Raw genomic sequence first — 72,089 nt, forward strand, 5'->3', positions numbered from 1 at the left:
TTCGTTATGATGTTTAAAAAATTGCGGACATCTAAGCCAAGCCAAGTAGTACAGCTGTCTCGACAATCCGCTCGCACTACCGCAGTTCAGCTTCTCCAGCGAGCTGGGTTTCCTAGCCGGCGCAAAAGAGCTCTACCCCAGCGAAATTTAAGGTCGCTTGGATGACGCATGCACTTGAAGCTTCCTTGTCCTGGGAGCTGGGCGGAGGTGTAGGCCCTCCCCCGACAGCAATTTATGGCGACAGGCCAGCTAGCTTAGGTAAGGTAATGTTAGTTTTAATACTTGACACTCGAAGTCTTCAGCGCCACACAATTGAGTCTGCAAGAAAAATATCAACATCTTAACAATACAGCCACTTGCACATCGTATTGCTAGTAAAAATAGAGCCAGCATATGAAATCAATTGTAATATAGAAGAATATATTTTACTCTTGGGTTTCGGCATGTATATAGTTTCTTCGAGCAATTCATTAATGGCATGTGTAGAGTATGGGTTCCGATAGCTACAGAAAAATGTTTAGGTTGCCCAGCATCAACAGAGAACACAGAGTCCAGCGCGAATTTTTGTCTGTGATGGTGGTATATAGTGAATTTTTGTAGCGTTTCTCTTGGTTTATAGATGAAGGTTTCGCGAGTTCTGTGGCATTCTTCATGAATATAACGTATGTTATACGTCGTGATAAATATTTCCCTTGTTTGTCGTTGATGCACGCACACTCAGTATGCGAATTAAAACTAGAAAACTTCAGCGACGGTAAAATACCAGTTAAATTTTACTGATTAGATTAGATTAGCCTTTTTAAGTAAAAAACAAATAGTGCCAGTGTATTTTTGTGAAAACGATGACTGTACTATCATGAAGCGTCACCGGATGAAACTGTTAGTACCTTGCTTAAAATCTGTTATATATTAAGTTATGATGGTGTCGTCACTGCCGTGAATATCAATTTGGAAGTATGTGTGAGGGTGTGGTTGAAAATATTCTTGAATGATCTTTCTCGGGTAGACCTTTCCACGAGAAACGCAGCCTTATAAAATGGTAATGTTGTCTTTAGAGAGTGTAGTGGGACTACAATTGTTTATATTATTTTTTTGCAGCTGGGGTAATGAATATGTTCACCGCACGCCACTACCATATGAAACTCTTTCTTACATGAAATGTTCAAAATGTCATCCGTTAGCATTGATACATCAATCAACCGCCATCGTATTGAATCTCACGGAGGGCATTTTGAACATTGCATGTACTTCTATAGCTCTTGCAATTTCCTCGTTAACGACCGGCACGCTTTTGATGCCTAGCTGCCACCTGAGTGCCGAGATATCCCCAGCTTGAGACACAGCGTTGTCAACTTTTGACTATATAGCCACTGAGACCGAGCAGCGAGACTGGACAGAACTGTGTGCAGCTGTGTAACACTGGAGACCTGACAAGTGAGCCGGCTCCAGGACCGACACGCTTTTGAAATACTCCATGTGGACGATCACTGACAAAGCAAGAATACTATTGGTTAAGAGCTATCTGCTGTTGGTCACAACAGAGGCGACTGTAGACAGTCATAAATTTGGTTACTGTCTGAGGATGGTACTGCTTATGTTTCAGTCGACGGTGTTATGGAAGTAATTGAGAGAACTATGAGGAAGATTTTTCATGTGGTATGCTGGTATGTTGTGTTCCTGCGTGTTTTTCCGTACTGATGTCCATGTAACATGCTTTGTTCTTCTGCATGTGAGGAATGTGTCTTGCAAGTTTGGCCTACTTTATTGTAACACCCTGTAGAGTGAAAGAAAGTGCTGGACCGCGACCTACTCCAATACCTCAGGCACTAATGCTGCTATCGACTGAGAGAAAAGAAAATGGCGCCGTTTTAGGGGAAGTGTCATTTGCACGTGATAATGTTATTTTGTGTAGGCCTATGTAAGGTGAAAGAGAAAGCCTCCGTGGATCAGGCGGCAGCACATCGACCTCTCACCGCTGGGTTCCATGGTTCAAATCCCAGTCACTCCATGTGAGATTTGTGCTGGACAAAGCGGAGGCGGGACAGGTTCTTCTCCGGGTACTCCGGTTTTCCGTGCCATCTTTCATTCCTGCGACACTCTCCAATATAATTGCATTCCATCTGTCTGTCATTAATCGTTGACCCCAAGGAGTGCGTCAGGCTTCGGCAGCCGGCAATTCCTATCCTCACCGCTAGATGGGAGCTTCATTCATTCCATTCTTGACCCAGTCCAATAACTGGAAACAGTCTGTGGATTTTCGTATTCAAGTTGAAAGGGAATGTTGGACCGTGATCATAAGCGATATGCATATGTGAAAACAACTTCTATTTTTCTGACATAGACCTTCTCTAGATATTGAGGTGGTACGCTTTTAAATCACCATACTGTACGATGGTCGCGTGCATGCGGGGTGAAGAGTGCGGACAGTAAGCATTGTTGCTGCGCATGCGTTAATCTCAACTCTCACGGGCTGCCAATAAACATCTGTTCCGTCCGCGGTGAGTCTTGTTAACTAAAGCACTGTTGTGTAGTTTCAAAGTGGTAGTGCAATTGAGCTTTACTTACACTTTTACTGTAAGTACTGAATAATGCACAGTTTAATAATGAACATGCATCTCTTTCAAAGAGCTCGCACTGTTTATCCCGACTAATGTTTGTAGCTGCCGCGACTTCTCGTGAGACGCAGATAGTAGGTAGGAACACAGTGGCTTGCTTCTGCATGCCGTGAGTCACTCCAGTCAATGAAAGCCAAGCGACTTGTTGTGACGCATTATTATTGTCGTCATCACCATCATTATCATCACAAAATGAAAGGAGCTAATATATTCTTCAGGTGGTGCTCGTTTGCTACGACTGTCCCGCTAGGCATTGCAGTGAGGAGAATAAACCGCATCAAAAGAACACTAGATCTAGCGGAACTGGTGCTAAATTGCCGTCACTAATGCACTGCAACCGCCAAGCCATTTGCATGATTACTGCTTACGAACGTACAGCCTTACCACGTAACAGTCCGACTCGTTGGCTGAATGGTCAGCGTACTGGCCTTCGGTTCAGAGGGTCCCGGGTTCGATTCCCGGCCGGGTCGGGGAATTTAACCTTAATTGGTTAATTCCAATGGCCTGGGAGTTGGGTGTTCGTGCTGTCCCCAACATCCCTGCAACTCACACACCACACATAACACTATCCTCCACCACAATAACACGCAGTTACCTACAAATGGCAGATGCCGCCCACCCTCATCAGAGGGTCTGCCTTACAAGGGCTGCACTCGGCTAGAAATAGCCACACGAAATTATACCACGTAACAGTCAAACCTGACTAATTCCCACGCATAGATACACTAATATTTTGGGGCTCGCTAGGGCAGTTCCTTAAGTTCTGTAATATATTTAGGTAGCAAAATCTTAATTCTACTGGGTTTTATCATGTGGAATTTTAAAGGTCCAGGTCTGGTGTAGTGGTTAGTGTGAAAAGCTGCTACCCTCGGAGGCTCGGGTTCGATTCTCGGCTCTGCCACGAAATTTGAAAAGTGGTTCGAGGGCTGGAACGGGGTCCACTCAGCCTCGGGAGGTCAACTGAGTAGAGGTGGGTTCGATTACCACCTCACCCATCCGCGAAGTCATTTTCTATGGTTTCCCACTTCTCCTCCATGCAAATGCCGGGATGGCACCTAACTTAAGGCCACAGCCACCTCCTTCCCTCTCCCTTGTCTATCCCTTCCAATCCTCCCACCCCGCCCTCTCAAGGCCTCTGTTCAGTATAACAGGTGATGCCGCCTGGGCAAGGTACTGGTAACCCTCCTCAGTTGCATCCCCGACCCAAAGTCTCACGCTCCAGGACACTGCCCTTGTGGCGGTAGAGGTGGATACCTCGCTGAGTCCGAGGGAAAAAAATCCTGGAGGGTAAACAGATTAAGAAAGAAGCAAAGAAGGGAACTTGGTGTAGATGCTATCATAATACTATGATGATTTATTCAAGCCTTCAGCACTATCTTAAATTTCTGCGTCACATTCTTTCCGTGGAGTAATAATTTTAATGCCTGACCCAGACCAACCCAGACGTCAGGTAGATTTTTGTTCGTATAGATTTCAAAATAAGTCAGCCATTATTGTTTATGACCCCAACGTCATTGTTAGCTGCCACGAGCACGATGTCATTGTTGAACATCAACGGATATATTTGAGTATAAATTATTTTTATTTTATTGTATTGTTTCAATGATCCCGTGAGCTAATGCTCGTATTGCGACAGTACATAGCTACAATACTAAAGAAAAATTGAATTGTTTATAATACAGAGCTGATAAAAATTTATAGTAAGTTAATTTCAATCTAAAATACAACATTCTTCAAGGATAGAACTGTTGTTTAAACAATAATGTAAACAAAACCATATAGCTGATAATAACCTGATAGTAAGTTCATCTGTCAGCCTCTGTGGTGTAGTGGTTAGCGTGATTAGCTGCCACCCCCGGAGGTCCGGATTCGATTCCCGGCTCTGCCACGAAATTTGAAAAGTGGTACGAGGGCTGGAACGGGGTCCACTCAGCCTCGGGAGGTCAACTGAGTAGAGGTGGGTTCGATTCCCACCTCAGCCATCCTGGAAGTGGTTTTCCCTGGTTTCCCACTTCTCCTCCAGGCAAATGCCGGGATGGTGCCTCACTTAAGGCCACGGCCGCTTCCTTCCCTCTTCCTTGCCTATCCCTTCCAATCTTCCCATCCCTCCACAAGGCCCCTGTTCAGCGTAGCAGGTGACGCCGCCTGGGCGAGGTACTGGTCATTCTCCCCAGTTGTATCCCCGACCCAAAGTCTGAAACTCCAGGACACTGCCCTTGAGGTGGTAGAGGTCAGATCCCTCGCCGAGTCCGAGGGAAAAGCCAACCCTGGAGGGTAAACAGATTAAGAAGAATAAGAAGTTCATCTACACAGACTAAATCCAAGAACATTAAATTTTGTTCATAAATGTTGCTTAATATTTCTTTTAAATTTATTGAAATTCTAACAAGCTTTCATCAAGTCTGGAATGAAATTAAGTGCTGTTATAGCCCTACACAATGCACCATTAGTTCAATACTTCACTGTATTCATTCTAGGAACATGAAAGTTTTCATACTGCCGTGCTGAATGATCATGAATAGATGAATAACTGATGAATATGAGTTTTATTTCCCCGAGCCAAACTGTGTTTAATTTTGAAGCCAACTGTTGCCAAATAGTATGCAATAGATAACCTAACCGGAGCAATGCCTGTTTGATGAGAGTATTATTTGTCTGGACATTAAGAATGGAAAACTACTGAATAAAGGGTTCTGAGTACCATATTTTGAAGACTTTGCAGTTCTGCTATTAGAACATGAGTGCAGCAACTCCATACAACATTAGTGTATTGTAGATGGCTATGAATTAAAGCATAGGAGTGGGCATATAAGTTTCTGGTAAGACCAGAAGAGTTAGAGCAGGGCTCCAGTCTATGGGACTCTCACCAGGACTACTTGATACGAGAACTAGAAAAATTTCATAGGAGAGAAGCAGGATTTGTTTTGGGTGGTTTCCGACAAAGAAGCAGTTGCAAACTTTGGGTTGGGAAGGCTTGGGAGTACGGGAACGAGATGCTCGACTACGCGGTATGTTTCGAGTTATCAGTGGTGAGTTGGCATGGAATGAAGTAAGTAGAAAAATAAGCTTGAGTGGAGGTTTTAAAAGTAGGAAAGATCATAATGTAAAAGTTGGAATTCAAGAGGACAGAATGGGGCAAATATTGATTTATAGGACAAGGAGTAAGGGATTGGAATAAATTATCATGGGAAATTTTCGATAAACTTCCAAGTTCGTTGATGGCGAAGATGGCTGAGGTGAGTTCGATTCCCTCCTCAGCCATCCTCGAAGTGGTTTTCCGTGGTTTCCCACTTCTCCTCCAGGAAAATGCTGGGATGGTACCTAACGTAAGGCCACAGCCACTTCCTTCCCTCTTCCTTGCCTGTCCCTTCCAATTTTTTCCATCCCCCCACAAGGCCTTTGTTCAGCATAGCAGGTGAGGCCGCCTGGGCGTGGTACTGGTAATTTTCCCTAGTTGTATCCCCGACCCAGAGTCTGAAGCTCCAGGACACTGTCCTTGAGGCGGTAGAGGTGGTATTTCTCGCTGAATCTGAGGGAAAAACTAAAAACCAAAATCTAAACCTGGAGAGTAAACAGATAAAGAAGAAGAAGAAATATGGGGTACACAATTGATAAAGGATCTGCCACTTGGGCGACAGTCGTAAATGCAGATCATTGATTGATTGATTGATTGATTGATTGATTGATTGATTGATTGATTGATTGATTGATTGATGATATGATAGTAAACACACTTTAAGTTAGAATAAGGAATTATTCCACGTAATTTGTTCAATGCAATATAGTAGGTACGGTAACATTTTAGTCCTAATAAATTGCAGGTGATTGTCCCAGTCTTGTTGGAGGTTATAAAACTTCTGAGTATTTAATACAATCAACTTGTTTTACGTAAACGCCATTAAGTGTCGACCTATTATTCGGCCCTATATATATACCTCCAGCTATTGGGAAAAATATAAAAACCTTTTTTGGAGTTGATTCTAAGATAACCGAGCTTGATAGCTGCAGTCGCTTAAGTGCGGCCAGTATCCAGTAATCATGAGATAGTGGGTTCGAACCCCACTGTCGGCAGCCCTGAAAATGGTTTTCCGTGGTTTCCCATTTCCACACCATGCAAACTGTGTACCTTAATTAAGGCCACGGCCGCTTCCTTCCCCTTCCTAGGACTTTCCCATCCCATCGTCGCCATAAGACATATCTGTGTCGGTGCGACGTAAAGCAAATAGTACAAAAAAAGTAATTACAACAAAACCATTCACCTGTGATATTAACCACTTTAATGTCCACCTATGTTGTCAAACCTATTTAAATGTTTATTTTGATAATTCAGTTTGTAACTTCCTTCCAAATTGAAACCATCCCAATTTGTTGTCATTTATAATGTTCCGAGGTGTCTGTGGAACAGCAGAGGTGAAAGAAGGTGCGGGCTGGAATAGGTCTCAACTACAAAATTAAAGTTAATTTAAAACTTTAACAAAGGTTATATTTTCTTTTCAAAATCAACAAATAACAACAACAGATTAACAGGTACCAAGTAGCAGGAAAACAAGTTAAGAAATTACATTTGCTGGGGTTCAAGCCCCGGGCGAATAATTAATGAGCTCCAAGCTCCATTTTACCAATATGCAACCAGACCACCTGGGGCAGAATTCCCCTGAAATCAAAGAGCACTTGCTCTCACCTAACACATTCCAGCCTTCTAGAGGCACTCAAAACCTAATTCGAAACGAGCGAACCGGCTCTCAGTTACTCACGCCTATTTAAGGCATCCTCGACTTTTACAATCACTTGCCTGCAGGCACAACTTACAAATTTACACAGGGGTATCATGTACCCAACCTACTGGGCCTACTCAGAAAAGGAACAGGTTAATTACATGGCCCAAAATACCAAATTGACTGGAGGCGTAGCTTGCACTCCTAATACACTTTTAAAACCTACTTGGCACTAGGCCGCTTACACAAGGGCTAATCCCATACTAAGGAGGTGACTCGTATAAGAAAACTTTATTACATTAAGAAAAGAAGAAAATCGGTAATGAAAACGTAGTCACCTCGAAACAATATGAGTGGGAGCTCGAGAGGGTAAGGCACTCTCTATCCCAATTTGTAGTTAAAGAGATGGAATTTTTACCAAATGTCTTTTACATTTTAAAGGTAGGTTACATGAGAAAAGTTTCGAACCTGCCCCGGGGGTTAAACTGCTGAGCTAGCAAGAAATAAAGTTATTAAACGGCCATTACCTTGTTGATGAAGTGCTGCTAGAAGAAAGAGGCGCTTCCCGCCCCCTGCTACATATTCACACACTAAGCAAGATGTCGATGGAGTGGCCCCGAGACAAGAGAATCAGCAGTTTTTATACCCTCGTGGAAAATTCGAGACCTATCATGAATGATAACAACCCGCCCAGAAACGTTTATTGGATAAGAGCAAAACTAATGCACAAGACGAGGAAGAAACACCTTATTGGTGGAAAATTAATTACAGAAATTCATGATTGGCTACATTCAAAACAGGCGGAAAGAAAGGATTTATATTGCCAACCCACAAACCACAGAACAAAATTTAGTAGAAACAAAACTTAGGAATACAATATTCCTTCAGGTGAATACATTCCTTTACACCAGAGTGCGTTATCATAGTTTTTGGTAGAAACATCTGTTAGAGAGTGTCCCAACTTCTTGATACGAAGCAAACAAACACAAATCGAAATAGACACAAATCAGAACACTTCAAAATTACCAAACTTACAGTAGTCATCTTCCGAGAAACCGTTGAGTTAATACAGTTTCTTAAAATTCAGGCTTTCTCCTGTAGAGGAGTTTCAACTGGCGCAATATTTGAACTAGCGGCGTGGAGGTGTACCGCCCGGTACATATAAGATGTAACATCCTTCCACAACTCAAGTAGTCATATTTCCAGTAATTAATATTGGATTGGATTGTAACAGCTGCTTTGTCTGAACCTCCACACGTAGTGGAAATACGGCACATGAAGGCATACATTCAGCCCCTTTATTCGAATTCCTGGCCCCTACAGTTACAATATTGTAATATTTCCGGGCGGTTACTGAAAGTACAGTAACGCCACGGTATGCATCCTGCCTGTTTGCTGATCTTTCGTCACGTGACAGACAACTGTTCCGACCGGAGCAACTACGTGATGAAGTCCGAGTATATTCGTGAATATCGAAGGAGAATAGTCTGCCAGGACTGGGATTCGAACCCACGCCCACCGAAGTGGATTGCGACCTGAACGCAGCGCCTTAGACCGCTCGGCCACCCTGACCCGCTGCGGTATTCCCTAGTGCTCCTCCTGTAGCATTGAGTATATTCACGAATATAACGGGAAAAACGTTGTCAGGAGCGCGATTCGAACACACGCGCAAGGAATTGCGGAGCGACCTAAACTCCGCGCCTTGGACCGCTCGGCCATCATTCCTACGGGCTCGTGTAGCTTACTGCTCCCTCTGCAGTTGTCAGTAGGGTCACAGTGCTGTCTGTTTAAATTAGTCCTCTTTGTTGATTTTTGGAATTTGACCACGAGGATTAACCAGAAGTAGTCAAAAATTCAATGCGGAACTGTGGGGTTGAGACCTGCCTGACTAGATCAATTTTCCCCTGCCGCCCTTGACGGCTAAAACACAATGTTATCGAGTGAGTGGCTGCGTTCTTTGGGTCACGGAGCCGTCAGCTTGTATTCGGGTGTTAATGGATTCGAACCCCACTGTCGGCAACCCTTAAGATGGTTTCCGTGGTTTCCCACTTTCACACGAGGCAAATGCTGGGACTGTACCTTAATTACGACCATGGCTGTTTCCTTCCCACTCCTAGCCTTTTCCTATCTCATTGTCGCCGTAAGAATATCTGTGTCGGTGCGACGTAAAACAAATTTTTTAAAAACACTATATTTCCTTAATAACAAAAAACGGATGCGTAGCGCTCTGTGGTGTAGCGCTTAGCGTGATTACCTGCCATCCCCGAAGGTGCGGGTTCGATTGTCGCTTCTGCCACGAAATTGCTACGAGGACTGGAAAGATGTTCACTCACCGTCGGGAAGTCAACTGAGTAGAGGTGGGTTCGATTCCCACCTCAGGCATCCTCGAATTGGTTTTCCGTGGTTTTCCACTTCTTCTCTAGGCAAATGCCGGGATGGTACCTAACCTAAGGCCACAGCCACGGCCACTTCCTTCCCTCTTCTTTGTCTATCCCTTCCAACCTTCTAATTCCCCGCAAGGCCCCTGTTAAACAGAACAGGTAAAGCCACCTAGGTAAGGTACTGGTCCTCCTCTTCAGTTTCATCACCAGACCCAAAGTCTCAAGCTCCAGGACACTGCCCTTGAGGTGGTAGAGGCGGGAAACCTCACTGAATCTGGAGGAAAAACCAGCCCTGGAGTGTAAACGGATTAAGAAAGGAAGATGCATAGAGAATTGTTTTATTACGTATAGTGGAAGCCGAGAGGACCGGAGAAGATTAGTCGATCGGGCTACAAATTAATGGCAAAACCTTTAGCTATGAAGGAAGGAACTGATGATAATGATGATGATACATTGAAGGATAATAATAATAATTCCTATTGTTATTTATTTATTCTCCTTCCTCTTGCTTTTCTCGTTTATTAATACGTTTACACTCCAGGGTTGGCTTTTCTGTCGGACACAGCGAGGGATCCCTCCTCTACCACCTCACGCACTGTGTCCTGGAGTGTGATGCATTTGATCGGACATATGTATGGTTTTACAAGTACACAAACAGTCCACCGAGCTCGATAACTGCAGTCGCTTAAGTGTAGCCAGTATAAAGTATTCGGGAGATAGTTGGTTCGAACCTCACTGTCGGCAGCCCTGAAGATGGTTTTCCGTGGTTTCCCATTTTTACACCTTAATTAAGGTCACGGCCGCTTCCTTCCCACTCCTAGCCCTTTTCTGTCCCATCGTCGCCATAAAACCTATCTGCATACGTGCGACGTAAAGCAACTTGAAAGAAAAAAACACAAAAAGTCTCATACCAAATGTAAATATCCAGATTTGACAACCAGTCCAGAGCACTCGGAGTCACTTGGTGTAGAACCCTCAGATCACCGCTAAATGCTCGAAGTGGGCACTTCTTAACAATGTGTTGCATTGTCTGCTCCTCCGCTCCGCAGTCGCTGTCAGTAAATGAACGGAAACCCCTTTTCTTCAACATGTAGCCACACCTCCCTTGACCCGTTCTAATTTGGTTCAGCTTCGACCAGGTTGGAGGCGGCAGTTGTAATCCTTCAACTTTCTTTGTTGTATCTTGAGCTAAGTGAGCGTTGTTGGGTGGATGTTCATGCCAACGGTGTCGCCACTCGGAGGTCATGTCGAAAGAACTGATACTTTTAAAATCAGTCCAGGGAGGTTGGCGTGATTTCAGACGAGTTTTTGGTGGGTCTTGTAGTGCATCGTAGACGGGAGGGTTCTTATGAGAAGAGATCTTCTTGAGCAAATTTACCTTAGCTGCTTTCCTCCTTAATTTTGCGAGGCAGTATTAGCTAAGACAGGTAACCACTGAATGGGAGTAGATCTGATAGTACCAGTGATAAATCTCATGGCTTCATTAATATTTCTTTTGTGAATGCTGTTTTGCCATACAGGAGGGCAGTATTCACCAGCAGAATACACAAGAGCGAGTGCAGCAGAGGGTAGGGAGTTGGCGTCTGCACCCAAGCTACTTCCAGCAATCTTGCGGAGTAGATTTACTCTGGAGCCAAGTTTCTTTGATAATGTGATGCACTGTTGTTTGAATGACAAGGGCCGTTCCAGAACGATTCCTGCATATTTTGGATTGTAGTTATACGGTACTTCGGGTTCCGTCGAAAGTCACATGTAGCCGTCTATGGGCTTCCTTATTATTCAGAAGGAATGCAGTAACCTCAGTTTTATTTGAGTTAGGTCGACATCTCCAAATATGGAAGTAGTAACTCAATTTCGTCAGATCACTTGTCAGTAAATTCTCACAGTGCCTAAGATCTTTACTCTGGAAGACTAACGCTAGGTCGTCTGCATGCTGGATTTTCAATGAATCAGTGTCTGGCATATCATGAATAAACAAGTTAAACGGAATGGGGGCCAGAACTGATCCCTGAGGTAGGCCATTGTTTAGAGTCCTCCATCTGCTTTATTTTCCATTCAGAAACACCTTAAAGCGTCCGTCAGAGAGCATGTTGTTCACTAAAAACACCAGCTTTTGACATGGGATGATTTCAATAAACTTCGACATCAAGCCATCCCTCCACACAGCGTCATAAGCTGCTGTAAGGTCCACAAATATTGCAGCTGATCGGAGACCTCGTTGAAATCTAGCTTCAACTAGAGTTTTCAATGTTAAAACCTGGTCGCTGCAGCTCCGATGTTTCCTAAAGCCACCTTGTTCAACAGGGATGGTTTGATCAATGGCCTCTTGAATGCGATTTAGAATAAGCCTTTCTAGTAGCTTATAGTTATAGGTCATGCTGAGTAGCGATACTGGCCGGTAGTGAGAAGCATCAGTTCCGTCTTTGCCTGGTTTCAGGATGGCAATTATCTTGGCCTGCTTGAAAACCTTTGGTAATCTTCCAGTTCGTTGAATTTCATTGATATTCAATGAGGTACAATTTTGTTTTAGGTCATGTGTCTTTAAGAAACTCTGGATATACGCCATCAAAGCCAACAGCTTTATTTACCTTTAGCATATTCAAGGCTATATCGAGTTCCCCAATGCTGATGTCACCTGAGTAATCAGGATGTTGTGTCAAATTGGATCTCTTTATGTACAATTAATTTCTCACGATTCGTGTATGTGCCTTGTCAATTATAGCTTTCGAATTCTTCATTAGTCTGGATGCAACAGCATTGGCATACACACGTGGGACGGTGCTTGACAGCCTTAGATTTGTAACAAATTTTCTTATAAGGTTCCATGCTTTCTGGCTAGAATGTGTAAAGTTATGTTCTGCCACTTTTTATGCCATTTTTCTCTTCTGTTCTCATTGAGAGCTTTCAAAATGTCATCAGCTGCTAATTCTTCGTGAGAGTCTTGATATTTAGCATACAAATCATTGCATTTTTGAGACCATCCGGGGATGTATTCCTTCCGAAACCCACGTGGAATATAGTTCTTAGCATTAAATTTATATCACGCACAAATTGGATGGAATTCGTGGAATCCACTGAACGGTGTTATCAAGACATTTCTGAAACGGTTCCCAGTTCGCAAGTTGAAAATTCCATCCAGGTTGCGGGATGGAGGTGACTAGTGGAATTTCTGTACCATAACAAATAATGACTGGCCTATGTTGGCTGTGTGGGAAAGAATTGATGACTTTTCGTTGTGTCATATCGTTATTTCCAGATTGAGATACGATGCACAGATCAGGGGATAATCCTTTAACCATCTACCAGATAGGAACGTTCCTGGATCTTTAGCGTTGTACACACTCTGAAGATTGTACAGATACATCCATTCATTTAGAATTGCTCCACTGCCCCAGAAGCCTCGCCGAAGATTCTGGTTAATGCAATCGGGCGTTCCCTGGGCAATGGTTTAACCGGCTGATTCTTCCACAAAGGTGCCACTACACAGAAACAAGCATGCAAGAGAACGTATCTACACATAGTCCTTTTCAGGACCAACCATGCACGGAACACTCATCAATTTCCATTGGTAACAACTTACGGATATGTCACTTAAACATCGAATCGATTTGATCGGAAATACAATTTCAGAGGAGTTCCAGTACCTCACCTGCTATGCTGAACTGGTTCCTTTTGGGGGATGGGAAGATTGGAACGGACAGACAAGGAAGAGAAAGGAAGCGGTCGTTACCATCCCAGCATATGCCTGGAGGAGAAGTGGGAAACTACGGAAAACCACTTCGAGGATGGCTCGGGTGGGATTCGAACCCCCTCTACTCAGTTGTCCTCCCGAGGCTGAGTGGACCTCGTTCCAGCCATCGTGCGACTTTTCAGTCTTCGTTGCAGAGCCAGGAATCAAACGTAGGCCTTCTAGGGTGGCAGCCAATCACACTAACCACTTCACTAAAATGGCGAACATTATTATTATTATTATTATTATTATTATTATTATTATTATTATTATTATTATTATTATTATTATTATTATTATTGTACCGGTTGGTACACCTATACGCCGCACATTTGAATGTTCCGCCTTAAAGTACTCCTCTACTGGAGAAACTCTGAACTTTAAGAACCGAATCAACTCAACTGTTTCTCAGAAGATGTCACTGTGTGTATTTCAATTTGTTTTGTTTTTCATTAATCAAGAAGTCTGGACATTCTCTCACAGATGTCTCTACCACAAACTATGATCATGCACCGTGGTGCGAAGTGAAGGAACTTTTCTTAAAGATATTTTGTATTCATAAGTTTTGGTCTTTACTAAATTTTGTTCTTTCATCTATGGGTTGGCAATATTAATTTTTCTTTTCGCCAGTTTTGTACTTAGCCAATCCCGAATTTCTTTAATTAATTTTGGACCAATAGTGTCCTTCTTCTCCAATTTTAGTGTGTAAATTTTGGGCAACCAATAAACGCCTGTGGGTGTGTCTTAATTATTCATGAAAGGTCTCGAATCTTCCATGAGGGTTTATAAACTGCTGATTTTCATGGTTCGTGGCCACTTCAACAACATCTTGCCTAGTGTATGGAAGTATAGCAGGGGGCGGGTTGCGCCTCTTCCTTCGAGCAGCAGCTCTTCAGCAAAGGTAATGGCCTTTTAACATCTTTATTTCTTTCTTGCTCAGCAGTTTAACCCCCGGGGAAGGTTCGAAACCTTTTCAAAATATCCTACCTGTTTAAAAATGTAACTTAGTGCCGGCTTATGTAAACATTTCCTTATTACTTTAACTGTAAATCGGGAATAGAGAGTGCCTTACCCTCTCGAGCTCCCCTTCATTTTGACTTGAGGTGACTACATTTTCATAACCGATTTTCTTCTCTTAATGTATTAAAATTTTTCTGATACGAGTCACCTCTATAGTATGGGAATAGCCCCTGTGTATCGGCTTAACGCCACTTAGGTTTTAACAAGCTTTCATGTAGGAGTGCAAGTACTCGCCTCCATTCAATTTTGTATTTTGGGCCATTAACTCAACCCGTTTTTGTTTTCCTTCCTGCGAAGGCCCAGTAGATTGGGTACGAGGTACCCCTGTTCCATTATAAGTTGTGCCTTGATGGCAGTTAAGTGTAATAATCTGTTATTGCCTTTAATGGGCTTGGACGATTGAGAGCGGGTCAGCTCTTTTTGATATTTTGAAAGGTGTCTCTAGGAGGCTTGACAACACGAGGTGAGAGCAAGTGCTCCATGTAATTAGGGGTTTTCTGCTCTCTGGTAATTTGTGGTTGTGAGCTGAGAGCTCAGAAATTGTTAAACTTTGGGGCTCGTAGCCCAGAATTTGTAAATACCCCTTAACTTGTGCTTTCGTTTGTAAAGTTGTATTGTACCTGGTTTTTCTTTGTTATTTCACCTAGTGAAAATTGTTAAATCTTGTTGTCTATTGAAAATATGACCTTTATTTAAATTTTAAATTCATCTCTCGGACTTGTAGTTAGACCCATTCCAGCCCGCACCTTCTTTCACCTCTGCTGATCCACCAAACACGGTAACAATTATTATTATTATTATTATTATTATTATTATTATTATTATTATTATTATTATTATTATTATTATCACTGCATTACTAGACATTTAATAAATCAAAACTTAGAGCAGTTATGCGTAAATGTGGACACCGAACAACGCGACAATCTGCTGCCTCTAGCAACTGTATGAGGAAATATGATTGGACTGTGAAGTTTCAGAGAGAATACCCGCAACATGACCACGTTTCCTACTGTGCCTTAACGGTCCAACACACATGCACACTAGCAAGCTCAGGTTTCAAAGCTCGCGTTGCGACAGATTAATTATCAATGTTGGTTTCGAATTGTCTCGCATCACGCAATGTCCTTTCTGTCAGGTACACAAATGAGCCAGCACGTCGGCGAGTTTGGTGATTACAGGAATATACATTTCTCTACGCAGTGACCGTACGATGGAGGCGACTAGGCGGATGTTGTCAAATTCCAGGACGCTCTGCACAATTTACGAATGAAATCAACTGTAAGAACAAACTTGTAGCTGTATGTATGTGACCGTTGCCGGGCTCACAGAAGCTTGTGCTGGCCTTCTGAGCCAGAGTTGGTGATTTCGACCGCTGCTCAGTTCGGTGTTATATTTGAGGGGTTCACAACCAAAGAGAACTAAGTCCACCAGTGGTCATTTTGGGGAATATGGGAATAACAAGACTTCGATTTATTCACTTCCATAGCAAACTAAGTCCATAACCCGTTTGCAACTTCACAGAGGGCGGCACATTCTGTGCAAGGTGAAGGTTACTGCCATAGTCGGTTATTCTACAGACTATGTCGTAGGTACGACATCGTAATTGGTATAAAACCTTCAATTAGTATGTTTAATATATTTTAATTGTAGTTTATTTAATGCTGAATTATCTTTATTAAATGTTAAATATGATTAATATATGACTGCCCTGTATATATGTAGTATGAAATTGTATAACCTAAAATACGTATTGTGTATTGATTAACCTCAAAATCTATAGAGTCGAAAGCGGTAGAAAATTCCATAATGTTCGTATGTTAGACTTATTGTACTATAATTTTGTATATATGAAGGGTTCTGGAAACTTACTCTAAGGTTTTATAATCCAGAGACATCACGAATGTTGTAGATATTTCCATGTACATTTATAAATAGCGGAGGAACGTTCGAGTATCCATTCGACTAGCTGGTCGATCGATGTTTCGAGTGTGTTCCATTAGAGTGTTGTAAGAACTCTTCCAGAAGTCGATCATTCTAGATGGTTGATCGAATGGTATAAATATCGAGCTGTCAGTCAGTGAGTTCAGTTCGCAGATCTTGGTTCTTGGGACTCAGGCAAGTAATGGACTGGGAGTGACTGTTGGGCTCTGAGGTGGAGTCTGAGTATTGGGCTCAAGTGAGTGAGGCGGTGAATTCAAGAGAGAGTATGTTACAGTGCGCGCGTCAGTGTTGTTGACATCTGTACTGGTCACAATCGACTTCAGGGTACTCCGCTATTGAGTGTTGTATATAGTATAATTTGCTAGTGTGTATAATTGTGTCTCGTGACGTACAGTGTGTATAAAGTAATTTATACAAGGAAGTGAACGTGTTCTCGTGTGATATTTATTTACGTCAAATAAAATCGCAACGTAGAACGATAACCATGATTGTTTGTTTTTTGAGTGTATGTGTTTTATTTAGTCAATAACATATCTAACGATAAGATTCTTCCTTAAATCGTCATCTGACACATACCTACACCCCACAAGACTGGGTGCAAATGATCAAATCAACACACCGGAAGATTCCTCATTTAAAAACGATCAAGAGGGAAGAATTCTTATCCGTAAAGGCTTTGGAGAAAGCAATCACCAATAAAAAATAATAATAAATTACTGCTCATTGTCAAGCCTTCGATTGGCTAAATAAGGTCGTTAAGAGTGGTAAAAGGTTACCCTTTCAAAAATTTTTCTAGGAAACTCTAAATGAATATACGTCTTTCTTGGAGGTAAACCTTGAGCAAAACAAGATTGTAGATCGATCTTTATTATGATTGTCACCTGTCATTCAAGAGTCCCTATGTGAAATTCAACGAATGATCTCTTCAGCTATACCTCTAGTTCATCATCACTTCTTCAAGAATCTCCCAGTTGAGATTATTACAAGGTCAAATGATAATGTACAACGTAGAAGGTCACAATGATGAATTTGTGTACACTGATTGAGTTTGAATTTTGCTGATATGGTTATGCGGAAGAAATGTCAAAAGATATCTCTTTTTGTATTAAATTACTGTATGGTACAAGCACAAATAATGGCTTGACTCTGATCTATTTTAAAGTAAATTGAACTTTTCAATACACTGCTTAAAGTGTAAATTCTGTTTCATTCAATGAATCGAAATTCACAACCAGAGTTAACCAAGTTCATTTGTTTTTTTAAATTTGTTATTTCATATGTATCCCTAAATGTAACTTAGAAAACACTCAAGCTATTAAATATTTTCTAAAATTGATTTTAATATCTAGAAATTAATTATGAGATAGGAACTTTAGGACTCAATTTCTCTAAACTAATCCAAACGGACTTGGTTCACTTTGCTCACTTAAGAACTCCAATACGCCAGCCTCACGTCGATAGATTTACCGGCCCGTAAAACAAATCCTGTGGAAAATCATTTTCGTACCTCGGTGTCTTTGAAAACCAAACTGGCTTCATTTAGAGCTGGGTGATTCTGGTGATGATAGGTTGATAGGTAATTCAAACCTACCTCAGAATGTTTACAGTGGTTTGAAACCTTTTTTCCTTCGACATGAAATAACTCATGCATTCTAGCAATCTTTTTTTATGGCAGAGATTTGTAATGGATAGAAAATCATTTTCTCCTCGTGATCTTTGAAGTGGAACTGCAGTGACGGCCAATGGGGTGAAGCGCCACTTCATCATTTTTTAAAAATATTTTTCGTTCGTTCGTAATCTGTTTACACTCCAGGGTCGGTTTTTCCCTCGGACGCAGCGAGGGATCCCACCTCTACCGCCGCAAGGACAGTGTCCTGGAGCTTCAGACTCTGGGTCGGGGGATACAACTGGGGAGAATGACCAGTACCTCGCCCAGGCGGCCTCACCTGCTATGCTGAACAGGGGCCTAGTGGGGGGATGGAAAGTTTGTAAGGGATAGACAAGGAAGAGGGAAGGAAGCGGCCGTGGCGTTAAGTTAGGTACCATCCCGGCATTTGCCTGGAGGAGAACTGGGAAACGGAAAACCACTTCGAGGATGGCTGAGGAGGGAATCGAACCCCATCTACTCAGTTGACCTCCCGAGGCTGAGTGGACCCGTTCCAGCCCTCGTACCACTTTTCAAATGTCGTGGCAGAGCCGGAAATCGAACCCAGGCCTCTGGGGGTGGCTGCTAATCACACTAACCACTACACCACAGAGGCGGACTTTAAATATTTTTATCCAGTGAAATCTCTGTACAACGATACCCTGCGGCCAGAAAACTATCGTCTTTCAGCTTAGAACTTTGGCTGGTAAGGTTCTGTCATCGACGGTTCAATATTGTACAAATATAGTCTAAGAAACCTCTGTCTTCATAACATACGTGCTGCGGGTCAGCCTTTCTCTAAATACATTATCACACAGGAATTTCCGCAGGCACAGAACGTTAAAATATTTTAGAGGGACTTATCGTTATTACGAATTCTCATATCAATTAGTGAACAATCTAACTTGTGAATGTTGAGTGATATTAACTAACCGATACATCATATCAATTAAATTCCACTAATATTAGATTTGCGATAACAGAAACACACAAACTGATCCAGCACGCTGCCCTTGAGGCGATAGAGGTGGGATTCTTCGCTGAGTCTGAGGGAAAAACCGAACCTGGACGGTAAACAGATTAAGAAAGAAAAAGAAAAGAAAAGAAAAGAAAGAAAGTATGTTGAAGTCCAACTCTGTGGTGTAGTGGTTAGTGTGATTAGCTTCCACCCCCGGAGGCCCGGTTCGACTCCCGGCTTTGACACGAAATTAGAAAAGTGGTAGGAGGACTGGAAAAGGGGGTACACTCAGCTTTTAGTCCTGTCGGAGCCATCAAGGCTGCAGGGGACACTAACAAAAAGAAGGTGTAAAATGTTCCTCTGTTGTATTGTAGACTGGAGTTCCTAGCAAAACCGCTACAGATAGCTGAATGTGTACAGTTAGTTGTCAAGACAACGAATTAAAGTGTATGCCATTTCAAGTAGAAGTGCAACCCTCTTTAATATTCAGAAGCACATTTAACCTTCTTCAATGGCAGGACCAAAAGCGAAATAAAGGTATACTTAAAGCATTCCTTGCATCTTCCACTAAATACCTTATTCTGCCCCTGAGACAGAGAAAGACAATTTATTGTGCAACCATCAACTTATTATTCACATGTCACTTTCCGTGGCGGTTCACGAATCAGGAGACGGACTGTTGTTAAGATTTCCCGACCTCTACTGCTGTGACAGGAAGGTTCTTCTGGAGTGTAAGCATGTGTAAGTGTAAACAAGTGTAAGCAGAAGACTAGAGTCAAATGAAAATTATATTATTTCAATGTGGACTTAAGTGTTCTACAATGTATTTATACTTTTAGCACAGGGTTTACAAACCCCATGTTATTTAATGATTGTGTCCTTATTTTAGTTTAACCTGTTTAAATGAATAGCTGACGATGAGCGACTCATACGGTCAAAACTAGTCCTAGGTATATTTCACTAGGGAACACCAACTGGTGTCATTGTTTTGGAACTAGACTCAACTATCGAATATTTCTCGAAATACTTCAAGGGTAAATTTAAAAAAAAAACAAGCATGCTCTGAACAGAACTGAATGTCCCCAGAAACCTGCCACTGCAACGACAATGTATGCAGCAAGATGGAGCTATAGCCCACATCGCGAGGTGATAACTTTACGCCGGACTTTAAGGCTGTAATATGTTACAATACAACTAATTTGGTTATTAGGTAGTGACGTCTAGCCCGTTCTTCTGCTTTGTAGCGAGACTAACATAAATGCAAGGGGTTCTGATGTGTCTTACCCCTAATGTTTATGCAAAACTCGTAGCATAACCGTTGTGCAGTTGTGTATACTTGTTACTAGCTTCGGTACGTTTGCATTGTATCCTATTACTGACTAAAAGTCTGAAGTCTAGTGATCGCTTGCTCTTCTGAAAGAACACTTTGGAGATCGCTTAATTTCCCGTACCTTCCGCACTCACCGGATCTGACTCCGCCCCAGTCAGACGACCCACCAAGGGATGTTCCAGAATTACGAGTCAATATGCAGCTTTTCCTTGTCACAAACTGTGTTCGTCAACATGTTCCACTATTTACAGGACCGTTATGGACCGTAAGTAAGACGCGAAGGTGCACGGTTAGAAAACATCCTGTACCGCCACAGTTAGACACGGACTACATGTTATGATAGCGTATCTTGATGTTCAGACCATGTTCGTAACTTCAGTACTGTTTGTCTTCTGCATACAGTATTGGATGTAGATTTCAGGAGAAAGCTTTATGCTTCTTGTAATTTCCTTGTTAACGACCGGCACACTTTTGAAGCCTAACTGGCAGGCTGTGTTTACATTCCTTGTCCGCGGAGTACCAGGATTTCACCAACACGAGACGCAGCGCTATAAATTCTCCGTTTTAACTACTGTATGTAGCCACTGAAAGCGAGTAGCGAGACTGGACAGAACTGCGTGCAGCTGTGCGATACTGGAGACCTGACAAGCGAGCCGGCTCCAGGACCGGCGCGCTTTTGAAGTTCTCCACGTGGACTCTCACTGACAAAACAAGCACGCTATTGGTCAAGAGCTATCTGCTATTAGAACAAACTCTCGAGTGGAACCCTAAGTGCCAGAGGATGAGAAGAAGACCTAAGATGACATGGAGGACATCAGTGGAGATATAAAGTGAGCAGCTTGGGGAAAGCTGAAACACATGGCACAGCACAGAACCACATAGAGAAACCTTTTCTCGGTCCTATGCTCCTCAGCAAGAGTTGAAGGAATTAAGTCAAGCAAGTCATCTCCTACTGGTCCACCTAAAGTGACTAGTTACTCTCTGGGGATTGCATTGCTTAAAGTTTGAGTCGCCGGTCTTAACGAGAAAACTGAGAGAACCCTCAGTAAACATCATTTCGTCTGCACATTACTTTAGTGATTCCTCATTGTGAAATTACGTCCGACAACTGATCTGTGCTCGTGACAGTGCAGTAAACATTAGCCGTAACATGCCCCGCCTCTCTTAGGTGAAGAGGGGTGATTCCCCAGAAGCTATGTGCTGAGGACCAGGGATCCAGTATTGAGTCTGCCATTGCTTCGCTTACTTGTGACAGGCTCCTCCCGTTCATCTTTCCAATACGACCTCTCTCGGGTAACTGTTGTTACCTTCTGATCCCGACTTTATTAGGTTTGGAAAGCCGGGCTAAGTGGCTCAGACGGTTTGGTCGCTGGCCTTCTGACCCCAACTTGGCAGGTCGATACTGGCTCAGTCTGGTGGTATTTGAAGGTGCTCCAATACGTCAGCTTCGTATCGGAAGATTTATTGGCACGTAGAAGAACTCCCGCGGGTCAAATTCTGACACCTCGGCGTCTCCGAAAACCGTAAGAAAGTAGTTAGTGGGACGTAAATACAATACCATTATTATGATTAGGTTTGGAAAGTCAGGATAAACTTTCATTGTGACACCCTTCGTAGATCTACCTTTTCTTTCCCGACGCCTTCGTTCTTAAGAGGGATCGATATAGTGCCAGACTCTGAAGGTACCTCCTATATCTACGGTACCCCATACGTGTCGTAAACGGTCATCCCAGTGCTCTCAACTTGCGAGCGTATGTTCGTGACCACAGGGCACTTACCTAATTCTGGTATTGCTTCCACTTGCTATTGACAGGCTCCTCACTTTAATATTTCCTATTCGAGCTTCCTTGGTCAACACTCGTTGTTTTCCGGTCCCGAAGGTATTAGGTTTACGAGGCAATAGAGTGTCTTTCATTTACACGCCATCGTGGCCCATGTCTTTTGTTGTATAGATAAGAGATGATTTCGTTTATTTGGGAACACTCTTCACTATGTTCACTAATTATTCTTGCTGTCTTTGACCAGGCTTTAATAATAATAATTAAAAAAACACTCTTGAAATAGTTCCTACTGTCGAATGACAATCTACCTGAATATGCACATTTAACTAACAACATGCATGAGCTGGTTCATCTATTACAGAATTCATTAACAAACTGCCTATATAAATATTTACAAATTCTTTACGTTGCCTGAACACAATGCAAATGAATGTTTCTGAAGGCTGTTGTCTAGAATATACATTCTGAGAGCAAGAAAGGACACAGCCGAAAACTACATGAATACTACAAGCAGGTGAGGTGGCCTGGGCGAGGTAATGATCATCCTTCCCAGTTGTATCCCCCGACCCAAGGTCTCATGCTCCACGATCCCTCGCCGAGTCTAGGTGAAAACCAACCCTGGAAGGTAAACGGATTAAGAAAGGAAGAATATTACAAGAACTATTGCAATATAACACAAAATACGCAGTGTTATTTATGTCCCAAGGAACAAATATAGTACAATAGTCAGAATTGTAGCCATCTTACAATGAATGTTAAGAAAGTAAGGGAACTCACTCGCGCCATCTTGTACGCTTCACACTACAGGATATGCTTTCAGCTTCACTTGGTGGATCACTGTGCCAACGTTACGTAATGCATGTCAAAGCATTGGAAAATTAAGAAACGAGTAGAATCTAAATGTTAAAATTTCAGGTCCCACCGAGATTTGAACTCGGATCGCTGGATTCAGAGTCCAGAGTGCTAACCATTACACCATGGGACCACACGACCCGGCCAGCTCCTTCTAAGCACACGAATACTATTTGTTGACACATCTGTTACACTATAGACCAGGGCCCCTCAAACGCCCAAAATCTCACGCATGCAAACAGCGGCGCAGAGTTCCTGTGCACAGTGCAATGGTCCCGCTCGGCTCGGCTCGGACCAAATATTCATCTCTGGACTACTCGGCTAAGCTCGGCTCAACTCGGCTCGGATTTGGAGCGCTACGGAGCAAATGAGGAAGAGGGAGACAGGCGGAGCGAGCGAGAAAGGCATGGAAAAAGAGAGAGAGAGAGAGACAGCGCTATTGCTCCAAATCGAGTAGTGGGGGTCTGCACTCTGGTCAACCAAGCGAAGTCGTCTTTTGCTCCGTGCACCGTGCATGCACCAGGCGCATGCACCCTGAGAGGCCCTGCTATAGACCTTCAGAAAGTTGGAGCATCGACTGAATACCTTCCAACATCGAGTTATAATGGGAATGATATGTTTGAGAGATGTGTTATCTTAAGATTTGTTGACAATGCGGTTGATGACTTAGGAATCTTGTGAAAGAAAGAGTTGTTCGATAGTGGTAGTTCGAGCTCTGAGCGTGTCGTGTAATAATAATAATAATAGAGCCTAATAATAATAATAATAATAATAATAATAATAACAATAATAGGGGTACGAGGGCTGGAACGAGGTCCACTCAGCCTCGGGAGGTCAACTGAGTAGAGCTGGGTTCGATTCCCACCTCAGCCATCCTGGGAGTGGTTTTCCGTGGTTTGCCACTTCTCCTCTAGGCAATTGCCGGGATGGTACCTAACTTAAGGCCACGGCCGCTTAATTCCCTCTTCCTTGCCTATCCTTTCCAATCTTCCCATCCCGCACCAAGGCCCCTGTTCATCATAGCAGGTGAGGCCGCCCTGGCGACGTACTGGTCATTCTCCCCAGTTGTGGCCCCCGACCTAATGTCACACGCTCCAGGACACTGCCGTTGAGGTGGTAGAGGTGGGATCCCTCGCTGAGTCCGAGGGTAAAACCAACCCTAGAGCGTAAGCGAATTAAGAACGAAAGAACTGCTCAAGCTGGTTCGACGTGTGCGTGTACGTACCTACAAAACATAAGTCAGGAGCGGTTTGACATACAGTGTACCTGTACGGACTAGGCTAGCGATGAATAGGTGTACACCTGCGTGCCATCTGTTGGTTGTAAACGTGAACTTTTAGCACGGCTCGCAGCACAGTGTATCATTCTATGCAGGGGAGTATCTTCTACCGTAATGCGGCATTTTATTGGCGTAAAAAGAACTCGTTTCTTCAACGTCAATTGTTGTTAACAACATGGCGGCGTCCTCGCAGGGTCTGTATTTAGCCTACCTAATGCATCTCTCGATCGCATATTAGGTGAAAGTAGTGATGAGAATAATCCGAGTGATAGTGAAAGTGTTTGTGATGATGATTATTCACAGCAGGAAATTACGTGTGATGTACATAATGACAGTAATATAAGTGAATGCTCACCCGAATGGTCATCGACACCTCTTGATTCGAATTGTATTCCAACCAGAAGGTAATTAGGCATTTAATCACTTTGCATGCCACCTTTTAGTATCTAGATGCAATATCTGCATGATATGAACTGTATATCCACTTATTTTGAACAAAATAAGACAAGTCGTTTAGAAGTTATAGCAATCTTTGTGACAGCATGTAAAATTATATTTTTCTAAAATTTATTACCCTTGTAGGGTAAAACTTGGCCAACTTTTAATACCGGCTTGAAGGGTTAATCAATCTAAGTAGCCGTTCAAGCGTTCTCTGTCCAAAGTTTATGATTTGCTCAATACTTCTATCGCCTACACACCATCAGCGTTTTTTTGATTTGCACATGGCGGTTTTCAACTCAAGCATGAGTTTCCTTTCAAGCATAAGTTTTCCATTTTGAGAATTGACATTTCAGACACATTGTTTTGCATCTCCACCAATATCCTTGGGGTGTTTTGAACCAATATCCTTGGGGTGTTTTGAAGCTTGTCAAGTCTTCACCGTTTTTCAAATATTCCGTCAGCTTTGCGTATCTTACGTCTATCATGACTATTATCCCTGGTTTAAATCCTGTCTTCGGCATCGTGAATTGTTAAAAAATATTGGTATCAATTTAGGAGAGACTTGTCATCCCTACTGCCCAAGTTCCTCTCCTTTGAGGTTGAACAAGAGTGACCACTTCGAGGGTGATCTTGGAGGTTCGTGTTGCCACCTCTGAAATTCTTCACCCATCTCCTAACACTGCTAACACCTATGCATACATTTGGAAATGTACGTTGAAGTATGAAGTGAATTTCAGCAATGTGAGTAATATCTTCTGCGACAAGGAAATCAATCATAGCATGGTGCTAAAGACAATCCTCGCTGTCAGACTTTCGTAACAACTACATGTGACACGTGATCGAAGATAATGACGTCACAGTACCTTATCCCTTTCACTACCAATTTTATTTTTTAATAAATTAGGTTATTTCTTTGCATTTACTGGTCAACGAACTCCTAATTAGTATATAATTTCAATATCTAATTAATATCTGATACGTTGTGCCTCTGAGAGGGGTGGGACGTATGTGTCCCACTGGTATTTATGTGTGGGACATATATGTCCCAGTTATATATTTTGAAAGATGCCAACCCTTATTTATAATACCATTATTTATAAGAATATGAAATAAAAAGTATGGTACACAGAATACTAAATAGCCAAACTTAAAACGATGGTATATAAGATCAAATTATTAGGTTTAGAACACTTCACATGTAGGTTAGATTAGGTGCAACAGATCAAGTGTGATAAGGTGCAAAGTAGTCCTTGCACAGAGGAAGCTCGCACATTGTACAGAGAGTTTTGGTTCTTGTATTTTTCTTCAGCTTTGAGCACCTCACACATCGCCTTCTGGTGTTGCCTTCCACCGGCAACTGACCTCCAACATTCAACATCAATTATGATGCCGAGGTAGGTCGCCCAGATATCCTGTTCCTTTTTACTGTTTCATTTGCTTTGCCAACAGCCATCATTTGTTCTGCAAGGGGAATAATGTACTCCAGCAACGGAATCTTTATATGCTTGGTTTCTTGATACAAAATCCAAGAATTGACAACGGCCATCATGAGGACCTTGAAGAAAACCTTTCTCCACAACTTTTGAGATTTTCTATCAAAATCTTATGTTCCAACTTTCCGCTCTGAGAGATCTACACTTCCAATAATTTCATTGTAGAATGATGTTGATTCTAGGCAGGGAACTACTTCTCTACTTCCACATGTCTTCTTTTTTAGCACTTCGACTTCGTTTGTCACATGGCAGTTGCTAAGTACCACCAATTCTTTAGAATCCTGCCATCTTGCAGCAAGCGTTCCAGAAGCATTAGCCAAATACTGACATTGGCTCCTGTCCAACTTTCCCTGCAATTGTTGTTTTTGTCCGCTTCTGAGACAGTACCACCATCCAAACCTGCCGAATCATTGTCACTAGGCACGTAATTTACATCCGCAACATTATCAGAGCCGAAGTCCAAATCTGACGCTGGATCTTCTTCATTTGTCCCTAAAAACTCTGCCAGTTGGTTGTCATTCGAAAAGACATCCTCCCTATGCCGTCGTTTTGAAGTCATCTTAGCTACTATAAACAAAATCTATTTCGTAAACCAGGTTATAAAATACCACTGGGACTATTTGTCCCAACGAAAGCTACCAATGGGTTATATGTGTCCCATTGTAAAGAAATTAGATATAACATTGCACTAACCTGATATAATATTACGTAATATTATTATCGTTATGAGCACCTGAGTGTGTTACACAATGATCGCAATAATGTAACCTCTGAGAACTGGCGCGAAAACAGTGACCCGTATCGATAATCTCCCGTTCTATGAACAAAACTTAGAATAAGTGCCATCCGTTGGAAATTTATGGCAATGCTAAAGCTAACAAATCTATAGATAACCATTGGGACACTGTCCTGTGCTATTATAATTGAATTAAATCCCAATAGTATTGCTTGATGCCCTTGCGGGACCTATATGTCCCAGTGGGAGTGAAAGGGTTATTGTGTTGTGTAAAGGCTGTGGATTGCGATGATGCTTTTGGTAAGGGCTAGTTTTTAAGTTTTGGCAACTATTGTATTTATTGATACATAACATGGTTCCAAGTTCCATAGGCCTTCGACATAGTCATCAGCGTTGTGTACCTACAACGTGTTTCTTGCGATGCGAAAGCCATTGGATCCCGTTGGTAAACTTCAGTCTGTCGATGTCCGACTCGTTGGCTGAATTGTCAGCGTACTGACCTTCGGTTCAGAGGGTCCCGGATTCGATTCCCGGCCGGGTCGGGGATTTTAACCTTCATTGGTTAATTCCAATGGTCCGGGGGCTGGGTGTTTGTGCTGTCCCCAACATCCCTGCAACTCACATACCACACACAACACTATCCTCCACCACAACAACACGCAGTTGCCTACACATGGCAGATGCCGCCCACCCTCATCGGAGGGTCTGCCTTACAAGGGCTGCACTCGGCTAGAAATAGCCACACGAAATTATTATAGTCTGTCGATGGTGCGAAGAGAGCGGTCGGTGGGCTGCAAAACATCTTCAATTGTACGGAAGCGCTTCCCGTGCCGTGGCTGCTTGATATTAGGGATTACATCGAAGTCACAGGCAATTAAGACCGGAAAGTATGGGAGTGATGGAGCACTCCTAGCGATTGAACAATTCAGACACAACACCTGCTGTGTGCGCCACAGCATTGTCATGTAGAAAGATGGGTAGGTTATCCATCAAGTGTCGCCGTTTTCTTTTCAGAGCTGCTCGCAGATTGTTTTGCAAGAAGCCACACTGACGGTCTGCCGTGGAGGAGCGGTATGTTTTAAGATCCCATCCGATGCATCTCCACTCCTGCGGACACAGTCTGGTATATGTTCGTCATTTAGTGTGGGCGACCAGATCGAGACATGTCCAACACACGTTGGCGTCCTTGGTGCAACATCTAGCACACTGGATTTTTAAATAGCTTCTCTGTTCATGCTTGGAAAACATGGCGACTGTCTTTCGCGAGCGCTTGCTCACAACTGCTCAACTTCACCTGGCCGCTGTAAACGGACGTGGAAGGGTGAAGGCATATGCTCCGGGGAAGACGACGCAGGAGAGCAAACTTTGGTAAGATTAACAGAGCCCGACACCGTTGCACGGCTGTATTGGATCATGGTTGCAAAAACTTAAAAAAACCAACCTATGATTATGATTTATTAAAAATACCTTCTCATTAACTGTAGTGTTACCTTCACATTTGCCTCATTCTGTTTCTCAGGGTCTGAAGAGTTTTCTTGCAGTCTCAAGCGATGTTTCTGGAGTTGAAATTTACCAAAGACAAAGTTTATGTTCTGGTGGATGGCCCTGCGTAGGGGCTGCATTTACAATGATGTGGCACTGAACGATCTCGACGTTGGCTGTCGGTGGAGCTGACATGACGTTGATGTCTGTTCTGATGAAGATAACATCGCCATAGTGGTCGGCGGTTTCCCAGGACCAGATCCAACCCAGCCACACATGGTCCAGTTGTCTCTGAGAGACTTCTGGACTAAAGGGATGTCATTTGCATGTTTCCTAAAAAATGAGACACAATTCTGTCTTTGTCATGAAACATCATCATCATCATCATCTGTTTACCCTCCAGGTTCGGCTTTTCCCTCGGACTCAGCGAGGGATCCCACCTCTACCGCCTCAAGGGCAGTGTCCTGGAGCTTCAGACTCGTGGTCGGGGATACAACTGGGGAGAATGACCAGTACCTCGCCCAGGCGGCCTCACCTGCTATGCTGAACAGGGGCCTTGTGGAGGGATGGGAAGATTGGAAGGGATAGGCAAGGAAGAGGGAAGGAAGCGGCCGTGGCCTTATGTTAGGTACCATTCCGGCATTCGCCTGGAGGAGAAGTGGGAAACCACGGAAAACCACTTCCAGGATGGCTGAGGTGGGAATCGAACCCACCGCTACTCAGTTGACCTCCCGAGGCTGAGTGGACCCCGTTCCAGCCCTCATACCACTTTTCAAATTTCGTGGCAGAGCCGGGAATCGAACCCGGGCCTCCGGGGGTGGCAGCTAATCACGCTAACCACTACACCACAGAGGCGGCCCATGAAACATGCCTTCGATTTTATCGCCAGGAGCCTTGAAAAAGGCTACCGTATTGCGTTCATTTTTGTAATATATATTTTAACTCGTAATTCCAGCTTGTCCGCCTCTGTGATGTAGAGGTTAGTGTGATTAACTACATCCCCGGACATCCGCGTTCAATTCCCGGTTCTGCCAAAAAATTTGAAAAGTGGTACGAAGACTGAAAAGGGGTCCACTCAACCTCGGGAAGTCAGCGGAGTAGAAGGGGGTTCGATTCCCACCTCAGCCATCCTCGAAGTGGTTTTCCGTGGTTTCCCAATTCTTCTCCAGGAAAATACCGGGATGGCACCTAACGTAAGGCCACGGCCATTTCCTTCCCTCTTCCGTGTCTATCCTCTCCAATCTATCCATCCCCCCACAAAGCCCCTGTTCAGCACAACAGGTGAGGCCACCTGGGGGAGGTGCTGGTTATCCTCCCCAGTTGTATCACCGACCAAATATCTTAAGCTCCATGATTTGAAAAGAGTTGAGCATGGGCTTTACTTATTTTAGGTAGCATTTGTATGGAATACAACACTGGAAAGAATTCCATTACATTAACACGTACGGATCGCTGACAACGTGTCAGGATGGCCGAGCGGTCTAAGGCGCTGCGTTCAGGTCGCAGTCCACATCCGTGGGCGTGGGTTCGAATCCCACTCCTGACATCCGTTCTATTTATTTAGGATCACTGTCTCGCACTGCAGGAGTGTGATTACTGAAGGTTGAAGCAATCACGACATCTCATAACGGATGTACGTTCACAAATATTAATTTTCTCTCATGACCTTTGACGGCGATTCTTTGCTCTGAAGGTGGGAAATGGAGTGATTTTTCCGGTTACTTTTGTGTTTGTTCAAGCCACCCTGATTCATTCTGGGTAATAATATGGCGTGCTGAGTGCCTTAGAGGCCCGGATTCGATTCCCGGGTCTGTCACAAAATTTGAAAAGCGGTACGAGGGCTGGAACGGGGTCCACTCAGCCTTTGGAGGTCAACTGAGTACAGGTGAATTCGATTCCCACCTCAGCCATCCTCGAAGTGGTTTTCCGTGGTTTCCCAATTCTTCTCCAGGAAAATACCGGGATGGCACCTAACGTAAGGCCACGGCCGTTTCCTTCCCTCTTCAGTGTCTATCCTCTCCAATCTTTCCATCCCCCAACAAAGCCCCTGTTCAGCACAGCAGGTGAGGCCACCTGGGCGAGGTGCTGGTCATCCTCCCCAATTGTATCACCGACCAAATATCTTAAGCTCCATGATTTGAAAAGAGTCGAGCATGGGCTTATTTTAGGTAGCATTTGTATGGAATACAACATTGCAAAGAATTCCATTACATTAACACGTACGGATCGCTGACAACGACGAGTCAGGGTGGCCGAGCGGTCTAAGGCGCTGCGTTCAGGTCGCAGTCCACATCTGTGGGCGTGGGTTCGAATCCCACTCCTGACATCCGTTTTATTTATTTAGGATCACTGTCTCGCAATGCAGGAGTGTGATTACTGTAGGTTGAAGCAATCACGACATCTCATAACGGATGTACGTTCACAAATATTCATTTTCCCTCATGACCTTTGACGGCGATTCTTTGCTCTGAAGGTGGGAAATGGAGTGATTTTCCGGTTACTATTGTGTTTGTTCAGGCCACCCTGATTCATTCTGGGTAATAATATGGCGTGATGAGTGCCTCAGACATGATTAGCACCACCCTTGGAGGCCCGGGTTCGATTCCCGGCTCTGCCACGAAATTTGAAAAAAGGTACGAGGGCTGGAACGGGGCCGCGATGAAACATAAATTAAGGTCACGGCCGTTTCCTTCCTCCTTCATTGTCTATCCCTTCCAATCTTCCAATCCCCCACAAGACCCCTGTTCAGCAGAGCAAGTGAGGCCGCCTGGGCGAAGTACTGGTCCTCTTCTCCAGTTGTATCCTTCGATCCGATGTCTGACGCTCTAGGACACTGCCCTCGAGGCGCTAGAGGTGGGATCCCTCGCTGAGTCCGAGGGAAAACCAATCATGGAGGGTAAACAGATTAAGAAAGAAAGAAAGAAAGAAAGAAAGAAAGAAAGAAAGAAAGAAAGAGTGCCTCAGATCGTCCTATGGGCGGAGGCGGTAGAATATCTTCCACTGTGTCCCCTGTACGTCGTAAGAGACGACTAAAAGGCGCACAAGGGTCTCTTTACTTGGGAGCGTGGGTTGACGACGGAGGGGAATTTAGCTGAGGCCTGACATTGGCTCCACTTACTTGTGTCAGGCTCCTCTCTTTCATCTTTTTAATCTGACATTCCTCGGCCAAGTCTTGGTCTTTTCCGACTCCGACGGTATTACGGTATTTGCGGCCTATAGCCTCTTTCATTTACTCGACTTCCGTGGCCCTTGTCTTTCTTTGGCTGATAAGTTCATTAATTTTTCGAATTGCCGGACCCCTTCAAATGTTTCTCTCCGATTAGTGTTAACAGAGGATGGTTGCCCAGCTGTACATCCTGTTAGAACAATAATCAGCACCAGCACCTGAGTACCTCAGAGGGTAAAGCACAAGGATTCTTGGCACAAGATGGCGGGTTCGATTCTCTCTCTGCACAGTGATATCTGGAATAGCTCATATACAGCAGCGTTGTATCGGTAGATTTATTACCACGCAAAAAAAAAAAGAGAGAAAACCTTCTGTGGTAATAATGTCTAGCACGTTGAAATCTGCCGGGATGGTACCTAACTTAAGGCCACGGCCGCTTCCTTCCCTCTTCCTTGTCTATCCCTTCCAATCTTCCCATCCCTCCACAAGGCCCCTGTTCAGCATAGCAGGTGAGGCCGCCTGGGCGAGGTACTGGTCATACTCCCCAGTTGTATCCCCCAACCAAGAGTCTGAAGCTCCAGGACACTGCCCTAGAGGCGGTAGAGGTTGGATCCCTCGCTAAGTCCGAGGGAAAAACCGAACCTGGAGGGTAAACAGATGATGATGATGACGTTGAAATCTATGAGTATCGTAAAAGTAGTTAGGGTACGTATAAACGAAAATATTTAGAAATGACATCAAAAGTTACGACCCCTTCTAACATTGTTCAACGAATGCCAAAGGCACATATTATTTAATTAATTAATTAATTAATTAATTAATTAATTAATTAATTTATTTATTTATTTATTTATTTATTTATTTATTTATTTATTTACTCTTCTTAATTTGTTTACCCTCCAGGGTCGGTTTTTCCCCCGGACTCAGCGAGGGATCCCACCTCAACCGCCTCAAGGGCAGTGTCCTGGAGCTTCAGACTCTGGGTCGGGTGATACAACCGAGGAGGGTGACCAGTACCTCGCCCGGGCGGCCTCACCTGCTATGCTGAACAGCGGCGTTGCGGTGGGGAATGGAAAGATTGGAAGGGGTAGATAAGGAAGAGAGAAGGAAGTGGCCGTGGCCTTAAGGTAGGTACCATGCTTGCATCTGCCTGGAGGAGAAGTGGCAAACCACGGAAAACCACTTCAAGGATGGCTGAGGTGGGAATCGAACACACCTCTACTCAGTTCTCCCGAGGCACAGTAACCACTACACCACAGAGGCGGACATTTATTTATTTATTTATTTATTTATTTATTTATTTATTTATTTATTTATTTATTTATTTATTTATTTATTTATTTATTTATTTAATATGTTTATCGTCCAGGGTTATTTCTTTTTTTCTCGGACTCAGCGAGGGACCGGGCCTCTACCGCCTTGGGAGCGTAAAACATTTGGTCGGGGATACAACTGGGCAATATGACCAGTACCTCGCCCAGGCTGTCTCATCTGCTATCCTGAACACGTGCCTTGTTGGGGATGGGAAGATGGGAAGGGATAGGCAAGCGGCCGTGGCCTTACGTTAAGTACCATCCCGGCATGTGCATGGAGAAGAACTGGAACACCTATGAAAATCCCTTCGAAGATGAGTGAGGTGGGAATCGAACCTCCACTACTCAGTTGACCTCTTGAAGCTGAGTGCACTCCGTTCCAGTTCTCGTATCACTTTTCAAATTTCGTGGCAGAGCCGAGAATCAAAGGCGATTCCCTGGGGTGGCAACAGTGGCGAAAGGTGAACTAAGTAAGGCGGTAGACAGAGACTTTTTATTTAAACTATTTTAATCATATTATTATATGGACTTTTGTTTTCGACGCATGCAGATCTGTATTCAATATTATATTAATCTCTGAAACTAAGACAAACCCTGTAACAACCTATAACCCTACGCGCAGTTGCTTAATTTTAAAATATAGGCAGCGGGAGTTGTATTATAAAAAAACTTTCTTTTACATAAAAAATAGCAATATATTTCATTGTTACGTACATTTAATGAGAGAAATAAGAAAATAATAGTTTTTCGTACAAGTCACCTTAAACAATATTCTTGTAAATGAGTTCAATCCGCCTGCCTTTCATTTCAGCAAATATATCTGTAACTCTCACCTTGAAGTCAGGTGTCTTGCTAAGATTCCACAGCAGTTGCTTCTCTATAGCTAGAGCTCCCAAGTTAGGCAGTCTCTGTTTGGTCATCGAATTCCTTAAATACGTTTTAATTCGTTTGAAGGCACTCATAGCGCGTTCACTAGAAACGGACTTTAACGGAATATACAGCATCAAGTTAAGCAATTTTGTTATTTCCGTATGCATACTCTGGAGTTCGTTGAATGAAAGCCAATACTTGTTGGGGTTATAATACCGTAACTAATATTGGCGGGTAATAAAATGCATGTACTTGACGCTGTCATTTATTTATTTATTTATTTATTTATTTATTTATTTATTTGCTAGTTGCTTTACGTTGCACCGACACAGCTAGGTCTTATGGCGACGATGGGCTAGGAAAGGCCTGACAGTGGGGCTCGAACCCACGATCTCCCGGATGCAAACTCACAGCCGCGCGCCTCTACGCGCACGACCATCTCGCCCGGTCATTAATTTATTAGGTGTAGGTTTGCTATACTTCGTATTTTTAATATTGTTGTTTTGTTTTTAGACGTGTCTTATAATAAAGTAAATTCAAATTAATTACATTAAACGCATGTCGGAGACGGTAGCCAATAAGAGCACCTTTATAAGTGAGATCAAAATACTAGCCAATGAGAGCAAGACGAGACGCTGATGAGTCTGTCTACTGTGCGGAGAACTCACGCTCTAGTTAAGTCATAGTTGCACGGTCAGCACCTACAGATAGCGTTAGTGTTGCTGTATCTGAAAGCTTAGAAAATCAAAGGGAAAGTACACAGAACGGACAGCGTCTACTTCCGCTGTAAGGCCCTCTCTTCTTGCTCTCCCTGTATGAAATCGAAGAACTCTTATCTCCTTCCTTTCCTCAACTCCCAGGTCTCTCCGGACCCAAACTTCCGTCCCTTTTAAATTCCTGGCATTCCGAAGGATTTGGTAGGTTTTCATCCCGGATACCAATTGTACTTTAATCGGCCTGTTTCCTTGGGTCCTTCCAATTCTCTGCACGTCGTCCACATCGGATTCCGCGTAATTTCCTTTGTCCTCGCTTCTGTTCTCCTTAATCACATGTACAGTATAACCACAGACTGTGGTATAACCAGGCAGCTGCTACGTTGGGCAAACACTGATCTCCGGACCTGCGTCTCCAGCTCCCGTGTACACTGCTCCATCACCAATCGATGTTCCTTTGCGATTTCCATTTCTTCCTGGTATTTATCCAGAGATTCTTTTATATCTACCATGTCACCCCTTAAGCTATCTTTCATATCCTGAATATCCTTGTTCTGTGCCATGATGAGCTCCCTCGTTGTGTCTGTTTGGCTGACCTCTGTTATCACGTCCTTAATCTTTTCTATATCTTCCCAATTCAATGGCCCAGTATTGTTTTCCACTCCTCCAATTACTAATAGTACAGCAATCACTATCGCTGCTAGCACGATTCCAGAGTATTTTATATCACATTTTAACCCACATACCTGATATTTTATGCGATTGTTCCATCGGCCGATGACCGCTCGGTAGAGTTCTGAGCTTATTTCCATTTCGCTTACGCCACAACACTCAGCACTCCGCATACACGTCTGCTCCGTTTGCAGGGCTCCAATCGACTGTTTTCTACTTCCGCCTACGTGCTTTGTGTAACTGACCCGAGCCCTAGCATTGCCGAAGTGAGCCGAAAATAGGTAAAGAGGGGATACAATAACGTCACGAATGTGGAAATAATTAATGACCTAAAAATTAATTGAATTAATAGGACAATATTTTTTTCACAAAATGTTAAGGATACACGCTGTCTACCCTGTCTCCCCTTACGGCTCGTCCCTGGGTGGCAGCTAATCACACTAACCACTACACCACCGAGACAGACGGCACACATTATACAGCCTTAAATAAAGCTGTTCAATTTTCAAAGCGTGTATGTATGTTACTAAACATTCGAGTGCAGCAAAGTATAGCTACAACAGAAGTAAGTAGCTAGTTAATCGCTGGAGACAAAAGCGCCTTAGGCTTGCGAGCCCTGGGGAATATTTCATTTTCGAACCTTTCACTGCGTTCTGCTGATGACTTCATTCTTCAAAGGGTCGCACCTATTCTGTTTTCCTTTCTGATTAGCGTTAAGACGAAACAGCCGTCAGTTTACATTCCCCTTACAATCTTAACAACCACCTCCACCCCCTCCCCGCCTTGACCACTTTGAAGGGGTCCGTAATATACTGACGAGAGGGGGATCCGAAGTTCTAACAAGTTTGAGTCGCTGGGCTATAAAGAAAGGCAAAATACTACTTCAGACATTATCTTCAGAAAGTAGTCCGTAACATACCACCAACTGATCTCAAGAACACAAAGAACTAAAGAGAAGATTAACTCAGGCTTAAAAGGCGTTCTGGGGGCGAAAATTCAAACTGCTTGATAAATTATTAAATAGGAATCTCAGAATAGAGTCACTCAACACATCATCATTCCAGTATAGATTCACGCCTATCGGACTTGGTACTTAGCAGTCAAAGAAAGGAGGGCAATAGAAGTATGCCGAAGGAAAATAGTGGGCATCAAATAGACTTCATTATGACTAGGCAGAGATTCAGAAACCAGGTGTTGAATTGCAAAACTTTCCCAGGAGCAGGCGTGAACTCTGGCCACAACTTGTTGGTCACGGAATGTCATCTGAAGAAGAAACTGAAGAAAGGAAGGAATTCAAGGAGATGGGACCTAGAGAAGTTGAAAGAAACGAGTGTGAAGGATTGTTTCAAGTAACATTTGCACAAAGACTAAATGCAAAGGCTGAAGGAAACACAATAGATGAAGAATGGACAGTCATGAAGAATGAGGGCAGTAGGGCTTCTGAAGAAATGTTATGAAGGAAGGAAAGGTCAAATAAGAATCAATGGATAACTCAGGAAATACTAGGCCTGAATGAGGAAAGACGAAAGTACAAGAATGCAAGAAATAAAGAGGGCAGAAAAGAATACAGGCTGTTAAAGAATGAAGTGGATAGGAAGAATGGCTGAAGGAGAAGTGCAAGGATGTTGAAGGTTGTATGGTCATAGGAAAGGTAGATACTGCATACAGGACAATTAAGGAAACCTTTGGAGAAAGGAAATCTAAGTGTATGTATCCAACAGTTCTATTAAGCTAAAGATGTAGATTACATGATTCTGGAAGAAGAAGACGCTGTTGATGCTGATGAAATTGGAGATACAATTTTGAGGTCAGAATTCGACAGGGCTGTAAGAGACCTAAATAGGAGCAAGGCACCCGGAATTGATTATATTCCGTCTGAATTACTGACTGCCATAACAGAAACCAACATGACGAAGAATTCCATTTAATGTGTAAGATGAATGAGACAGGTGAAGTTCCATCCGATTTTCGACATAATGTAGTTATACCTATCCCCAAGAAAGCCGGTGCTAACAAGTGAGTAAACTATCGTACCATTACCTTAGTATCTCATGCCTGCGAAATTTTTACACGTATTATTTTCAGAAGAATGGAAAGACTAGCTGAAACTGAGTTGGGAGAAGATCAGTTTGGCTTCAGAATAGCTGTAGGAACATGTGGAACAATCCTGACTTTACGTTTTATCTTAGAGAATCGAATTGAAGAGGACAAGCCCACGTACATGGCTTTCATAGATTTAGAAAAGACATTCGATAATGTTGACTGGACGAAGCTATTTGTGACTCCGAATGTGACCGTGATCAGATACCGAGAACGAAGACCTATCTATAATCTGTATAAAAGTCATTCTGCAGTGATAAGAATCGAGGGCTTTGAAAAAGAAGCAGCCATCCGGAAAGGAGTGAGGCAAGGCTGCAGTTTGGTCTCTCCTCCTTTTCAATGGTTATATAGAACAGGCAGTAAAGGAAATCAAAGGCAAATTTGGAAAGGGAATCACAATCCAAAGAGAGGAAATCCAAACCTTGGGATTTGCCGATAATATTGTTATTTTATCTCAGACTACAGAAGATTTGGAGAAATTACTGAATGGTGTGGACGGAGTCCTGGGTAAAGAATACAAGATAATAAAAAAATGTCCAAAACAAAGCCAATGGAGTGCAGTCGAACAAGGTCAGGTGATGCACGTAATATTAAAATAGGAAATGAAGTCTTAAAGGAAGTAGATGAATATTGTTATTTTGATAATAAAATAACGATGGTAGAAGTAAGGAGGACATAAAATGCAGACTAGCACAAGCAAAGAAGAGTTTCTTAAGAAAACTCACTTCGAATATTGATATAGGAATTAGAAAGATGATTCTGAAGACTTTCGTCTGGAGCATGGCATTGTGTGGAAGTGAAATAGGGACGATAACTACGTTAGAAAGAAACAGAATATAAGCTTTTGAAATGTGGTATTACAGAAGAATGCTGAAGGTGAAATGGATAGATCGAATCACGAATGAAGAGATACTGAAGCGAATTGGTGAGAGGAGATCGATTTGGCTAAATTTGACGAGAAGAATAGAGAAAGAATGATAGGACACATCTTAAGACACCCAAGACTTGTTCAGTTGGTTTTTGAGGGAACTGTAGGCGTAATGAACGTTAGGTGGGAGGCCAAGGTATGAACATGACAAGCAGATTAGGGCAGATGTAGGATGCAGTAGCTTCGTAGGAATGAAAATTTTAACACAGGATAGGATGGCATGGAAAACTTCATCAAACCACTGTATGGAATGATGACTCAAACAACAACAAAATTATTATTATTATTATTATTATTATTATTATTATTATTATTATTATTATTATTGTTACGGGGTTACCCGTGGATCAGCAGAGGTGAAAGAAGGTGTCGGGATGAATGGGTCTAACTACAAAGTCAAAGTTAATTTAAAATTTTAACAAAGGTTATATTTTCTTGAAACAACAAACTTTAAACAACTTAGTGAAATGACAATGGCACAGCAATTTAGAAACAAGACTTAGAAAGATCCAAGACTTCAGAACTTTAACACTTTTGGGCTACAAGCCCCTAGTTTTACACTTTTTGAGCTCTTAGCTCAACTTTACCAAAGCACAAACTTTTTCAAAGGGCAGAAAACCCCTAATACATGGAGCACTTGCTCCCAATTTTCAATATCAAGCCTCTCAGAGGCATTCTTATAATACTAGAAAAGAGCTGACGTGCTCTCAGTGTTCCCAGCCTACTCAAGGCAACACAATGTGAAAATCTAATAATCACTGTCCTTACAAGGCACTACTTACAAATAACCCTCTTATTACACAGGGGTATCTAGTACCCAACCTATGGGGCCTTAGTAAAAAAGAACAGGTTCAATAAAATCGGCCCGAGTACAACAGGAATGGAGTCGGAGATTGAGTTCCACGAAAAATTTACAGATCTAAAGGGCACTTGGCCAATGAAACAGGGGCTAATCCCAATCCACTGAGGTAGCGCGGATGGAGATAACTTTAATACATTGCAGACACAAATGCGGTACCTCAAACCAAGATGAAGGGGAGCTCGAGAGGGTATATCACTCTCTATCCCCGATTACAATTAAAGATTTATAAAATTTTACATGAGCCGAAATGAGATTTACATTTTAGAATGTTTGTTACATAGTTAAGTTTTCGAACCTTTCCCTCGGGTTAAACTGCAGCGCTAGCAAGAAATAAAGATGTTTAACGCCCATTACCTTGCTGTAGAACTGCTGCGTGAAGAAAGAGGCGCCTCCCGCCCCCTGCGTGACACGCACACTTAGTTAGATGTTGATCAGATGGCCAGGAGACGTGAAAATCCGCAGTTTATAATCCCTCGGGGAAAGTTCGAGACCTTTCATGAATAATCAAGACACACCCACAGAGTTTTATTGATTAAAATCAAAAGTTACACTCAACATCGAAGAAGAAATATGGGTTTGGTTGAAAATTAATTACAGAAATTCTTGATTGGATAAATCCAAAACTGGCGGGAAGAAAAGATAAATATTGCCAACCAAAAGATGAATGAACAAAATTTTGTAAGGAGAAAACTTATGAATACAAAATTTCTTTAAAAGGGTTCCTTCACTTCGCACCAGGGTGCATGATCAAAGTTTGTTAGTAGTGGCATCTATGAGAGAATGTTCAAGCTTCTTAATGAATGGAAAACAAAAACAAATAGAAATTCGCACAGTTCACAATAACAAATTTTAGTGGTGCCATCTTCAGTGAAAATTTATAAGTTGGTCCAGTTTCAAGTTCACGGTTTCTCCTGTAGAGGAGTTCTTTAAGGCGCAAGTGCGGCGTAGAGGGGTACCTCCCGGTACAATTATTATTATTATTATTATTATTATTATTATTATTATTATTATTATTATTATTATTATTATTATTATTATGCTCTTCTTTGTCCTGACCGCTGGGCTGTACCCATTAACCAAGGTATGTAGATTTTCTAATTCTTGAGTCTCCCATTTTCCATTTTAAATTTGCTGTTGCGATAATTTACAGAGGTACGCAAATCATGCAACATTTTCTTCAAGTATCATTCGTAGTTGTTGAGAAATAAAAAATTGAATTTTACTAAATTTAAGTTAGTGTAGCTTCCCCTTTAATGCTTGTATCAGAGTGACGCTAGTTTGATGGCCTTGCACTGTTGTGCCCATTTCTACAGGCACTGAGTTACCTGCTCGATCATTATCTATGTACAGCACTTGAGAAAGAAACAGCAAGGGGATTAGATGGAAAGATGGAGAGAGAAAACCGACCTGAATTGGTACAATAAAATTGTACTGTGAACCTCCTCATAAGGAAACTGCGAACTAGTTCTAAATGAGGTCACTGTTAGCTCCGTGGGAGCTGCAACTACCTACACGCCATTTACTTCAACACTACTGCTGCTGGTTGCAGCTGACCCATTTTCTGAAAGCCATATCGACTGCAATTGACTGTAGTGGTAATTTTCATAGTCCGCTTGTATGGTGTAGTGGTTAGGGTCATTAGCTGCCATCACCGAGGCCGGGCTTCGATTCCGAGCTCTGGCACGAAATTTGAAAAATGGTACGAGATCTGGAACGGGGTCCACTCAGCCTCGGGAGATCGACTGAGTAGAGGGGGTTCGATTCTCATCTCAGCCATTCATGAGCTGATTTCCGCATTTTCCCACTTCTTCTCTAAGCAAATGCCAGAATAATAGGCCTGCCTAACTTCAGACGACGGCCGCTTCCTTCTCTCTTCCTTATCTCTACCTTCCAATCTTCCCTCCCAGCAATAACAATTCTGGATATCCATTATAGTGACACCGTTGACAATCTAGGTCTAATTTTCGACAGAACTTTATCCATGTCTCATCATACGTCAAATGTGATCCGAAAAGTTGTGTCATCCATGCATATTTTGAAACGTCATGTACACCACCTTTCATGTGAAAACTACTTGTTCAAAGTCTTATATTCCGAATCATTGACTATGGTTCAGTCGTATACAACGACTTATCTGAAACTTTGAACATAAAACTACAAAGGGTAAAAAGCGCATGTGTTCGTGACGTGAGGAATGCCAGGCGTAATCAACACATAACACCCTATTACATACAACTGTAATGGTTGAAACTCCATGAACGTAGGGAAATTTGAGTAGCTGTTTCTACGCACAAAATTGCCAAACTGAAGACCCCATCCTACTTTAATAATGCATTTAAGCCTATGAAGTCAGTACATAACAGAGATAATATGTTTACAAAAACCACCCTCGAAATACCACTCCATCGTACCACAAAATTTAACAAATCCTTTGTTTTCACTGCAACAAGTATCTTTAACGTCTTTAGTCTTCACTGTTTCACAAATAACACTAACAGTACTCAACTAAAGCAGTCCTTAACATCCATCTTCTTGGAGGAGTTCGCAAGGGGCTTGTGTCTAACAATCAGAAATATGTATGTTTTAGGAAATTGTTTCTCTGTTGTACCTTTATATTCTTTATATTCTTGTAGTCTAAAATAGGCTTAATATTTTACTTCCTTACCTATATACATAATGTTTTAATTCTACTGAATTTGATATCTCTATTTTACCTTTTAATTTTAATGTTTAATTTTAGCATTATAAAAGTGTAGATAGTGTGTTCATAAACATGTGTTGTATTATATGAAGACGCTACATGAAGAGGCTTTTCAGCCTCAGTCGCATGTAAATTATCAATAAATTCAATTCAATTCAATTCAATTCAGTTTAATTCAGTTCAGTTCATCCCCAACAACGCCCCTGTTCAGCATTTTAGGTCAGGCCACCTGGGCGAATACTGGTCTTCCTAACCAGTTGTATTCCCGACCAAGTGTCTCACCTTCCAGGACACTGCCCTAGAGGCGGTAGAAGTGGGATCCCTCGCTGAGTCTGGGGGAAAACCAATCTTGAGGCGAGTAGTGGTACTAGAAGCATGGTAACCAGTGCAACAAATAATGTTCAAAATGAGAATGTATTTTTGTGAATGACCCTCATAACAGTAGTGTGATTAGCTGCCACCCCCGGAGGCCCGGGTTCGTTTCGCTGCTCTGCCACGAAATTTGAAAAGTGGTACAAGGGCTGGAACGGGGTCAACTCAGCCTCAGCAGGTCAACTGAGTAGACCGCAACCATCCTCGAAGTGGTTTTCTATGGTTTCCCACTTCTCCTCCAGGCAAATGCCAGGATGGTAGCTAACTTAAGGCATTGGCTGCATTCTTCCCTCTTCCATCCCCCTCCACCCCCACAAGGCCCCTGTTCAGCTTAGCAGGTGAGGCCGCCTGGGCGAAGTACTGGTCCTCCTCCCCAGTAGTGTTCTCGACCCAAAATATCACGCTCCAGGACACTGCCCTTGAGGCTGTAGAGGTGGGATCCCTCGCTGGGTCCGAGAGAAAAACCAACTCTGCAGGGTAAACGGATTAAGAAAGAAGAAAGAAAGAAAGAAAGAACGTAATACGCTTATAATCTGATAAGTATATAACTATATTAATGTACCGGGCGGTACACCTCCACTCCGCTAATTTAAAATGTGCGCCTGTTCTGTTGAAACTCCTCTGCTGGAGGAAGTCTGAACTTTATTGACAGTATTAATTTTCTACCGTCTCAGAAGATGTCACCACGTGGAAAATTTTGAGTTTTTGAACTGTGTCATTTTTGATGTGTTTTTGTTTCGCTTGAAGTAAGAAGTGTGAACTTTCTCTTCTAGAGGACACTACTGAAGATCTACAATAGTGCAACCTAGTGCGGAGTCAAAGAACTATTTTTTTGGAGAAAATTTAATTTCAAGAGTTTGTTCTTTGTTAAATTTCTTTCTATCATTGTTTAAGTTGGCAATATTTACCCCTTTCTTCCCCTTGTGTTGAACCTAACCAATCCCGAATTTCTTAAATTAATTTCTATCCAATCAGATGTATCTTCCCCCAACTTTAATCTGTTGCGGGGTCGTATCCAATAAAGAGTTTGTGGGAGGGTGTTTTCTTTCCCCTAACGCCTAGAAACTTCCGCGAGAGTATTTAAACTGCTGATTTTTGGGTCTCTAGGCCACTTCTGTTCCATCTTTCAGTGTGTTAAGTACATAGCAGGGGGCGGGAAGCGCCTCTTTCTTCTCCAGCCGTTCAACACAAGGTAATGGCCGATTAATAACTTCTTTCCTTGCTAGCTCAGCAGTTTAACTTTCGGGGCGGGTTCTAAGCGTTCAGCCATGTAACCTTTTCCTAAAATGTAACTACTCCTTTCATATATTCTCTTTTAAAACGACATATTGGGATAGAGAGTGCTAACCCTCTCGAGCTCCCACTCACATTGTCTTGAGGTGAACTTATTTTCTCAACCTATTTTTCGTTAATGTAAAACAAATTGTTCTTTTCTTAAGTCACCTCTTTAGCATAGGATTAGCCCTTGTATTAACGGCCTAGTGCCAAGTAGGTCTTAATCAAAGTGTATTAGGAGTGCAAGTTCGCCTCCTCTCAAATTGTTATTTTAGAGGTCATTTAATTAACCTGCTTTTCTTTTAATAGACCTCAGTAGATTGGGTATTTTACCCCTGTGTTTATGTCCGTTGAGGACAACTTGAAGGTGGAGTTTGGTGTGGCCTGGGAGAGGCTTAAATTTTGAGAGCGAGTGGCTCTTTTGAAAATTCTGGGTTGTATGCCTCATGGAGGTTTTTCAGTGTAATTTGGAGCAAGGGCTCCTAGGTATGAATGGGGTTTTCTCCCCCTCTGTTAAAACTTGTGTTTGAGGTAAAACTGAGCTGATTGCCCAAGCATTGTGAAGTCAGGGCGCGAAGCCCAAATTCTGTAAATATTGTAACTAACCCCTTTTGAATTGCTACTTTGTACCTGCCATGCTTGTTATTTCTTTGTTTCCGAAAAGAAAATATAACCTTGTTAACTTTTAAAATAATTTTACATTGCACTATAATTTCGTAGCTTGAAACCCATTCACACCCGCACCTTCTTTCACCTCTACCTACCACGGAAAAGTCCGTAACAAGTGGTAGCAGAGCGTGGTTGAATGGGTCTCAATTTAGCCCCTTTTGACGGCTAAATATTGTTTGTTCCGAACTCTAACTATTTTCCCAGTTGCTGGAATTTTTTGAGTTTTTCAAAATTGGTCTGTCATCATGCCCAACCCTCGCGATGTTCTCCTTCTTAACTATTTGCGTAAGGAGGAGTTGATCTATGAATTAACTATCAGAAACGTGCAATCTGGAGGCACGGTTGCAATAGACACTAACAAACTTAGAGAGTCCCTTGATTTGCCCATTTCTATCCCCAATTTGGGAGAGAAAGAAATTGACGACTCTCTTTCCACGATCACGGAGAATATTACTGGGCTAGCTTCTGTAGTTAGTTTTTTTGATGAAAATGATCCGTCTCCTAATCAAATTAAGCGTGTGCAAGGCAGACTATATCATTTTTCGAATAGGGTTAACGATCTGTTGTCTCTAAAACTGAATGATGTTCAGAGGAAGGAAGCTAGTACGCTCCTGGAAAATATTTCCGAATTATCTAGTAAGGTCACTCAATTGTTAACTGGGGAAGTTCCTCCCAAATCTGATCAACCCACCATAGTAAATGCAGGTAGTGAGGAAGCGCCTCCCAAGGGAGAAGTTAATAGAATAACCGTTGCTGCTCAAACTATCCCTGCCCCATTGGACAACGAATCCGAACGTCGTGCATCATTGAGTAACATCCGTTCTGAATTAACTTCCTTACCATTGAAACCTTTACCTACTATGTCACCCGGGTTTAGTAGCTTGCCTCATCCATTGGCAATGTTGCTCAGAGGTATATCTAAGTTTTCCGTTAATACCACCAGTGACGTAATTTCATTTTTAAGATTTCTAGTGGAATTTCAGGATCATGCCCTTGTTTTTTCTCTTTCTCCATGTCAAATCCTGCAAATTATCTATCCGTATGCTATTGGTATTCTCTCTGATAAAATCGTAAGAGCCATTGCCGAGCAATCATCTATTGAGGATTTCCATGCCCATTTGCTAGCTAACTTCATCCCTGCTAGGGCCAGGTCCTCCCTTATTCAGAAGTACTATTATCGTGTACAGCGCTTGGATGAAAACTTGGCTGATTTCATACAGGACATTAAGTTTTATACTAGGGTGTTTGCCCTTCATTTTCCTGAAGATCAGATTGTACAGGCTATTGCAGAGGGAATTTCACCTCCCTATAGGTCATATTTGTGTTTCGCGGCGTGCCCGCAAACTTTCTCGGAACTTGAAGCATTGGCCGTCTCAGCGGAAGGAGTTAGATACGCCGATTCTTTGCGTGTCGCGAAAGAACCCCCGCCTTCCATTAGTAATACTCGGCCTCCACCTCGCCGATCAGTCACCCCCCGTAAATGTTATGCTTGCGGGTCGCCTGACCATCTGCGCAATAAGTGTCCTCTGATCAAAACTAGTAGGGCAAATAATGAAGCTGGTTCATCACAAGGCTGTTTTAAATGTGGGGCTTTCTCACATATCGCCAAGAATTGTCCCAATTCGAATAGCACCCCCTCCTGCTCAACTTCTGGTGTAACTTTCAACAACAATCAAAAGTGACTAGTGGCTGCGGCTGAGTCAACTAATTCTGCATCCCAAGGCTCAGCCCCTGGCAAAAAGGTCGAGAATTCAGGGAACGATAAGTCTTCGAATACATCTTTTGAATGCCCCAAAGAGTGCCTTAGGATTGCGGCGGATACCCCCGCACCTGTTCCTTTTCTTAAGATTGAGTTAAATAACGAGCCTATAACAGCTCTCTTAGATTCAGGCAGTGTTTGTTCGATTATTTCGGCTGAATGGTATTCTAAATTGAAAGCTGTTTGTAAACTACCTGACTACGTCTCATCTTCTCTTCAATACGTTTCGGCTAATTCATCTCCATTAGAAATTCTAGGTTCCTTACTGGTCAAGATTCGTATTTTTAAGTTTACTTGGAAAATTAAATTGTTTGTGGCTAAGCACCTGTCTTGCCCCATCATACTGGGAGCGGACTTTTTTTCTCACACTGGTCTTGTGCTCGATCTCCAGTCTAGGTCGTGCACATTCAAATTTGCTTCTAGTTGTAAAATACCACTATTAAAGTGTAATTCTGTGTCATGTTCATCTATTTCGCCTACCCAGGACGAGATGTTGTTAGACCTTAGACATCTACCTGAGGAGCAGGCTGATAGTATTCGTAAATTATGTCAGTCATTTCCAGAGGTGTTCTCTGATACTCTTGGTGTTACTGACCTTATTGAATACAAAATTGAGGTCACGGATTCGATTCCTGTCCGTTTTCCACCTTATAGGCTATCTCCACCTAAAATGAAGGCTCTGAAAGAAATTATCGATCAGATGTTGAAGGATGGTATTATTAGGCCCTCTAAGTCGGCGTATTCATCGCCTATTTTTCTAGTCCCGAAACCCCAAGGAGGCTTCAGGCCTGTCATTGATTACAGGGCTCTCAATCGGAAGGTGGTGTTGCAATCTGTGCCCCTTCCTGACCTTCATTCTTGCTTTTCATGGTTTCGTAAGGCCAAGTTCTTCACTATCTTAGACTTGAATCAGGCCTATAATCAAATTCCCCTTGCCGAAGAGTCTAAACACCTTACAGCGTTTGCCACGGACTGGAATTAATACGAATACAACCGCGTGCCTTTCGGGCTCCCCACGGGGGCAGCTGTGCTCACTAGGCTACTAGATAGGGTCTTCTCCGACATCAAATTCGAGTACTTATATCACTACTTAGATGATGTCGTCGTATTTTCAGAGACTTTTGAAGAACATCTAGATCATTTGCGAGAAGTTCTCGATCGCCTTCGTAAGGCTGGGTTAACTGTTAAGTTGTCCAAGGTTGCCTTTGCTAAGCCCTCTATGTCATTCCTAGGGCATATTGTGTCACCCGATGGTGTAGCAGTCGATCATTCTAGAACACAGGCCATCCGTGATTTAAAACCTCCCAAGGACATCAAAGGTATCGCCAGGTTCATTGGTATGGTGAATTTCTTCAGGAAGTTCATTCCTAACTTTGCTAATAGAGCGGCGCCCTTAAACCTTCTTCGTAGGAAAGGCATCAAATTCGAGTGGGGACCTTCTCAACAAGCCGCTTTTGAAGATCTGAAATTAACTCTCTGTAATGCACCTGTACATGCTATGCCTGATTTCTCGAAGAAATTCATCGTCCAAACCGACGCGTCGTCGTCAGCAGTAGCTGCAGTCCTTCTTCAAGAGACTGAACTAGGGAGGCGACCTATCGCCTATGCCTCTAGGACCTTGTCGGCTCAAGAAGCCAAGTATTCCATCTATGAGCTCGAAGGTTTGGCAGTCTTATTCGCCTTAGAAAAGTTCCGTCTCTATCTGGAACACGTCAAATTCGACCTGGAGACAGATAATCAAGCATTAAGCTGGGTCTTAGGTAGGCCGCGTCGTACTGGTCGTATAGCCCGCTGGGCTATTCGTATTTCCGCCTTCCAGTTTGATGTTAGACATATCAGAGGTACCGAAAATGTTGTTGCTGATGGACTCAGCCGTATGTTTCATAACGACGTCGAGACCCACGAACCGGTCGACAGTTCATCACCTCCCGAGTCCATACTATCTGGTGTTAATGCCATCTTAACAGATGCTCCCATGCTTTTTAGGGATATTGAGAAATACCAACGTGAAGATCCGACGCTGGCTCCGATAATGGAAACCCTTTCTTCTGGGGAACATGTTGTCCCTTATGTTCTGAGGAATGGTGTTCTATGTTGCCCATCGAGGCATGATAGGATGATGAAAGTTGTCGTTCCAGCTGTTCTTGTACCTATGATCTTCAAGTATTATCATGAGACCCCACTAGGAGGACATCTGGGTATCTTTAAAACTCGTGAGAAGATTCGTGAAATGTTCATCTGGAAAGGTATGGACGGTGCAATCCGGGAACTTGTAAAAGCTTGTAAATCTTGTTTGCTCAGTAAACCCACCATGTCCACCAAGGTAGGCCTTTTGTCTTCGCATCAAGCGTCGCGCCCCATGGAACGTCTGTATATCGATTATGTAGGACCCTTCCCCCAGTCAAAGGGTAATGCTAACAAGTTCACCTTTGTGTGCGTAGATGGTTTTACCAGATTTTCTTGGTTATTTCCGACTAAGCTGGCTACCGCTCAGTCTACCATTACCTGCTTAAATTCTATTTTTGCTTCTTTTGGTCCGTGTCAATATATTGTATCTGATAATGCTAAGGCTTTTACATCTAATTTATTTCGTAAATTCTGTTTTGACTTATCAATCTCTCATGTAACTACTTCTGCTTATTACCCTCAACCATCTCTGGCTGAAAGGGTTAACCGTAATCTCAGGTCAGCACTTATTGCCTATCATCATGAAGATCATTCCAGGTGGGACACGTCCCTGCATTGGATAGCTTTTGCTTTGAATTCGGCGGTTCATGAATCTCACAAGTTTACTCCAGCTTCTTTGATGTTCAAGTTTGTTCCCAACTCGCCGCTCTCTAACCTCTGGTCTCTGAATGACATTCTACCCGAGACAATAGATCCGGATAACATTAAAGATCTTTGGAAGAAGGCTAAAGCCAATCTTAAAGTGTCTCATGAAAAGGTTAGGGAAAGGTATGATCGTGGACGGAGACCCACCCCTTTGAAGGTAGGTGACCAGGTTATGGTCAAAAATTTTGTTCCCGCGGGCAAGCTTGCCCCCAGATTTCATGGGCCTTGTATAATTCTCGATTTCCTCACCCCGGTTACGTTGTTATTAAGCAATCCAGCCACCGAGAGGATATTTAGGGTTCACCTGTCCCAGGTGAAACCGGTGTAAATTTTGTGTCAACTTGCTTCATATAATTTGATAGGAATATGAAGGTTATATATTTTTTTTGAGTTCCACTCTTAAGGCATTCTGCTCCTTCTATTGTATTTTATATGTAAGCATTTCTTGTAAACCTCCCCGATTGTTAAACTGCCATCCTGTCCTTACCTCGGCCATTACCACGCTCCCGTCTCCTGCTTCAATACACACAGTGGCATAACTTATGCCATGGATATTTGCACGCCGCTGGCCCCTCAACCTCTCCACAAGCCTGTACCCTCAGAAAAGATGATGGTCCAACACAATTTTGCCGCCAAGCTTTAATGTTTCAGTGCCCCCGCAGCCGCGCGGCGCCGTGCAGCAACTGGAGCTGAGGACGGGCCCCCTCGGCCCCAGCGAGGACGACGTGTGCACGGCGAGCCGGAGCTCTCCTCCCGGCCAAGGCTGATGTGCGGCGCACGACCTGCTACTTGCCCGCAGCCTGTATATGTTCACCGCGGGCGCGGCGTGCTTCAACACCTCTGCTCCCCTCATAGTGCGGGCGAGCGGTATCTCAGGGTACTTGAGGGGTCCGAGCGGCCTCCTTTGGACGCAAGCCGCAACGGCCGGTCTTGCAATCCCACTTCATCACCATCTACTACATGAACAGATACCATAAGTAATGACTACACTTGGGAATTCAACTGCAATATTTGGTGGACTTTGAAATTTTTTTTTTTTCACTTTCAAGTATAAAAAGTTATCTTCAGAAATTCAACTTCTACAAATATAAAGACTTTACTTCATCTGCAACAACAAATTTTGAAACCAAATCAACCCCAAATTAACAAAATCTTATAAATTTTTTGGCAATCAATCTTCATACCCACAGCATAACTTGGACCTTGTTTCAAACTGATTTCATGTGTCATACCTGGAGGACCTTTCGGGGGGGGGGGAGGTCTGTACCGGGCGGTACACCTCCACTCCGCTAATTTAAAATGTGCGCCTGTTGAAACTCCTCTGCTGGAGGAAGTCTGAACTTTATTGACAGTATTAATTTTCTACCGTCTCAGAAGATGTCACCACGTGGAAAATTTTGAGTTTTTGAACTGTGTCATTTTTGATGTGTTTTTGTTTCGCTTGAAGTAAGAAGTGTGAACTTTCTCTTCTAGAGGACACTACTGAAGATCTACAATAGTGCAACCTAGTGCGGAGTCAAAGAACTATTTTTTTTGGAGAAAATTTAATTTCAAGAGTTTGTTCTTTGTTAAATTTCTTTCTATCATTGTTTAAGTTGGCAATATTTACCCCTTTCTTCCCCTTGTGTTGAACCTAACCAATCCCGAATTTCTTAAATTAATTTCTATCCAATCAGATGTATCTTCCCCCAACTTTAATCTGTTGCGGGGTCGTATCCAATAAAGAGTTTGTGGGAGGGTGTTTTCTTTCCCCTAACGCCTAGAAACTTCCGCGAGAGTATTTAAACTGCTGATTTTTGGGTCTCTAGGCCACTTCTGTTCCATCTTTCAGTGTGTTAAGTACATAGCAGGGGGCGGGAAGCGCCTCTTTCTTCTCCAGCCGTTCAACACAAGGTAATGGCCGATTAATAACTTCTTTCCTTGCTAGCTCAGCAGTTTAACTTTCGGGGCGGGTTCTAAGCGTTCAGCCATGTAACCTTTTCCTAAAATGTAACTACTCCTTTCATATATTCTCTTTTAAAACGACATATTGGGATAGAGAGTGCTAACCCTCTCGAGCTCCCACTCACATTGTCTTGAGGTGAACTTATTTTCTCAACCTATTTTTCGTTAATGTAAAACAAATTGTTCTTTTCTTAAGTCACCTCTTTAGCATAGGATTAGCCCTTGTATTAACGGCCTAGTGCCAAGTAGGTCTTAATCAAAGTGTATTAGGAGTGCAAGTTCGCCTCCTCTCAAATTGTTATTTTAGAGGTCATTTAATTAACCTGCTTTTCTTTTAATAGACCTCAGTAGATTGGGTATTTTACCACTGTGTTTATGTCCGTTGAGGACAACTTGAAGGTGGAGTTTGGTGTGGCCTGGGAGAGGCTTAAATTTTGAGAGCGAGTGGCTCTTTTGAAAATTCTGGGTTGTATGCCTCATGGAGGTTTTTCAGTGTAATTTGGAGCAAGGGCTCCTAGGTATGAATGGGGTTTTCTCCCCCTCTGTTAAAACTTGTGTTTGAGGTAAAACTGAGCTGATTGCCCAAGCATTGTGAAGTCAGGGCGCGAAGCCCAAATTCTGTAAATATTGTAACTAACCCCTTTTGAATTGCTACTTTGTACCTGCCATGCTTGTTATTTCTTTGTTTTCGAAAAGAAAATATAACCTTGTTAACTTTTAAATTAATTTTACATTGCACTATAATTTCGTAGCTTGAAACCCATTCACACCCGCACCTTCTTTCACCTCTACCTACCACGGAAAAGTCCGTTCGCTGCTCTGCCACGAAATTTGAAAAGTGGTACAAGGGCTGGAACGGGGTCAACTCAGCCTCAGCAGGTCAACTGAGTAGACCGCAACCATCCTCGAAGTGGTTTTCTATGGTTTCCCACTTCTCCTCCAGGCAAATGCCAGGATGGTAGCTAACTTAAGGCATTGGCTGCATTCTTCCCTCTTCCATCCCCCTCCACCCCCACAAGGCCCCTGTTCAGCTTAGCAGGTGAGGCCGCCTGGGCGAAGTACTGGTCCTCCTCCCCAGTAGTGTTCTCGACCCAAAATATCACGCTCCAGGACACTGCCCTTGAGGCTGTAGAGGTGGGATCCCTCGCTGGGTCCGAGAGAAAAACCAACTCTGCAGGGTAAACGGATTAAGAAAGAAGAAAGAAAGAAAGAAAGAACGTAATACGCTTATAATCTGATAAGTATATAACTATATTAATATTACAGTACTTGAGCAGCGGTTATGTTGGCACTCGATGAGAACGTAAACAGCAACAATGAAAGTAACTAAAGACCAAACTTTTAAGCTCCTTTTAAATTATGGTGAAATAAAAGCTCATAATTCTGCGGAGCTTAGAAGAGAAACGTAATCGGCTGGTAGACCCTCACTTATTTGTGTGACATTCCCCAGCAAATATCACGTTCCAAGACCCGTAAATCCTGGAAAAGTGAAATTTTTAAAGGAATTCAGCCAAAACATTGAATCTGTTGCAGAATCGCAAAACATTACTGATGAGCCACTCTTACGATAACATTGATTACTGTTACGTAACATCTTCAACCACAAAAAAAAAAAAAAAAAAAAAATGGAATGGAATGGCGTATGGCTTTTAGTGCCGGAAGTGTCCGAGGACAAGTCCGGCTCGCCAGATGCAGGTCTTTTGATTTGATGCCCCTAGGCACCTGCGCCTCGTGATGAGGATGAAATGATGATGAGGACGACACATCTACCCAGCCCCCGTGTCAGCCAAATTAACCAGTTATGGTTAAAATTCCCGACCCTGCCGGGAATCGAACCCGGGACCCCTGTGACCAAAGGCCAGCACGCTAACCATTTAGCCATGGAGCCGGACTTCAACCACAAATTACCTGAGAATAGTGCTGTTAGGAAGTGCAATAATCTTCGTACAACGTGTTCAAGAAAGGTTAAATGAAATAGTTAAATGATTATATTTGAGTTAGATGCGAATATGAATATAATTTTTAATATTGGAGATAGCTTTGTAACGGACCACAGAAGTGTAATTTAAATGTCCTGAATTGTTGATATTGTCTTGTTTAGGCCATATTAAAGAAACTCTGTAATAAAATATGTAAATTTAAACTGTGTGTTTGAGCCTTATGTTCACAAAAATGAATACAGATAACTCATTGCATCCTTTTAGCCTAATTCACAAAACGCAATTTTCCTCCAGTTTAAAAACGTGTGGGTTAACCCCCATTCGGGGCCTGCCTTCAAATGGGAACGCACAGTAAACCATTCTCAGGACAGCTGACGCGACGTAGCTCATGATAATGGTGGGTGGAAATATGTGCAATACTCTGACTGAAACCACATACATACAGCGTTGCAATATTTTACAACTTACTTCCAGGGACTTAAATAACATAGAAAATGTTCTAAATGCTGAAATAAATAACGGAGATAAGGAATTTGGACTTTCAGTGCTTCATGCTGAGATAAAGTTGTTGGAATGCATCATACATATTTCATTTAAACTAACTCTGAAGAAGTGGCATGCATGAGGACAGGAAACAGAAATGAGTGCCGCGACTAAAAAGAGGACACAGACCGGAGTCAGAACTGAACTGGGCTTACTCATCAATAAGCTAAACAAGGATATGGAAGCACCAATGATAGCAACACTGCCAGGCGTGTTTTCTCCAATGCAAAAACCGAGCAACAGTCACGTAGCCATCAGCTTGGGTTCGAACCCCACCATCTGTAGCCCTGACAACGGTTTTTCTTGGTTTCTCATTTTCACACCAGGCAAACAGTAGGACTGTACCTTAATTAACGCTACGGTCACTTTCCTCTCACTCGAAGCCCTTTGCTATTCCGTCATTGTCGTAAGACCTATCTGTATCGGTGCGATGTAAAGTAGATTATAAAAAAAATAATAAAAATATGCAATCCAGAAAAATCAGCAGCCATTACAAGAGTCGTATTGAAATAATCAAAAACTAAGTTAATATAGCAGACTATAGCAAGTGGACACATCATTTACACCAAAGAAATTAGGATATTTGCCTCAGATACAGCGAAATTATTCGTCAAAAAATACCCATTGCACCCAATGCCATCAACCGCACACGATTTTTACTCATGGAACCAGTGTGATTTCCAGCGCCTTACTTCGGATAGAAAAATTATCTAAAGAAGCACAAGAAGCCAGTAACACAGTCAGGAGATAAAGGGAGAGCTTCACCATGAAAAGGTCCCGAGAGAAGACCAACGAATATGTGCTTCATTGGTTGTTGATTGCCTCAGATCCATATACAGTATTTCAAGCCTGAAAAAAAAGGCGTTTGATACTTTTTTTTTTGCCATTTGCTTTTCGTTGCACCGACACAGATGAGTCTTTTGGCGACGATGGGATAGGAAAGGCCTAGAAATGGGAAGGAAGCGGCCGTGGCCTTAATTAAGGCACAACCCCAGCATTTGCCTGGTGTGAAAATGGGAAACCACGGAAAACCATCTTCAAGGCTGCCGACAGTGGGGTTCGAACCCACTATCTCCCGAATACTGGATACTGGCCGCACTTAAGCGACTGCAGCTATCGAGCTCGGTGGCGTTTGATACAGAAGTATTAGATGTGTTACTGCCCCTGTAGATAAGTTCTCTTTCTGGAAATGTCATATGATGCAACTTCAGATTCTGACCGACTGCATCAGTAATATGACTATGTTTCACTTGAAATATGATGTATAGTTAGTGCACATGTTCGTTTGACATTACAGAGTGTTGATGGTGGTAGTGATTATTGTTTTAAGAGGATGTACAGTACTACTGAGCAATCATCCTCTACTAAAACCAGTTAGTGGGGCAAAATGGAAGAGTTCCGACACTTCGGTAAAATAAGGTATGTCGCAAAAAAAGGACAGGGGCCACGAAAGGCTTAAAAATGGAAGACTCCCTATACCTCGACACGTATTAAAGTTGGGGACGGAAAAGAACAGGGGTTGACCAAAGGAGGTCGGATAGGGTAGATAGAAGTGAGAAATCTGACACAAGAAAGCGGAATTAATGCCAGAACTCAACTAAGGTAGCTAAGGGCCCAATGCTCGACAACTCACGCTCCAAATTTATGAGCCCCAGGGGCCCCTTTCAGTCGCCTCTTACGACAGGCAGGTGTTACCATGTGTGCTATTCTACCGTCCCCACCCACAGGGGGATGGCATTAGAGATCCTAATTAACACTCAAGTAGTTTTTGCCAATTTTTCTCCCTTTTGGCCCAACTGCGCCATGGTAGGGTTCGAAACCACGCGTCTCCAGACTGGAGAGCTTGGCTCCATAGCCCTAGCGCCATAACATGGCCACTCCGCTCCGTATGAACCAGAATTAAGTGAAATCTGGATAAATAAGGTCATGCTTTTTTTTAAATCAGGATAAACATAAATTACATTTAGCTTCATTTCCTGTTAGAGTTTCTCTCCACCTAATTTCGGAATAAAATGAGCGAGACCTTGATCTTTACTTGTAAAATTAATAGCTTCGTACTTCAAAGAAAGTAAAATATTATTGAGCACTCCCTAAAGTCCTTACCAGACGGCGGTCTCCTCTTCACTCGCAGTTAGCCAATTAAGAAACAAATTAAGACCAGGAGCACTACCAAGAACTGCTGAGCGCTGAAAGCTTCCAGGAATAGCCTCCAGGGGAGCAATCTGCTTCACAATCTGTGCAATCCCTCATCATCTTAGCGGAGTAGATAATTATCTCTACTACAGTATTCTCCTTTACTTCATGGTGAAGGCGAACGACGTAAGTTAGGTGGATTTCGATTACATTTGTCTTAATAATAATAATAATAATAATAATAATAATAATAATAATAATAATAATAATAATAATAATAATAATAATAATAATAATAATAGTACTTCGCACTAGGTAAATGCAGGGGCTGTATCCTAATTGTAGCCACGGTCGGTTCCTTCACACACCTAGCCCTTTCCTATCCCATTCACGGCCCAACGTGAAGAAGATTGTAATAATAATAATAATAATAATAATAATAATAATAATGATAATAATAATAATAATAATAATAATAATAATAATAATAATAATAATAATAATAATAATCATAATAATAATAATAATACTTCTACGATCCAATAAATATGTTTTGCGGTTTTCGGAAAATGCTCTCCCGGAAGAGTTCTTTTACAAATCAAACCCAATGATCAACAGCCGTGAAGGACCATGGCCTACCAAACGACCGCTGTTCAGCCCGAAGGCCTGCAGATTACGAAGTGATGTGTGGTCAGCACGACGGATCCTCTCGGCCGTTATTCTTGGGTCCACCATCTCACCGTCAGATAGCTCCTCAATTGTAATCCCGTAGGCTGAGTGGGCCTCGAACCAACCCTCAGATCCAAGTAAAGTCCCTGACCTGGCCGAAAATCAAACTCGGGTCCTCTGGATAAGAGGCAGGCACGCTGCCCCTACCCCGGCCAATTATTTGAGCACCTTCATATACCTACCTTCTGAGATACTCAGCTCAACCAGAATCAATAGTCCCTAGGAAGTCAACCCTTCTGGCCGCCTTTTTGGGACAGGCAGAGAACATAGTTCTCCCCAGAGAATTTTGACATTCGTGGTGATCACCACTACTGACCTGTACTAATTAACAAGCTCGTTTGTTCTTGTGGTTGAAAGTGAAATATGTCCGTAAATATACAGGTAGAGGTAAACATTATTTCTAAATTCCTGACAACATTTTTGAACAGAAAATAGTGAGTAATGAATTAAAATAAATGCAAACAAAGGAATTTTTAAACTGTGTTCAGTATGTGAAGAGCAATTGTTTAATACAGCGGACAGTGCTTCCGCGTTCCGCACGTTTACACAGGAATTTGTAATTGGACGCAAACAAACTGCCCATGGGGGAAATTAGCGTCATATGTTATACAAGCTTGGCTTGGAAAGCTAAAGCTGAAATTGGTTGACTGAGGTGTGACTAGAGGTGGTTTACCTCAGCCTGGTGTCCACTGGAGCTTGTAGCGACAACACTCGGCTATCATGTCCCCACTATGACCTTCCTTGGTTATCTCTTGTTTGGTTACCCCCTGTGGGTGGGGGCGGTAGAATAACACCCACGGTATCCTCTGCCTGTCGTAAGAGGCGACTAAAAGGGGCCTCAGTGGATCTGAACTTTGGAATGTGGGTTGGCGACCACGGGGCCCTCAGCTGAGTCCTGGCATTGCTTCCACTTACTTGTGCCTGGTTCCTCCCTTTCTTCTATCATATCCGACCTCCCTTGGTCAAATCTTGTTCTTTTCCGACTCCGACGCTATTAGGTTTGCGAGGGCTAGGGAGTCTTTCATTTTCACGCCCTTCGTGGCCCTTGTCTTCCTTTGGCCGATATCTTCATTTTTCGAAGTGTCGGATCCCTTCCATTTTTCCCTCTGATTAGTGTTATATAGAGGATGGTTGCCTAGTTGTACTTCCTCTTAAAACAATAATCACCACCATCTCTTGTCTGGTTCATATCCTGACGGTGTTGGTTTTGAGAGGTCTAGGTACTCTTTAATTCTCCCAATTTACGCAGTCTTGCCTCTTTCTTGACGATACTCGCATTTCTTCAATGAGTGACTTCCACTTTGCAATGATGCAGCGGATTCATGGCCTTCTAGCCAGGCTGTGCGATGCTCTCACCAGAATCACTTTCGCGGGGCTCCCAAGCCACATTGGGATTGCGGGAATTGAACTTGCGGATGAAGCTGCAAAAGACGCTGTACTTTTACCACCTACACCTATGAACGTACCTACTACGGATATTCTTCTCAGCTACGTCGAACCAACTTGGCGACCTAGGAATCGGAGTGGCTAGCTATCTGAGCTCCCAACAAGTTGAAAGCAATTAAGAAAAAAATTGCCGTGTTGCGGTCCTCTTTCCGGCCCTCACGGAGAGAGGACGTAATTTTATGTAGGCTGAGGATAGTTCATGGGAAATCTACGCACTCTTACCTCCTGAAGAGGGAAGAACCCCCATTGTGCTTTTGTGGTGCCGAATTTACCGTGGCCCACATTCTTACAGAGTGTGCCGATATCTCTGGCCTAAGACGGAACTTCGGCCTGCAGCAGACACTCAAACTCATACCATCCGATGACGAGAATACTATTGATCTCCTCCTTATCTTTACGTGTGAGAATGGGTTAATTAAGGGGTTCTAAATGTCAAGGTTTTACTGTCCTTTCCGGCTTAAGAAAATATAGTTTAATTCATTTCCTAATTCCTCCATTCAGCATATATTTTGAAATTTATTTTGAAATTTGTTTCAACTTAATTTGTTTAATAATAATAATAATAATAATAATAATAATAATAATAATAATAATAATAATAATAATAATAATAATAATAATAATAATAATAATAAGTTTATTGGCTTAACGTCCCACTAACTACTTTCACGGTTTTAGGAGACGCCGAGGTACCGAAATTTAGTTCCGCAGGAGTTCTTCTACGTGCCAGTAAATCTACCGACACGAGGCTGACGTATTTGAGCACCTTCAAATACCACCGAACTGAGCCAGGATCGCACCTGCCAAGTTCGGGTCAGAAGACCAGCGCCTGTACCATCTGACCCACTCAGCCCGGCTTAATTTGTTCAGAGTGGATGGTTACGACGTTGTAGTTTCTCTTAAAACAACAATAGCCACCACCTCAGCCTGAAGACTAGTTAGATCCTCAAGTTCCACCATCAGCTGTCATAAATGGCCTAGTGCGTACTTTCAGTGACACAAGTTTCACTAAAATCGGAGTGTACGATTTCATGTCATTCCGATTGTACTTGCAGATTCACCAATACGCTAGCCTCGTGTTAGCAGATTTATCACTAGTTAAAGGAACTCCTGCGGAACAAATTTTCCGGCACTCGGAGTCTACGAAAACGGCAAAAGTAGTTAGAGGGGTGTTTAACCCATAGCATTATTCTTATCTATTTCCTGATAGAACAAAGTGAACTTCTATCAAATCACTATTCTCTTTTTTAAATATTCTTTCTCTTGTGACTATTACAGCTGGGCGTAGCCGTTGTAAGACAGACCCTCCGATGAGGTTGGGCGCATTTCGCCGTGGGAAGTTTACTGAGTTTCAGGAGGATGTACAGTATGGTATCTAATGTGACTTGTGGGAATATTAATGACGAAACTTCAATATCAGGCGGAAAGAACTTAGATCATGGTAATTACATAAGCCCACAGAGTCGCAATTCTCCAAATACATCATAATAAACGATACTGATCAGCATCCCAAACTTCTTCCCATTGAAACCAAGGGTTCTACATAAAATTCTTTAGAAATAATAGAAATAAAAAAGCGTGTCAAGTCAAGAGACATGTACCAGATCGCACAGCAGCCCCCGTTCTTTCCACTGTAAGTGCCCAGCATGCATTAATGATGAACAGGATGCCTAATCGCTGGTTTACGAAGGAGCGCTAGAACGTAATGTACTTCGGATGTGAAACAAAGGACTGTCATTTTACTACACATTTTTTGTAACAAGTTGCGTTTGGAAGTACGCCAATGATGCAGAAAATACAGTAAAATAACTCATTAATTTATGCATATACAGATATTCCACTCCTCCAAAAAATTGCTTGTATGTGGTATGTGTCTTAATTACAAATCTATTCTGCAAAATGCGTGTATAGAAGGCAGGCGGTCATCTGTAATCTCCTGTGCATACCGTCTGCGAGCTTCGGCTGCATTCCGACCAGGTTATTCCTGATTTAAAATTATATCTGTGTATTCGCCGTTCTGAACACATGAGCCATTGTCGATATGTTGACAGCGACTCTAGTTCTGCAGTACGAAATACCAACCTTTACTATGCGTTCGAAAACGAGGCTTACTAACACAAGTGTGTGCATTAGACAAGTAGCATTGAGGAACAAGCAGTGCGCGGCCGTCAGGTTATCTCTTCATATGCTAATGTCATCTATCTGCAGGCAATAGAACCCCTGTGAACATCAGTTATCAGGCATCCCATCCATTACTAGTGCATGCGGGACACTTGTAAGCAGAAAGTATGGCGCTGGCGGGCCACCTGGTGTAAATTAACAAACTTTCTTCCCTGAACACTACATAATTAACAAGTTGTACAGTTCCACCCCTTAACTTATTTCCGCTACCCGATTCTCATTTGTCTGTAATTTGTTTTGACGTCGAACATCCCACACTACAGAAAGGTTTGTCCAGCCGTTTAAAAAATATGTTTCTTTTTTTATTAATAGTGTGCAGCTTAGTTCGTAAGAATAATCCGTAGAGTCTGTATTTATGTAACAAATTTTAGCATGTTATTTCTCTTGATTTATATGCTGAAGATGACTCTTTTATTAACTTGAAACTCTAGTTCCTAAAAAGGAGTAATTTCATGATTACTAAGCTATATCTAAAACCCATCATCATTGTTAAAATCCTCCTATTCGGTCGGAATCCGATGACAATAAAGATCATTTAACAACGTAGACAGACACTGTACATATGATTGAGTGGAATGCAAATTAAGTTCTTTCACGTCGATCAGCGCTCAGTGTGACCAGGAGGATCTGCAATCCACCAAGCAGCTAAGGTAGTGGACTCACCTCAACGGCACATCACCAAGGAGTGTAAGTGTTACGCATCATTGTGACCAATTTTTCAGTACAAAACATTCAGATGTTGGTTTTTAGTCACATCACCAAACATGGAAATTGTACAGGGACAGTTCAAATATCAGTTCCATCGTATGTATTTTGTAATTTTAAAAATAAGGCTACAGCAAGTACTGAAAAGGGAGTGTTCTTGTACGATAACGTCAGACTATATTTACAGCGCAACCTTTATGATACGGTACCTAACCTATCCAACTTATAGCATGTGCAATCTTCAAATTATTACATTTTCACTTAATTCCATCTGGGAATCAGTGGTAAAGTGTCAGCCATTGAATCACGAGATCAAGAGTTCAAACCTGGCAACGTTGTGCTTTAAAACGCTAAATAAAAGGGTTCATTAGTCTCAGTGGCAATAAGTACGTTCTGTCTTTAGAAGTCCTGTCTCCCCACCCTTCACTTCGCAAAGTCAGGTCAAGTTGTGGAGGCAACCGTCTTGACTTCTCTGTATGCCGGGTTGCAGTCCACTGATACGGGAACGATGATCGTTGCTTTTGACTGCAGTCATAGAAGTAACCGGCTCCAGTTGCATGAAATGAAAAAAAGAGGAGAGTTAAAATGTAACATTTTACACATCAGCGGGATCCGCGTTCGATTCATGGCGGATTTAAGCCGTGTCTGGTTAACAGCTCAGGCTCAGAAAGTGGATATTAGTCTTACCATACTTAATATTTGAACTCCAGATTCACTCTCCAAACTCTGGGTTCAATTCCCGGCTGGGTCGAAGAATTTTCAATTATTAATGTCCATGGTTCGAGGACTGGATGTCTCTGTTGTTCCTACAATTCGCATAAAACACGATCTTCCACTACAGTAACACGCAGTTCCCTGTACGCAGTAGATACCACCCACCCTCATCGTAGGGTCTGCCTTACTAGGGCGAAACAAGGATGGCCAACAGACACACGAAACTCTTAGCTTGTCTACACCTTAGCAACGTTTCCTGTCGGGGATGAGGTGGAATTAATTTATACGGCATACTTTTATGGCCGGATGCCCTTCCTCACGCCAGAATCAGATGAAATGAATGACGGTAAATGGATATGTAAAGGAGGTGGAAGGAATGGGCTCTCATCTATGAATTGGAACATTCCCGGCAATTGCCTGGAAGTGAACAGAGGGGAAAAAAAAACAAACAAACAAACAAACATTCCCTGAAAACCCGACAGTGGGTTTTGAACCCACTCGCCTCCCGAATGCAAAGCTTACATCCACAGTCATAGTGCGTTAACACGCGTGGCCACTCAGCTCAATCGACAAAAATATTATTATTATTATTATTATTATTATTATTATTATTATTATTATTATTATTATTATTATTATTATTATTATTATTTAACTGTTTACCCTCCAGGGTCGGTTTTTTCCTCGGACTCAGAGAGGGATCCCACCTCTACCGCCTCAAGGGCAGTGTCCTGGAACTTCAGACTCTGGATCGGGGGATACAACTGGGGAGGGTGACCAGTACCTCTCCCAGGCGGCCTCACCTGCTAGGCTGAACAGGGACCATGCGGGGGATGGGAAGGGTTAGACAAGGAAGAGGGAAGGAAGCGGCCGTAGCCTGAAGTTAGGTAACATCCCGGCATTTGCCTGGAGGAGAAGTGGGAAACCACAGAAAACCACTTCGAGGATGGCTGAGGTGGGGGTCGAACCCACCTCTACTCAGTTGGCCTCTCGAGGCTGAGTGGACCCCGTTCGAGCCCTCGTACCACTTTTCAAATTTCGTGGCAGAACCGGGAATCGAACCCGGGCGTCCGGGTGTGCCAGCTAATCACACTAACCACTACACCACAGAGGCGGGCATTATTATTATTTCGAGCACTGCTGGTTTTTTTAGCATTTAAATAAATCTACCATCAACCATAGTAAAGTACAAGAACCTGTTCAGAGCCCTAATTTCGTCAACAATGAAGACGATATTCTCTAATCCTATCTATCCAACTTGGAGGCCGTGATCGTTAAGGCGTCGACATCGAGTCTACTATGGTCGTCTGACGAAGTCACGTAGATGCCTGGTAAGTAGTTTCTGCGACGTTCCAGTCTCAAGTCTAAATGCCTGACAATAAACATGTGTTCCGTCTGCGGCGAGTCTTTCGAACTGTGGTGCTGTTGTAATGTTTCAAAGTGCTAGTGGAATATTGTACTTTAGTTTCAAATTTACTGTAAGTACTGCATTGTTTTATTTGTTCAGTCCTCAAACCCAAGACTGATTGGATCCTCAACAGCTCCACCACCAGCTGTCATAGATGGCCTGGGAGTATTAGGGAAATGAAGAGTGAGTTCGTTTACCGTTACTTTCCTCACTGAGCCAGAAGTTGCTATTACATATCAGTATGCCAAGCCCACTGAAATGCATGCACTAACCGACCCTATGAGCAACATTTTCACACCATTCATAGCAGGGACTGGCTGCACAAGGAATGGCATTACTAGCATCGCTCATACCTCAGTCACTTCATATTGTGAAAATCAAGGATGAGACTGAGACAGATCAATGAAAGTAACAAAATTGTTCTGACATGGTGCACTGCAAACACTAGGTCTTGCCAACAAAGGCATAAGTAGTGCATTATGATCAGTTTAAAATGAGCATGCATCTGTTTGAGAGAGCTCGAGCTGTCTATTGCGATACATGTTTGTAGCTTAGTGTAGTATATATTACTTGTGCAGTGCCAACACGCTACCGCGACGTTTAGTCAGACGCAGATAGTATATCGCCTGATACCGTGGTTAGCCTCTTCGAATCCCGTTCACTATTAAAATGATGGCCGGAAGAGTAGCAGAGGAGAGTTTCAATTTCCTATCACTAGACTGCGTGCCAAAACCCTTGATACAATTGCAGACCTCTCCCCACTGATCATATGGAGTGAGACCACATGGCGTTTTGGATGGTGATTCGTCCGTCCGATGGGGACGTTAAAGCATTGAACAGATTCCTTGGTGTTATTCCACAGGAATAGGCTACGTGCCGGCTCCGGGTTTTACCCTCTCCATCCTACTATCATATAACATGTCATTCATAATATCTCATTAGCTAGTCTGATGAGGTTGACGTTAGAAAGGACAGCCGGCCGTAAAACGACGCTTCATACCCGACCAACACCCTGTGGGTTGGGTCGTGAATAACATCCACGATATACCCTGCCTGTCGTTAACAGAAGGGACTTCAGAGGATCTCACTTGAGATCTTCCTCCTGGTGGTGGTGGTGGTGGCGGTGGGACCGGGCGAGTTGGTCGTGCGGTTAGGGGCGCGCAGCTGTGAGCTTGCATCCGGGATATAGTGGGCTCGAAACCCACTGTCGGCAGCCCTGAAAATGGTTTTCCGTCGTTTCCCATTTTCATACCAGGTAGCCTTTACCTTGATTAAGGCCACGGCCACTTTCTTCCAAGTCCTAGCCCTTTCCTATCCCATCGACGCCATAAGACCTTTCTGTGTCGGTGCGACGTAAGACAAATAGCAGAAAAAGAGGTGGTGATAGTGGTTGTCGTCGTCGTCATGATTTTTGTTTTAAGAGGAAGTACAACTAGGCAACCATCCTCCCTGTGGATGAAAATGGTAGAATAACATCCACGATATACCCTGCCTGTCGTAACAGGCCAGTAAGAGGCCTTAGATGAGTCAGCTTTCCTTCCACGTACTTGAGTCAGTATCCTCACTTTCATCTATCCTCTCCGACCTTCCTTGGTGAACTCTTGTTCTTTTCCGTCCCCGACACTGTTAGTTCTTTTGTGAGGCCTAGGGAGTCTTTCATTTTCACGCCCTTCGTGGCCTTTGTCTTTCTTTGTCCGATACCTTCACTTTTCTAAGTGTCTGACCCCTTCCATGTTTTCCCTCTGATTAGTGTAGGTCTATAGAAGACGGGTGCCTAGTTGTACTTCCCCTTAAAACAATAATCATCACCACCACTACCACCACTAGGATTGGACACATCTATCTATTTATCTATCTATCTATCTATCTATCTATCTATCTATCTATCTATCTTTAGCTTGTCAGTTGATTTTTTTTGCTAGTGGCTTTACGTCGCACTGACACAGATAGGTCTTATGGCGACGATGGGACAGGAAAGGCCAAGGAGTTGGAAGGAAGCGGCCGGGGCCTTAATTAAGGTACAGCCCCAGCATTTTCCTGGTGTGAAAATGGGAAACCACGGAAAACCATCTTCAGGGCTGCCGAGAGTGGGATTCGAACCCACCATCTCCCGGATGCAAGCTCACAGCCGCGCGCCTCTAACCGCACAGTCAGTTGATTTCAAAAGTGTGAGGGTTCCCCATTTCAACCGTGGGGCCATGATCAGAGACGTGATAGCCTGGTGGCACCAACGCAGCCGTGGTTTGAATCCAAACGAATGCATTTGGGATTTGAAAAAATGGGAACCCTTAAAACTGGTTGTCATGTTGCTGTGATCAGAATATTAGTAAAATAGACTTGTGTCCTCATCCCCTGGTAGTGCAGTTATTTCCAATAGAGGTGTGCTGCATGTACCATTTTTTACAACATAGCATCCCTCTTGCCATTCTTAAATTTCTAGCACTACCTGAAATCGAACCCGGGACCCCGAAAACGACAGTCACAGTGTTTACCGTTACGCTACAGAGGTGGACATCACGATAGTAACGGCACGTAAAATTTTTAGACTAAAATATCAAAATCTTTGGAACAGCGCAGGCTAGAACCCACGGCGGTCGGGCGAGAAATAATCTTAAGCTCTCAACAGAGTAAAAACTTGGTGAAATGTAAGAAAAGTATATTCTAAGGAACTGTTTACTTTTTGAGGTTGGTAACACTGGTACAACCCATGATATAGTAGTGTTAGTTGGAAAATATCAATGAAATTACAGCTACGTACTGCGCCCATCAAGAGTTATGTGGGTATTGTGAAGTTGGAGACTTATTCATTAGCCAATTACAATCCGCGAACATGCTGTCCTCCGAGCAAGTGCTACATAACTCATGCCCTACAAGGGCGGTTCCGTGTCTCCATGTAGCGTTAATTGGCCATTCAAAGCTCGCCGCCCTGGGTATTTGCTGCGGTAATTTACATGTTAATTGTGGATTGCGCAGTCTCGGCTGACCTTCAAGAAGACTGCAGCGAGATGGGCTTTGAGCTGATACTCGTAATCATTGAAATGTCGCAGTAAATTAAAATGCATCGGCATAGAATTAAGTGATGAGTATACCATAATTTTCAATGCTAATTAATAAAACCCGCAAGTGCAATGCCTCGGATCTTTGTAATTCAGCGTTATGCTGTTGCTGATCCTAAATTAAATAAATATTGTTATTTAAGAATAACCGTACCACGATTTTAGGAAATCGGATACGGACACCCCACTTAACACTCACGTGGCTCCACTGTATTCATATACGTCTTTCATTCTTTCTTAATCTGTTTACACTTCAGGGATAGTTTTTCCCTCGGACTCAGCGAGGAATCCCACTTCTACTGCCTCAAGGGCAGTGTCCTGGAATTCGGGGATAGGACTGGGGAGGAGGAACAGTACCTCGCCCGGATGGCCTCACCTGCTATGGCTGAACAGCGACCTTGTAAGGAATGGGAAGACTGGAAGGGATAGACAGGGAAGAGGGAAAGAAGCGGCCGTGGCCTTAAGTTATTTGTCTATCATTATTTGAGTGGTCCACAAGGAAGATTGGCAATCTCCAGTTTTTGGAGGCAATTAGTTAAAGTATGGATAGCATTCTGAAAGGTAAATGTCATCTATGACGAAATGATTGGGTTGCGTAACCGGAAAAATCCTTCTGAAATATAACGTTAAACAATGCGTTTAGTTACAAAGTCGGCCATCTCCATACAGCTTTGAGTTGCACGAGTATTGGCCAATCACAAGTGAGCTAGATGTTACGTGATTGATTGACTACGACACAAATTTAATGTTAATAATACCAAGCGTTTGTTATAACAAGAGCTAAAAACAAATCCAATGAACAATGTGTTATTGCGAGGAGAGCATCATTATCGAAATGGCATAGGAATGGCCAACAGTGTATGTAAAACTGGCAAGAATATAAGAATGATTAACCCCCACTGTAATTCAAAGAGGTGTTAAAGTGAATACTTTGAAATTGCGAGACGCCCACAAATTCTTGACTAAACATTACGGGAATCAGTGGGAAACATTTGACAGCCTCATGTTTTACACAAATTTGCTGGAAACAATGGGGAATGATGTGACAGGGAAGATAAAGAAGTCATTGAAGAAGAGAGAGTTTTTGTAGAAACAGATGATTTGATGGTTTAGACGTTCTAATTTATGTGATTAAGGAAAGGTAATATACACTGAACTCTTATTTTATCATGATTTGATGTTGTGTCGTCAGAGGCGTAAGAAATGTGGTACAGGCGCGCCTGCTAAAATAAAATGTAAAACCTATGAATAACTGTAATAAATGTAATTACAGCAAGTAGAACTAATGTAAAATGATAGGAACAAAGGGATTATTCGTTATTGTAAGATTATTTAAAAATATTAGTTCAATAAGTTTCCTTTGTCTACCTCCGTGGTTTAACTGCCAACCGTACACCAGTTAGATATTCGTACTTAAAACTGGTTTAATATTTCAGTAACTACAGAGCTACACTCTTTAACCGATAATGAAGTCTCAATAATAATAAGTTATTCGATTACAACCCAGAAATGAAATGTCGTATGGCTTTTAGTGCCGGGATATCCCAGGACGAGTTCGGCTCTCCGGGTGCAGGTCTTTATATTTGACTCCCGTAGGCGACCTGCGCGTCGTGATGAGGATGAAATGATGATGAAGACAATACATACACCCAGCCCCCGTGCCGTTGGAATTAACCAATTAAGGTTAAAATCCCCGACCCGGCTGGGAATCGAACCCGGGACCCTCTGAACAGAAGGCCAGTACGCTGACCGTTCAGCCAACGAGTCGGACATCACAACCCAGAAAATTACACGAACAAAATTAAATCAAAAACTGTTCAAATAAAGTTTGAAAATTATCGTACCGCACAGCTGATAAGTGTATGTACACCGTGTTATTGCCTTCGCGCAAAGAGAGCTTGTTCGAAATTGAATTGACCGATCATCACTACACCAAGTTATTGTTGGAATTATACTTTGTTTTCGAACAAATGTGTGAAAAATGTAAGGCTAAATTATACGCATAAGTTGCCCATAATTCGATCTCACGTGCACTACACGTGAAGAAAGTATTATTTTCGACCTAAAATATGACATTTTGGTATCAATGTTCATAGCTGTAATTATTTTTGAATAATTTAGTGCAGGTCTTTTGTGAAGAGCGAATTGCTGTGTTACACTCATCACAATTATAACAACAGCTTTTACTTGTAGGTGTACGCATATGGCAATTCCTCTGCGTACGAATTGTTAAAACAAACTATTTCATCTTGGTGTGGTCTTCTGACCTTTTCTGACCTTTATGCTCCAGCATATTAAATATTCACACAAGTTATGCGTATACTGTGAGCCTCAACGAATGTTAACAGAGTGACATTAGGCCAGATACGTATTCTTATTATGTTGCGAGGAGATTGCGGGGCCTCTTGAAGGCCTGGACCAGCCTCCATTGCCGGCCCTTCAGACCTTAACGTTTCGTCCCTGTAATGTCACTTGCTTCTTCTTATTCTTCTTAATCTGTTTACCCTCCAGGATTGACTTTTCCCTCGGACTCAGTGAGGGATCCCACCTCTATCGCCACAAGGGCAGTGTCCTGGAGCGTGAAACATTGGGTCGTGGGATGAAACTGGTGAGAAGGGCCAGTACCTCGTCCAGGCGGCCTCACCTGCTATGTTGAACAGGGCCTTGTAAGGGTATGGGAAGACTGAAAGGGATAGACAAGGAAGAGGGAAGGAACCAGCCGTGGCTTTAAGGTATGTACCATCCCTGCATTTGCCTGGAAGAGAAGTGGGAAACAACGGAAAACCACTTCGAGGATGGCTGAGGTGGGAATCGAACCCACCTCTACTCATCTGAGGCTGAGCGGACTCCGTTCCAGCCCTCGTACCACTTTTCAAATTTAGTGGCAGAGCCGGGAATCGAACCCGGACCTCTGGGGTGGCAGCTAATAACACTAACCACTACACCACAGAGGCGGACAACTTCACTTGCAATTATGGAAATCTCCTAAGAATGATGGATGGAGAAGTGGAAATGTCCATCTGTTGGTTATAAACACGTGCGTTTTAAAATGTTTGATAGTAGAAGAGTTATACAGTATTCTGTATCTCATCTAGTTACAGAGTGCTAATAAATAAGTCTCTCCTGTAAAATTGGGTTGATTGGACATTAACAGTTTTCTTTCTATACCCCTCATTTATCCCCGTAGTCAGGCACAGAATGGTCAAATTGAATACAGAAGAACTGTTTGAACATCCTGTACTTCATATCAGATCGTTCCAACGTGCCGTATGCTCCAGCATATTAAATATTCACACAAGTTATGCGTATACTGTGAGCCTCAACGAATGTTAACCAACGCTGATCTCACGGACCGTTTAAAATGCGAGTTCTGGTTAAATGCAAATCATTGTTATTTTTTTCCCTGCACGCCGTACATGTATCTTGCGCTCCGTTGAGCAACGCACTGCCCCGCGGCTACGAGCTGGCTGATGGACCTGTCTTCAACAATAAATAAAAAAAGAAAATGTGAATATTGAAATAAACCAATCAGTGCCACGGACGCCTACAGACATCTCTCCTACTTCCTGCCTAAATATTAATATTTCAGGCCGAGTCGGTAGCGTAATTAAGTGGAACAGGTGCAGAAAACATGCGATTCCTCGTGTCTAAGAGGCAAGCATGACAAGAAGTAGTCGGCGGGGTTTTTATTATTTATTATTATAACCGATGTAAAGCCCTAGTATTTACTGGGTCATAAACCAATAATATTGCCCTTGATGATATCGTATCCGTTCCTTAATTCGACATTGATAACAGGTTCACACGCTACTAGATGGGAGTGTAAAGTGACCTCCCATGACGCCCAGCTGACTACTTGGAGCCTTGAGCGCTGATTGACAGGATTTCTGCACATCCACTTGCAAGCCGGAGAGTTTCTCAAGGTCCCCTTCACCCTCCGCACAGTGTGACATAGTTCCACGACGTGCGTGTTCTGTTTCTTGGTTGTACTGAGTATGCATGTTGTATAACATAGACGCATAACACACTCTCCATCATACTTTTAAATGAAGGACTGATTTTCTATAAACTCCCGGAAAATTTTGAGAGATTGAGTGAGACAATAATAATAATAATAATAATAATAATAATAATAATAATAATAATAATAATATTTACGTCCCACTAACTACTTTCTCTGAGACAACAAATCTAACGAAACCGGGCTTCACAGCACCTTCAAATATCATCAGACTCAGCTCCGATAACACCCGCCAACTTGGATTTCTTCTACTATGCGTTATTTCACAAAGAATTAATTCACAGTCACGAACATGCTTAAGATAAATTAGTATTCTTGTCACGTGTACAAGATACATTTCCATTAAATGACTGCAATATTTTATACAATGCAAAACAAAATTGTCCGCCTCTGTGGTGTAGTGATTAGTGTGATTAGCTGCCACCCCCGGAGGCCCGGGTTAGATTCCCGGCTCTGCCACGAAATTTGAAAAGTGCAACGAAGTCTAGAACGGGGTCCACTCGGCATTGGGAGGTCAACTGAGTAGAGGTGGGTTCGATTCGTACCTCAGCCATTCTGGAAAGTGGTTTTCCGTGGTTTTCCATTTCTCCTCCAGGTAAATGCCAGGATGGAGTCCGAGGGAAAAGCCAACCCTGGAGGGTAAACAGATTAATAATAATAATGAGAAGAAGAAGAAGAATGAAAACATATTTCAAGTTATTACAAATGCCCAGTCGGGTATCGATGCAAATTACAGTAGTATATTAATGAAAGAATCTAATAGCAAACAGTAGTCTAGCTCAATGGCTAAATCGTTAGAATGCTGGCGTTTGACTCAAGGGTCCATGGTTCGATTCTCGGCTGGGTTGGAGATTTTACTTTCATCTGGCTTGGAGGCTGGGTATCTGTGCTTTCTTCAATATTAGAATTCGTCTTAGGTAAGGACCCATCCTAACAAAAGCGCAGGTGGTCTGTACGGCGTACCCGGCCAATCCGGAGGCCATTATAATAATGTATTATTATTATTATTATTATTATTATTATTATTATTATTATTATTATTATTATTATTATTATTATATTCATTTTTGACCATTTGAGACCACGTTAAGCAACAATAGTGCATTATTGTAAGACTTATTTGCAGCCCAAAATCTTTGCGTTATTTCTCTGGCAGTCTGTCTACTTTCCTCTGTCTATCCTCCATGCAGTTTCTGTTCGTCATAGAAGCCTCTGAAGCTGTCGATCAATGATCTATACTTTATTCGGTTTAGTATGTCTTCCGATTTAATCCACATTGCCGAAGATCCTTTCTTACATCTCTGAATCATCTGTCGGAAAATTTAGGTCTACTGTCGAGTGTTTTAAAAATGTGTTCCGCCAATCTCGTCTCAACCTTTCTGAACAGATGTCCATAAAATTTTAGTCTTCTTTTCCTCATTGGCTCAATAAATCTTTTGATTAACTCATACAGTTGTGCCCTTCTTCACAACCTATACTGACCATCCACAACTTTTCGACCCATAATTTTGCAACGGAGCTTTCTCTTAAATTTCTCTTAGTCCCGACGTTCCGGTCATTCGGAGGCATTCACTAGCACACAGACACTCTGTTTTAATCACTGTTTCTTAGTTAAGCTCGCAATGAGATGGTTTTCATGTAATACAAAGAATGTGTCCTGCGAAAAGCAGTGGCCATCTTCTTTCGTCTGGTGCAGATGGCTTCTCGTTCGCTAGCTTTTATCTGTGCGATTTCTCCGAGGTACTTGAAGCTTTCACCTCTTTCCATCTCACCATTCTCTGTCTTCAAGTGACGAGGGTCTGCTTTAAGTTTGGTCATATATTTGTTTTCTTCAAAGGAAATTTGGATTCCTCCTTTAGTATATGTATCTGCTTTGTAGCTGTATCATTGTTTATAGACAGGATCGCGAGGTCATCCGTGAATGCAAGCCAGTTGATTCTGATGCTGTTTCTTGATCCTCCAATGTATACTTGGTTGAGCATTATTATTATTATTATTATTATTATTATTATTATTATTATTATTATTATTATTATTATTATTATTATTATTATTATTATTATTATTAAACAGTAGATAAATTTCGGACAGTGAAACATGTTAATATGAAGTAGTATGGTAACGTTCGACCGGAAAGCCGGAGAATTATACATCAATCCAGGACAGATTTCAACTCGATATTGTCAGAGTTCAGATACTGTGACCAAATGAATATCAGAATGTTTAGTCATATATAAATGAGCTTCACAAACGCAGATTATAACTAGGGGGGGGGACGGACCAGTTTTCAAGTCTTTGAAACTTAGACCCTGAATGATTAAGAGAATCCGAACTACCATAAATTTTCCTCACAGAAAACTACGGAGTTGTCATTTCAGCACTGCAATTTGGGCAAAGGACGCCAGCAGGGACCGTTCGTAATTGGGAGGAAGTTGCTGAATCTTCATCACTGCTGGCCTCGTAAAAGTGTACTCATAATAAGACTAACAGATCGCGTCAATGACGTCGGCACAACGAAACTACTGTAAATAATGTTATGAAATTGTAAGTAAAACCATTTGGTCATTAATGATACAGATTTTAGATCACTAAATAGCTCCGAAAGGAAATTTGTCAAAAGACGCGCCTGTTCTTT

At 42.6% G+C, this 72,089-nt stretch overlaps 4 non-coding genes across 4 annotated transcripts; 2 read left to right on the forward strand and 2 right to left on the reverse strand.

Moving 5' to 3' along the window:
• Nucleotides 1-8,818: 8,818 nt before the first annotated feature.
• TRNAL-CAG (transfer RNA leucine (anticodon CAG)) lies at nucleotides 8,819-8,902 on the reverse strand. The gene has a single exon. It is a non-coding gene; the product is annotated as a tRNA-Leu (tRNA).
• A 14,130-nt stretch (nucleotides 8,903-23,032) lies between these two features.
• On the reverse strand, nucleotides 23,033-23,104 carry TRNAQ-CUG (transfer RNA glutamine (anticodon CUG)). The gene has a single exon. It is a non-coding gene; the product is annotated as a tRNA-Gln (tRNA).
• Nucleotides 23,105-29,864: 6,760 nt separating this feature from the next.
• TRNAL-CAG (transfer RNA leucine (anticodon CAG)) lies at nucleotides 29,865-29,948 on the forward strand. The gene has a single exon. It is a non-coding gene; the product is annotated as a tRNA-Leu (tRNA).
• A 696-nt stretch (nucleotides 29,949-30,644) lies between these two features.
• On the forward strand, nucleotides 30,645-30,728 carry TRNAL-CAG (transfer RNA leucine (anticodon CAG)). Its single transcript has one exon. It is a non-coding gene; the product is annotated as a tRNA-Leu (tRNA).
• Nucleotides 30,729-72,089: the final 41,361 nt, after the last annotated feature.

Source organism: Anabrus simplex, chromosome 4, assembly GCF_040414725.1.
Source record: "Anabrus simplex isolate iqAnaSimp1 chromosome 4, ASM4041472v1, whole genome shotgun sequence".
Lineage (NCBI taxonomy): Eukaryota > Metazoa > Arthropoda > Insecta > Orthoptera > Tettigoniidae > Anabrus > Anabrus simplex.